Source organism: Hyla sarda, chromosome 1 (assembly GCF_029499605.1).
Source record: "Hyla sarda isolate aHylSar1 chromosome 1, aHylSar1.hap1, whole genome shotgun sequence".
NCBI lineage: Eukaryota > Metazoa > Chordata > Amphibia > Anura > Hylidae > Hyla > Hyla sarda.
The window spans coordinates 443,430,208-443,502,296 of NC_079189.1; the positions used below are offsets into that span (position 1 = coordinate 443,430,208).

The following is a 72,089-nucleotide window of genomic DNA, read 5'->3' on the forward strand; positions in this document are numbered from 1 at the left end:
GATGACCCCGCTGGGCATTTGCACGGGGTGCCTGCTGATCGATATCAGCAGTCACCCCGGCCCGGTCCCCGCCCCGCGTGGTGGGGACCGAAATTCCCACGGGCGTACAGGTACGCCCTGGGTCCTTAAGACCCAGGTACAGAAGGCGTATCCATACGCCCTAGGTCCTGTACGGTTAATTTCTTTCATGTATCGTGTACATTTCTATCTCGATACATGAAAGAAATTAATTTTCAATCTTGTGAATTGTATTCATAATTTATTCAGTTTTTACGAAGTATCGGAGGTCTTTGAGTGAAGTGCATAAGAAGACTCAGTAAGTTGATCATAAGTTTGCAATAAACAAATGGAAACGTATATTACTGAAGGAATGTTTATACCTTGGCGTGTGTTCACATTGTGCAGTTATTTAAACGTGGGTTTTTATGCTGTGTATGTTTCTGGAGTTTTATTTTGTGTAACAAACTTTTTGGATATGATTTGGCTTTATACTATAGAGAGAAATATGAAGTTCTTTGAATGTTTATACATATATATTTCTTAATGTGCATTCACATTGTACGTCAAGTAACTTTGTTTGAAATTCTTGAACGTATCTTGGTCATTCAACAGGATGGGAGAGTAAGTAATCATGCTGCACCTATAAATGTTTGATTTAGGCACATGTTAACATGTTGCTGCATGCAGAAATGAAAAATGGGTTATTTGGCAGCATGTGAATACGTTTTTCAAAGCTATTTATAATTCCTGGCTGAATTTGCATATGGATTGTGGCTTTCTTGTGTAACTTTTTGTCTGTTGTGCCGTTCCATTACTTTTTTTCTGGTTGCTTTTTCTCTGTTCAAAATTTATTTTGTTTGAATTTTATCTATTGTTTGAACCATGTTCACACGGGGCGATAATTAATACCGGCTTCCTTGTCCGTAATGAAGTTTTTTCTCCATATACATTGAGAGCATAGTATACTGAGTCGTTTTGTACATTCTATCTCGATACATGAAAGAAATTTTCAATGTTGTGAATTGTATTAATAATTTATTCAGTTTTTTATGAAGTATCGGAGGTCTTTGAGTGAGATGCATAAGAAGACTCAGCAAGCTGATCACAAGTTTGCAATAAACAAATGGAAACGTATATTACTGATGGAATGTTTCTTAGAGTTTACACTTTGATGTGTGTTCACATTGCGCAGTAATTCAAATGCGGGTTTTCATTCTGTGTATGTTTCTGGAGTTTTATTTTGTGCAACAAACTTTTTGGATATGATTTGGTTTATACTATAGAGAGAAATATGAAGTCCTGGAAACATTTCTACATATATATTTTTTAATGTGTATTCACATTGTACATCACGTAACTTTGTTTGGAATTATTGTACGTATCTTGGTCATTCAACAGGATGGGAGAGTAAGTAATCATGTTGCACCTGTATTGGGAACTTGATGTCAGTTCCGGCTGCCGAGACCAGTGGGCGTATCTGAAAGGACTAAGAGCTTATGCTTGAAACGCGTCTGCGTTTCACTTCGATTTTAGTAACATGTCACCACTCACTTCCACAACAGATTTTTTTTTAATTGGATTAAGTTTAGTTAAGTTTTATTGTACTTGCACCTTGCGAGCTGGATTTTCCTCTTGTTCTCTGCCTGAATATTATCAGCAGCGCATCATGCTGCTGGCCAGGGAAGGCAGCGCAATGCCACCCGCTTCCCAGCCAGCTGTTACGATTCGGCAGGCTGGATGTGGATCCTCTGTGTCAGCGAGGGATTGCCGTGGACCGTGTCGGTGGACCGGTTCTAAGTTGCTACTGGTATTCACCAGAGCCCGCCGCAAAGCGGGACGGTCTTGCTGCGGCGGTAGCAACCAAGTCGTATCCACCTGCAACGGCTCAACCTCGCTGACTGCTGAGAAGGCGTGGGACAGAAGGAATAGGCAGAGGCAAGGTCAGACGTAGCAGAAGGTCGGGGCAGGCGGCAAGGTTCGTAGTCAAATAGGAATAGCAGAAGGTCTGGAACACAGGCTTTGGACAACACTAAACGCTTTCACTGGCACAAGGCAACAAGATCCGGCAAGGAAGTGCAGGGGAAGTGAGGTAATATACACAGGGAGCAGGTGGAAGCTAATTAGGCAGATTGGGCCAGGCACCAATCATTGGTGCATTGGCCCTTTAAATCTTAGAGAGCTGGCGCGCGCGCCCTAAGGAGCGGAGCCGCACGCGCCAGGACATGACAGCCGGGGGCCAGGACAGGTGAGTGACTTGGGATGCGATTCCCGAGCGGGCGCATCCCGCTATGCGAATCGCATCCCCGCCGGCAGTGTCAGTGCAGCTCTCCCGGTCAGCGGGTCTGACCGGGGCGCTGCAGAGAGAGAGAGACGCCACGAGCTCTCCGGGGAGGAGCAGGGACCCGGAGCGCTCGGCGTAACAGTACCCCCCCCTTAGGTCTCCCCCTTTCTTTGTCTGGTAATTGCTTCACGTGGGATGAGGACACTGGGAGCGATTGTAGGGTTTCCTCATCAAAGGCAGGCAGTTCAGCAGGAGTGGGAATGGGGAGGGCAGAGGGTGAAGCTTGGCACGGGGCAGAGTGTTACCAGGACGGGGGCTATGAGGAGGCAAAGCATAGTCCTGATAGGCCTTGGGGAGACCAGGTGTAGGAGGAGGCACTGAGGCTTGCCTGATGGGACTGGGAGGAGACGTGAGGCATTTCTTATGGCAAGAAGCCCCCCAGCTCTTGATCTCCCCGGTGGTCCAATCAAGGGTAGGAGAGTGGTGTTGGAGCCATGGCAGACCGAGGAGGACTTCAGAGGTGCAGTTAGGCAAAACAAAAAGTAACATTTTTTCGTGATGCCGTCCAATACTCATGAGCAGGGGTTCTGTGCGGTAACGCACGGTGCAGTCCAATTTAACTCCGTTGACCGAGGAAATGTAGAGCGGCTTGACGAGACGGGTCACCGGGATGCAGAACTTATTCACCAAAGAGGCCAGAATAAAATTTCCAGAAGAACCAGAGTTCTAGAAGGCCGCGGCCGAGAAGGAGGAGTTGGCAGAAGGAGAAATCCGCACGGGCACAGTGAGACGTGGAGAGGAAGACTTCGTACCAAGAGACGCCACACCCACGTGAGCTGGGTGCGTGCGTTTCCCAGACGTGGAGGGCGAATAGGGCAATCCACCAAGAAGTGTTCGGTACTAGCGCAGTACAGACATAAATTGTTATCCCTACGGCGAGTCCTCTCTTCATGGGTCAGGCGAGACCGATCCACTTGCATAGCCTCCTCGGCAGGAGGCACAGGGGTAGATTGCAAAGGATACTGTGAGAGAGGTGCCCAGAAATCAAGGTCTTTTTCCTGGCGGAGCTCCTGGTGTCTCTCAGAAAAACGCATGTCAATGTGGGTGGCCAAATGGATAAGTTATTGCAGGTTGGCAGGAATCTCTCGTGCGGCCAGCACATCCTTGATGTTACTGGATAGGCCTTTTTTAAAGGTCGCGCAGAGAGCCTCGTTATTCCAAGATAATTTGGAAGCGAGAGTACGAAATTGGATGGCTTATTCGCCTACTGAAGAATTACCCTGGACCAGGTTCAGCAGGGCAGTCTCGGCAGAAGAAGCTCTCTGGGCTGGCCCCTCGAAGACACTACGGACTTCCGCGAAGAAGGACTAGACTGAGGCTGTGGCAGGATCATTGCGGTCCCAGAGCGGTGTGGCCCAAGACAAAGCCTTTCCAGATAAAAGACTCACTACAAACACCACCTTAGACCGTTCTGTAGGAAATTGGTCCGACAACATCTCCATATGTAGGGAACATTGAGACAAGAAGCCACGGCAGAGTCGGGAGTCCCCATCAAATTTGTCCGGCAGGGACAAGCGGAGACTAGGAGCGGCCACTCACTGCGGAGGAGGTGCAGGAGCTGGCGGAGGAGATGGTTGCTGCTGTAGCAGTGGCAGAAGTTGCTGTAACGTGGCGGTCAACTGCGACAGCTGCTGTCCTTGTTGGTCAATTTGCTGCGATTGCTGGGCGACCACCGTGGGTAGGTCAGCGAGACTTGGCAGCGGCACCTCAGCGGGATCCATGGCCGGATCTACTGTTACGATTCGGCAGGCTGGATGTGGATCCTCTGTGTCAGCGAGGGATTGGCGTGGACCGTGTCGGTGGACCGGTTCTAAGTTGCTACTGGTATTCACCAGAGCCCGCCGCAAAGCGGGATGGTCTTGCTGCGGCGGTAGCAACCAGGTCGTATCTACCGGCAACGGCTCAACCTCGCTGACTGCTGAGAAGGCATGGGACAGAAGGACTAGGCAGAGGCAAGGTCAGACATAGCAGAAGGTCGGGGCAGGCGGCAAGGATCGTAGTCAAATAGGAATAGCAGAAGGTCTGGAACACAGGCTTTGGACAACACTAAACGCTTTCACTGGCACAAGGCAACAAGATCCGGCAAGGAAGTGCAGGGGAAGTGAGGTAATATACACAGCGAGCAGGTGGAAGCTAATTAGGCAGATTGGGCCAGGCACCAATCATTGGTGCATTGGCCCTTTAAATCTTAGAGAGCTGGCGCGCGCGCGCCCTAAGGAGTGGAGCCGCGCGCGCCAGGACATGACAGCCGGGGGCCAGGACAGGTGAGTGACTTGGGATGCAATTCACGAGCGGGCGCGTCCCGCTATGCAAATCGCATCCCCGCCGGCAGTGTCAGTGCAGCGCTCCCGGTCAGCGCGTCTGACCGGGGCGCTGCAGAGAGAGAGACGCCGCGCGCTCTCCGTGGAGGAGCAGGGACCAGGACCGCTCGGGGTAACAGATGTGCTGCTGATAGCATGCGCTGCGGGGGACATATGTGTATGGAAGAGCTGCAGGGGGTCAGATATATATCACTATATATCTGTACCCCTGCAGCGCTTCTATACACATATGTCTCTTGCAGCACTATCTGTGAATAGTATGCTATCAGCAGTGCATCTGTGGACCGGGAAGCGAGCGGCATTGCGCTGCATTCCCCGGCAAGCAGCATGATGCACTGCTGATAGTATACTTCATAGATGCGCTGCAAGGGACTTATGTATGCGCTCGCTGGGGGGACATATGTAAGCACTGCGGGGGCAATATATATAGCTAGCACAGCGGGGGCTCAATATACATAGCTAGCGCAGCAGGGGTGGGTGGCAAATTATACATAGCTAGCTATGTATATTGCCCACTGCTCAGCTTCCTATAGATCTTGCCCTCCTGCAGCGCGTCAGGGCAGCCGGGGAACGCAGCGCAATGCTTCCCCCGCCGCCAGTGTAGTGCAACATTACAATCCTCGCTAATGACTTTAAAAACCCTGCTGGGAGCCCTGAATGGCCCCTCGGAGAGTAAAACACACACAAACGATCTACATTGCAGGGTTGCGGAGCATGCTGCCCGCTCCCCTGTTTAATAACTTCTGATCGCATCGGGTCTCAGAAGTGAGACTCTGTGCGATCAATCCCTCAGCCCTGAACTACTACCCGCAACATGTAGAAGACTTTGTTCCATGATCGGAGTAGTAGTACAAGCGCTAATTTAGCCTTCCATTCGCCTGCAGATTCTCGCAGCCTCGGAACTACTACTCCCATCATGAAAAGAAGTATGTTCCATGATGGGAGTAGTAGCAGTCCTGGCTGCAGGAGTCTGTAGACAGCTAATACTAACGGATGAAAAACTGATGCAAACAGATGCCACTAAATAGCATCCCTTTGCATCAGTTTTCACCCCTTAAAAAAATGGTCCATTTAGGAGGCAATAACAGACAAAATCTAGACGGGGGACAACGGCCATGTGAACGTAGCCTTAAATTGATCTGTGGCATCCGTTTTAAATGCTGTACCTACTAGTTGCACTGAAACAAAGAAGACTTTGCTTTTGCACCTGACTGGTGAGTGCTGCCCATCTCTTCTTGGATGCATTTTATACTGGGACACCGGCCCACATTTATCATTGCAGTGCAAGTGAAGCATTTTTTTACAATTTTTTTTTGTGTGCTGATAATGTGTAGGAGCACCAAATGTATTAAAAGGTAAAAGAGCTTTGATAAATTTTGTGCAGGTCCACATTTTCTGAAATTTCTGTCTACACATACACCAAAAAGCTACACCATGTCTGAGCTGGTGTAGTTTTAGAGACTTTTCAGTGGCTTTGCGCCTTTTTTTGCCCCTTTTTACAAAAAGGCGCAATGATAAATCCCTTCCATATCTTGTCTATTGCCAAAATCAGTGGATTGCAACTCAAAATCAGTGGATTGACTCAAAATCAGCAGAAATGTGTAAACAAAAAGGGGCAAAAAAGGCGCAAAAAAGGCGTAAAAAGCTCTGCTTGCGCCTTTTTTGCCCCTTTTTTAGACACAAAAAACTGTCTAAAGACAATGATAAATGTGGGCCACTGTGTCTACAGGGATTTAGCACCCCTTATATGGGCGAATCATAAGGCTTATACAGGGGTCTGTTCTAATTGCTGGGCTTTGTGCTGACTGATGTGACTGCCAAAGTATCTACTATCATTAACATTAATGTCTCCTTTGCAGGTCTCAAAGCAAGGCAGAGATTAATCAATCAACTTATCATCAATTTACAATGAAATGTAAGACATTTCATTTAAAATAACTGTCCCACATAGAAGACTTATCAATGAACGGCAGTCTTTGAATTTGAACTCCGTATTGTTGAATGGACTAGGCAGTAGCTGAGTGACAGACAACAGAGAATTGTAGTCAATGGAGTATATTGACACAGTCCTGACCTCAGTATCTGAGGAAAGGGATTTAGGGCTATTATTTCAGAAGACTTAAAGGTAGGAAGACAATGTAATAGAGCAGCAGGAAATGCTAGCAGAATGCTTGGGTGTATAGGGAGAGGTATAAGCAGTAGAAAGAGGGAAGTGCTCATGGCGCTGTACAGAGCACTGGTGAGACCTCACTTTGAGTATTGTGCTCAGTACTGGAGTCTGTATTTCCAGAAGGATATACATACTTTGAAGAGAGTTCAGGGAAGAGCTACTGAACTAGTACATTAGTTGCACGATAAAACTTAGCAGGAAAGGTTAAAGGTACTTGACATGTATAGCTTGGAAGAAAGATGAGACAGAGGGAATATGATAGAAACTTTTAAATACATAAAGAGAATCAACACGATCAAGGTGGAAAATATATTTAAAAGAAGAAAAACTAACAGAAAAACTATTTATTTTTAAATTACAGGGACAGTTTAAAAGCAATAATAGGAAGTATTCCTTTACTGAGAGAGAAGCGGATGCATGGAATAGCCTTCCTGCAGAAGTGGTAGCTGCAAATACAGTGAATGAAATTAAGCATGCATGGAATAGGCATAAGGCTGTCCTTCATATAAGATAGGTTCAGGGACTATTTGAGTATTCAGAATGTTGGGCAGACTAGTGGGCCAAATACTTCTTACATGCAGACACATTCTATGTTTCTATATTATTATAGTTATTATGAATATTTTTTTAATCAAATGTAATGTCCGTTTATTTGTTTTTGTATTTTTCTGTTTAGGTGTGTATTCACACACTAGTTTGTTCAGAGCAGTTTGCTATTTTACCTGGATAGGGAATAGTTAATGCTCTGAACGAATGAGAACTTGGGTGGAGTTATTTAGCCAGAGTTCTCCTGCATTCTGGTGCTGGTTATTGAGTGCAATACTACTATGTCTGTTTGTGCTATATTCTGACTATGTCTGCTTGAGCATTTACCTTGTATTTATCTTGTCATTTTATCTGAGTTTTTAGCCATGGTTATATAGCATGCTCCTTGTATTTTAGTTTGTGTTACATTAGTCGGTTTTAGGATTATGTTTGTTCGTTCTGCTCTGTCTGTGTTCACCCTGTGTCTGAGTCTTGCTTGTACCCTGTGCTCTGTTTGTTATTTTCCTGTTTGGTATCCTGGAGTCTATTCAGACTCATCCTGTTCTAGTCTAGTGTTTCATGTATTATATATGTTTCCTTCTGCGTCAGCATCTTGTCCACACAGTGGAGTGTGTCTGCTGGCCAGTAGCCTATTTGGCTTTATTATTAATGGCTACTCCTATAGTGGAGTGGGGAGTCCAGTTTGTATGTTCTGTGTCCCAGTGTGAACAGTGTCCTATATTTACATCCTGTTTGGTTGATCTGATATCCGGTTTATGAACTGTTTGTTAATTCACTATATTCTGCTCTGTTTGTGAGTTTATATTCTGCCCTGTTAGTATTTGTATTCTGTCTGGTATATCTGGTTGTCTAGTAGTTCTCTGTTTCTGTTCTGGTCTGTGACCGACTATGTATTATGTGTTTTTACGCCACTGCACTTCAGCGCAGGAAGGGACCGGCGCCCAGTTGTCAATCTACCGTTTAGGGTGGATGGGCAAGTAGGCATGGAGAGATGTGTTATGGTCACGGCAGGTGATAGATCCTCTGGGCCTGTGTGGATGATGACGTGAGCCATGCCAGGGAGCGGAGTCTAAGGTGCCACTGGTTTTCACCAGAGCCCGCCGCAAAGCGAGATGGTCTTGCTGCGGCAAGCGGCACCCAGGTCGCTACCCCTGGCATTACTCGTCCACACAGGTAGCTGGGATGTGGTGTGGCACAGAAGAAGACTGGTAGGACGTGGCAAGATGGCAGTAGGTCAGGGCAGGAACACGGGTGCAGGGTAGGAAGAAAGCAAGGAACAGGTACACAGTAACAGAGACGCAGAACTTTCACTATGGCAATAGACAACCAAAGATCTGTCCGGGAACCAAGGGAGGAGCTGATATTTAAGGACCAGGGTGCAGGTGTAGACACTTGACTAAATGAGCACTGGCCCTTTAAGAGTGAGAGCCCTAGGAGGCGGGAGCACGCACACTGGGACTGTGAGGACAGGGAGGTGAGTGACAGGGAGGTGAGTGACGAATCCCAGCCCCTCCGGCAGCGGGGACATGACAGAGTGCTCACAGACAGCGTGTCTGGCCGGAGCGCGGATGTTACAAGATGTTTTAGGGTCAGTTTAGAGCTCCCTCTCCCTGTCCCCCCAGTCGGTCCCTGACATAATAAACTCTATAACCAGCACCAGAATGCAGGAGAACTCTATTGCTCTATATTGCTAAATATCTCCACCCAAGTTCTCATTCATTCATTCAGAGCATTAACTATTCCCTAACCAGGTAAAATAGCAAACTGCTCTGAACAAACTAGTGTGTGAACAATACAAAAACAAATAAACGGACATTACATCATATTTGAATGTATAACGCCGGTGATTGGTATCTGCCAGCGTACTGTGTGTCCTAGCACTCACTGGTGCCTAACCACTTTCTCTGCTTTGTGTCTTTACTGTAGGCCTCGGCTTTCTTCTCTGGACTTACTCCTGCTGCATTTACAACTGCTGCAGTTCCTACTCTGCCCTCTAGGGACCATGTGAAAGCACTGGCTGTAATTTAATGGGTCAGTGGGCGCTTCTCTGGAGTTTCTTTCACCAATTCTTGTCAGACACCACATATATAAAGTTGCTTCACCAATCTCCTGTTGCCTGAGTAATTTTGTAGTTTACCAATAGCAAAGGTGTCTGAATTCTGTCCCTCTGAGCCATGTTCTTGACCTGTGCCTGTTTTCCCGACATTGCTGATGCTGTACCCTTTGGTACCTTGCTAATTTCCCAGTGTATGATCCAAACTCTCAACCACCCCTGTGCTCTCATCAAACCTGCACCACCTGGCTACATCTGAGCTTCTCAGCTCTCAGTGCTATAGACTTAACACTGCTTTAACACCAATTAATCTTTGTTTAACAGCTCACACTTTATGCCTGTATCCCTGGTACTTAGCACTGGTTTGTGCTTGCCAGTTACCACCTAACTGGGATCACTCCTGCAATAGTGACCTGGTATCTCTCCTGCAGGAGAATTCCAGATTCCACATGCTGGAGTGAGATCAGTGGCATAACTATAGAGGTTGCAATGGCAACTGGGCCTCATAGCCATGCAGCCTGTAGGGCCCCCCTGCCAATACACTATACTATATGCTGAAGCAGCTCATCCTGTCCCATCTCTGCCAGCATGTTTTACATTGTACTGTCTGTATTGCGGGTGTGGGACCTTTAAAAATGAGGGCCGGAATGGCCTGGAGCTGCTGGAAGTAGACCAGCCCAGTGTAGGCATGCATGTCTGCTTCAGGCCCCTGACATGCCCCTGCCTCTGACCGAGCAACATGCCGCAGTTGGTGGTGAGCAGCAGCCTCCACTGCGTCACACTGCTGCACTGATCTTTGGGCACGTGAGTGGAGATCTGGTAGTGGCTAGAGGGCAAGGAGACTGGAAATTTGTATTGAGGGGGCCGAGGGGGGGGGGGGGGAATTTGTATTGAGGAGACAGGGGGCCTGGGGGTGATTGGTATTGAGAAGACCGAGGGAGGGGATTGGAATTGAGGAGATTGAGGATGGTGGTGGGGGCTGAGGGGCTCGTTTAAGGTGATAAGGAGACAGAGCATGGGGGATTTGTATATGATAGATGTGTATATGACTGATGTATATATGATAGATGTGTGTTTATATGTATGATAGATATGTATATGTATGATAAATGTATGTATGATTGATGTGTGTAGGTGTGATAGATGTATGTATGATTGATGTGTATATATGTATGTATGATAGATGTGTGTATGATTGATGTGTGTATGAATAGGATATATGTATGTATGATTCATGTGAATATGTGTGTATGAAAGATGTATGATAGATTTGTGCATGCATGTATGATTGATTTGTATATGTACATGTGATGTGTATGTATGATAGATGTATGTGTGATTGATGTGAATATGTATGATGTAAATATGTATGATATATGTGTTTATGTATGATTGATGTGCATATGTATAATAAATGTGTGTATGTATAATAGATGCATGTATAATAAATGTGTGTATGTATGATGCATGCACACATCTATCATTCATACACACATCGCTCATACATACATACATTGATCAAATATACACACAAATATACATACACACATAATATACACATCTATCATACATACATACATCTATCATAATTACACACACATCTAGCATACCTACACACAGCTATCATACATTCACCAGTCATATACACATCTATCATAGATACACACATCTAGCATACATATGCCAGCCATACACACATCTATTATACATACACCAGTCATATACACATCTATCATACATACACACATCTAGCATACATACATCAGTCATACACACATCTATCATACATACACCAGTCATCCCGGGAGGAAGACTTATGGGTCGGGAGAAGGAGGACAGAGGGATCTGGAGGAGGATATAGGGTTCTAGGGGAGGACAGTGCAGGGGTGCAATCCAGCCGAAGAAGAAACATTGTGTGACAATATTATTATGGGCACAGTGTGTGGTAGTATTATATTCAGGGGGCACAGTGTCTGGCAGTGTTATATTTAGGGGGCACAGTGGGTGGTGGTATTATATTCAGCGGTGTGTGGCAGTATTATATTCAGTGGGCAGAGTATTTGGAATGTTTATAATGGTTATTGTCGTCATATAGAGGATGAGGATCTGCTTACAAAGTGATGAACCTATGATGTCAGAGTGTCAGACCCTACAAAGAAGATGTAGCTTGAAGAAGACCTGGTGCCTGGACCAACAGAGAAGACGTCACTCAGGTCACTGATATTATTGTGTATTCTTCTGACTGTCTCATCACTTCTGTAGTAACTAGTTCTGCAGTGATGATGGATGACAATGTACTCCAATCTGTGGATCTCCATCTATTACAAAGCTACAACTCCCATACTGCCTGAGACTCTCCAAACATGATGGGAGTTATAGCTGTGCAACAGCCAGTCAGACCCTCACAAAAAAAAAAAACAACAACAACAGGCTGCTTAATTTTTTGTCCTAGGCTGACCCAGTCAATTTTTTGCACTGATACCCTGTGGTTTTGTAGCTATGCTCCTGAGTGAGATCCCAGGTTAAAACCAGGGGAATACTTAGATTACGCTCCCAAGTTTGACCCAGATTCAAAGCAGTAGGTGGCAGAGCAGGTTTACACCCATTAAGGTAATACCGGATGTCCTCTTAGCAATCAAAATATTGACTTAATATTTGCAACTTTAAACCAGATAGCTTACTGGATTATTATGTTTATTCATTATTTTAATAATGTTCAGTGTCTGTCGGAAGCATGTCTGGTTATTTGTTTACTAATAAAATATTATTGTGATGTTCTTGTTTTAGCCTTGAGTATAGCCTCTGCCTTAGGCTGAATGAGAGAATAAAGGAGACTGATCTTCTATTTTTGTGATATGTTTGAAGCCCCTCTGGTGGCGAAATGTTTTAACAGCACAGGATGGCTTCTTACACACTGGGGAATGAAAGGCATTTTAATACGATCCACATGGATGAAAACCTACTGGAAATATATGCAAGCTGTTTGGACAATTCTCTGTGATTACCCCCCTGCCTTTTAAAAGAAGCTTCTGTCTAGCACGGTGCCAGAGGAGTAGGAATCATGGTCTGCAATGAATGAGTAATGATTTACTAAGAACTCTTTGTATTAAAGTCGAGTTTAAAATGATGTCCCAACCCTATCTTATCCTCCCAAATGAGATAGCGTCTTTGGCTATTCTATAATTGCATCCAGGCAGTAGTGAAGTACGGTCCCTATAATTCAGAGGGGAGGATAAATATTTTATGTAAAAAGTGGGATGTCTTAATAAATAAATGAATAAACTAGAGACCATGTGGTTTCAATAAAGCAGAAGAATTCTCATGTCTCTACCTCCTCAGCGAGGGATATCAAGGACAAGCCAAAATTATCTTTCACTCTGTGTTTTCCCTTGTAAGATCCTCCAACACCAGACTTACACTAGGGATGGGGGATCATAAATATATACTGAAGAGTTTTTACAGAGCAGCAATGCATATGTTATATTAAATGATTGTTCCCTATGAAACTTTGCAAATTATTTAAAACTGAAAATAAACAAAGGATTAAAAATAAACAACTTTTTCATTAGCTGATGACTGGGCAAGTACATGTTCTTCCGACTGTTCATTTCCAATCATTGCCCATTGTTAACATCTCAGCGATCAGTTGTTTGTCAGCAACGTATCTCTCTGTGTATACAGTAAGGGTGGGTTCACACCACGTTTTGATGATACAGTCACCAGATCTGGTTGGGGGGAGTGAAAACCAGGAGCTCCCACATCCCAGCCAGACCCAGCCCCGATCTCATTCATTTGAATGAGCCAACCAGAATCAGATAGTGACTCCGGTCGGCTCATGTTTGTTCCACATCCGGTTTTCCGACAGGACCTATATCTTGGTTTTAGGTCCGGTCACAAAACTGGATACGGGGCAAATGAATGAGATTGGGGCCGGGTCTGGCTGGGATGGGGCCGGGTCTGGCCCGGTTTTCACTCCCCCCAACCGGATCCGGTGACTGTATCATCAAAACGTAGTGTGAACCCACCCTAAGGCTATGTTCACATGGTGGAACGTTTGTGTGGAATTTTGCATTGAGGTTCCACTGCAGTCCCATTGATTTCAATGGGATTCTGCTACACTGTGCACTCGGATGTTTCTTCCATCAAAATCTCGATTTCCGGCATCCGCAGAAAAAATAGACTTGTCTATTCCTGCTGCGGATTTCACTCGGAAATGTATTGCCGTCTATGAGAGTATTTTCTGGGGAGACATTCCACATGGAATTGTCCTTCTGAACATGGCCTAAATGTGCAGTTGACAAGCGGTGTCCTCATTCAGGCTGATTGACAGTCAGCATGTGTGGATGGGGTAAGCTGGATTCTTATGCTATGTTCACACAGCGGAAAACACAGGTGGACATTTTGCACATTTGCATGTTCCAGGCGGCGCTTGAACAGCTCGGAAATATGCAGTTTCCATAGGTGGCAGTGCATTTTCAAGCGGAAACTGCAGAAATATAACCACGTGCACTTCACAGCATACTCCCTTTGAAATAAATGAAATTCTGCTGCAGCGGAATATTTCTGTGGAATTCCACTCAGGAATTCCGCCATATGAAAATTGCTTTAGGGTTCATGCAAACTACAGATTTGCTATATTCAATAGGCAGCACAGATATCTATCTATTGCATATTGCACTTTTAAGAAATGTGTGTTCCCTTAGATTTCTCAACACAGTGTAAAAGGGAATGTTAGCAGGATAGAATAGTTCTGTTTAATATATGCTTTACTGTTTCTTGTCAGTACAAAACACAATTTTTGCCTTGAGGAGGTCCTGAATACCTTTCCTAAAAAAAAATGCCTGCTCTTAAAATATTTGGAGCCATTATAAAACACAATCCCATTGACAAAGCAGTGTCTCTTTTTGGAGGTCAGGGCCGGCTATCCCTATAGGCAAAATAGGCAGCTGCCTAGAGCCCCTCTTGGGGGTGGGGGCGCTGCTCTGCTTGCTGCAAGAAACTTAGCCAGCTAGCATATGAACCACCATACTCCAGCACCACTTCCCCTGTTAGGGTGTATTCACACCACATTTTTGCAATACAGTTCCCGTATCAGGTTTTTGATGAAAAATGGATTCCTCTAAACCGTACTAAACTGTATCAAAACGTGTGTTGTGCAAATTTTAACCCTTATATTGTTAAAAACCATAAACGGTTTGTAAAATTATGTCCAGTTGCCTCCATTTGTTTTAAGAAAAAAATGTATATGCTTTTAACTTTTCACTCCATTATGAATAAAGTTTCACTGGTTTGTGGACTTGTTTGAAGGACTTATACGGAATTACATACAGGAATACATAGGGGATAATTGTATTATAAGTGATAGCCAGCATGGGTTTACTAAGGATAGAAGTTGTCAAACCAATCTAATTAGCTTTTATGAAGATGCAAGTAGAAGCCTTGACAGAGGAATGGCTGTGGATATAGTGTTTCTGGATTTTGCTAAAGCGTTTGATACTGTCCCTCATAGTTGTCTGACAGGTAAGTTAAGGTCTTTGGGCTTGGAAACTTTAGTTTGTAACTGGATTGAACACTGGCTCATGGATCGTACCCAGAGAGCGGTGGTCAATAATTTGTACTCAGATTGGTCCACGGTTATTAGTGGTGTACCCCAAGGTTCTGTACTGGGCCCGCTGTTGTTTAATTTATTTATCAGTTGATATAGAGGATGGTATTAACAGCTCTGTTTCTATCTTTGCAGATGACACCAAGCTTTGTAGCACAGTACAGTCTATAGAGGAGGTGTATAGGTAACAAGATGACTTGGATAGACTAAGTGTCTGGGCATCCACTTGGCAAATGAGGTTCAATGTGGATAAATGTAAAGTTATGTATCTGGGTACTAATAACCTGCATGCATCGTATGTCTTAGGGGGGATTAAACTGGCAGAGTCACTGGTAGAGAAGGTTCTGGGTGTACTTGTAGATCAAAGACTTCAGAATAGCATGCAATGTCAGGCTGCTGCTTCCAAAGCCAGCAGGATATTGTCATGTATCAAAAGAGGTATGGACTCAAGGGACAGGGACATAATACTCCCCCTTTATAAAGCATTGGTACGGCCTCACCTGGAATATGCTGTTCAGTTTTGGTCGCCTGTCCATAAAAGGGACACTGCGGAGCTGGAAAGGGTGCAGAGACGTGCGACTAAACTAATATGGGGCATGGAACATTTTAGTTACGAGGAACGATTAAAGGAGTTACAATTGTTTAGTCTTGAGAAGAGACGTTTAAGGGGGGATGTGATAAACGTATATAAGTATATAAATGTCCCATACAAAAAATATGGAGAAAGACTGTTCTCCGTCTGGAGAAGAAAAGGTTTAGTCTAAAGGGGCGACACGCCTTCTTTACCATAAGAACTGTGAATTTATGGAACAGTCTACTTCAGGAACTGTTCACAGCAGGAACAATTAATAGCTTTATAACAGGGTTAGATACATTCCTGGAGCAAAATAACATTAATGCTTATGCAGAATTATAAAACAACATCCCTTCCCCTTATCCGCTTACACCCTTCCCCTTAATTCCCTGGTTGAACTTGATGGACGTATGTCTTTTTTCAACCATACTAACTATGTAACTATGATTAACATTCCAAGAAAAAGACTGCAAAGTCAAAAACCGTATGGTGCAAACCGGATGGAACCGTATGCACATATTGTTCTTTACGGTTCCCCTTAACTCCCATGTTGAAAAAAAAAAAAAAAACGTATACAGTTTAACCCCTTAAGGACACATGACGTTCTCATACGTCTCCATTTCCGAGTCCTTAAGGACACATGACGTATGAGAACGTCATGTGTTTTACCGGCCCCCCGCAACCATCTGGAGCGGAGCCGGTCCCCGATGCCTGCTGAAATCGTTCAGCAGGCATCGGGGCATATCGCCCAGGGGGGTCATTATGACCCCCCATGTCGGCGATGGCCGCAGATCGCTGGACAATTCAGTCCAGCGATCTGCGGCGGATTCCGGGTCAATCGGGTCTCCAGTGACCCGGTGACCCGGAATTATTGGCTGATCGGGGCCGTCAGAGACGGCCCCGATCAGCCAGAGCCAGCAGGGGTGAGGTGGCACTGGTGCTACCTCACGATCGCCCTGATTCGTCGGCCGGATTACCGGCCGACCAATCAGGGCGCCTGCTGCGGGTGTCACTCCCGCAACCCGCTCCGCCCCTCTTCCGGAGGACGTGAGCGGGTGCGGGACGTGCACCCCGGGTGCTGGGGACCCCGATCCCCGGCGCCCCTGTTGGGATCGGGGCCCCAGGAGCAGCGGCGGCGGCGGAGACGACGAGGGACTGACCTGTGCGGCGAGGATCGTTGGAGGTGAGTGACAGCCTCCTGCTGTTGCTTAGCAACAGCTCCCAGCATGCAAAAAGGGCATGCTGGGAGCTGTAGTTATGCAACAGCAGGAGGCAGACCACCACAACTCCCAGCATGCCCTTATGGGCATGCTGGGACTTGTAGTTTTGCAACAGCTGGAGGCACATTCTTTCTATGGAAAAGTGTACCTTCAGCTGTTGTGTAACTACAACTCCCAGCTTGCACAATCAGCTAAAGTGCATGCTGGGAGTTGTAGTGGTGCATCTGGTGGTTGCATAACTACAACTCCCAGCATGCCCGTTGGCTGTCGGTGACTGCTGAGAGTTGTAGTTTTGCAACAGCTGAAGGCACACTGAGTTAAGTAGTAAACCAGTGTGTCTCCAGCTGTTGCATAACTACAATCCCCGGCATCCCCAGCCAAAGTAGTATGCCTCCAGCTGTTGCATAACTACAACACCCAGCATGCCCTTCCGCTGTCCGTACATGCTGGGGGTTGTAGCTTTTGCAACAGCTGAAGGCACACTGGTTGCAAAACACTGAGTTTGTTACCAAACTCGGTGTTTCACAACCAGTGTGCCTCCAGCTGTTGCAAAACTACAACTCCCAGCATGCACTGATAGACCGTACATGCTGGGAGTTGTAGTTTTGCAACAGCTGGATGTTCCCCCCCAATGTGAACGTACAGGGTACACTCACATGGGCGGAGGATTACAGTTAGTATCCGGCTGCAAGTTTGAGGTGCGGCAAAATTTCTGCCGCAGCTCAAACTGCCAGCGAGAAACTACTGTGAACCCCCCGCCCGTGTGACTGTACCCTAAAAACACTACACTACACTAACACACAATAAAATAAAAAGTAAAAAACACTACATATACACATACCCCTACACAGCCCCCCTCCCCTCCCCAATAAAAATGAAAAACGTCTGGTACGCCACTGTTTCCAAAACGGAGCCTCCAGCGGTTGCAAAACTACAACTCCCAGCATGCACTGATAGACCGTACATGCTGGGAGTTGTAGTTTTGCAACAGCTGGATGTCCCCCCCCCCAATGTGAACGTACAGGGTACACTCACATGGGCGGAGGATTACAGTAAGCATCCGGCTGCAAGTTTGAGCTGCGTCAAATTTTCTGCCGTAGCTCAAACTGCCAGCGAGAAACTACTGTGAACCCCCGCCCGTGCGACTGCACCCTAAAAACACTACACTACACTAACACAAAATAAAATAAAAAGTAAAAAACACTACATATACACATACCCCTATACAACCCCCCTCCCCAATAAAAATGAAAAACGTCTGGTACGCAACTGTTTCCAAAACGGAGCCTCCAGCTGTTGCAAAACAACTACTCCCAGTATTGCCAGATAGCCGTTCACTGTCCAGGCATGCTGGGAGTTTTACAACAGCTGGAGGCACCCTGTTTGGGAATCACTGGCGTAGAATACCCCTATGTCCACCCCTATGCAAGTCCCTAATTTAGGCCTCAAATGCGCATGGCGCTCTCACTTTGGAGCCCTGTCGTATTTCAAGGCAACAGTTTAGGGCCACATATGGGGTATTACCCTTTTAAAAAATGTAAAATTTTTGGGAAAACAAGCATTTTAGGTAAAAAAAATATATATTTTTTTACATATGCAAAAGTCGTGAAACACCTGTAGGGTATTAAGGTTCAAATTACCCCTTGTTACGTTCCCCGAGGGGTCTAGTTTCCAAAATGGTATGCCATGTGTTTTTTTTTTGCTGTCCTGGCACCATAGGGGCTTCCTAAATGCGGCATGCCCCCAGAGCAAAATTCGCTTTCAAAAAGCCAAATGTGACTCCTTCTCTTCTGAGACCTGTAGTGCGCCAGCAGAGCACTTTTCACACCCATATGGGGTGTTTTCTGAATCAGGAGAAATTGGGCTTCAAATTTTGGGGGGTATTTTCTGCTATTACCCTTTTTAAAATTGTAAAAATTTTGGGAAACCAAGCATTTTAGGTAAAAAAAATATATATTTTTTTACATATGCAAAAGTCGTGAAACACCTGTAGGGTATTAAGGTTCACATTACCCCTTGTTACGTTCCCCGAGGGCTCTAGTTTCCAAAATGGTATGCCATGTGTTTTTTTTTTGCTGTTCTGGCACCATAGGGGCTTCCTAAATGCGGCATGCCCCCAGAGCAAAATTTGCTTTCAAAAAGCCAAATGTTACTCCTTCTCTTCTGAGACCTGTAGTGCGCCAGCAGAGCACTTTTCACCCCCATATGGGGTGTTTTCTGAATCGGGAGAAATTGGGCTTCAAATTTTGGGGGGTATTTTCCGCTATTACCCTTTTTAAAAATGTAAACATTTTGGGAAAACAAGCATTTTAGGTAAAAAATAATTTTTTTTTTTTACATATGTAAAAGTCGTGAAACACCTGTAGGGCATTAAGGTTCACGTTACCCCTTGTTACGTTCCCCGAGGGGACTAGTTTCCAAAATGGTATGCCATGTGTTTTTTTTTTGCTGTTCTGGCACCATAGGGGCTTCCTAAATGCGGCATGCCCCCAGAGCAAAATTTGCTTTCAAAAAGCCAAATGTGACTCCTTCTCTTCTGAGACCTGTAGTGCACCAGCAGAGCACTTTTCACCCCCATGCGAGGTGTTTTCTGTATCGGGAGAAATTGGGCTTCAAATTTTGGGGGGTATTTTCTGCTTTTACCCTTTTTAAAAATGTAAAATATTTGGGAAACCAAGCATTTTAGGTAAAAAAAATATATATTTTTTTTACATATGCAAAAGTCGTGAATCACCTGTGGGGTATTAAGGTTCACTTTACCCCTTGTTACGTTCCCTGAGGGGTCTAGTTTCCAAAATGGTATGCCATGTGTTTTTTTTTTTGCTGTCCTGGCACCATAGGGGCTTCCTAAATGCGGCATGCCCCCCAAAAACCATTTGTCGCTCCTTCCCTTCTGAGCCCTCTACTGCGCCCGCCGAACAATTAACATAGACATATGAGGTATGTGCTTACTCGAGAAAAATTGGGTTTCAAATACAAGTAAAAATTTTCTCCTTTTTATCCCTTGCAAAAATTCAAAAATTGGGTCTACAAGAACATGCGAGTGTAAAAAATGAAGATTTTGAATTTTCTCCTTCACTTTGCTGCTATTCCTGTGAAACACCTAAAGGGTTAATACACTTACTGAATGTTTTTTTGAATACTTTAGGGGGTGTAGTTTTTATAATGGGGTCTTTTATGGGGTATTTCTAATATGAAGACCCTTCAAATCCACTTCAAAACTGAACTGGTCCCTGAAAAATTGTGAGTTTGAAAATTTTGTGAAAAATTTCAAAATTGCTACTGAACTTTGAAGCCCTCTGGTGTCTTCCAAAAGTAAAAACTCATAAATTTTATGATGCAAACATAAAGTAGACATATTGTATATGTGAACCCAAAAAAAATATATTTTGAATATCCATTTTCCTTACAAGCAGAGAGCTTCAAAGTTAGAAAAATGCAAAATTTTCATTTTTTTCATCAAATTTTGGGATTTTTCACCAAGAAAGGATGCAAGTTACCATAAAATTTTACCACTAAGTTAAAGTAGAATATGTCACGAAAAAACAATCTCGGAATCAGAATGATAACTAAAAGTATTCCAGAGTTATTAATGTTTAAAGTGACAGTGGTCAGAATTGCAAAAAACGCTCCGGTCCTTAAGGTATAAAATGGCCTGGTCCTTAAGGGGTTAAATACAATTTTTCACCTGGACCAAAAACCGTGGTAGGCTATGGTTTTAGGTACGGGAAAAAAACGGACAAAACTGTATAGGATGCAAAACGGATGCAAAACGGATGCATCATTTGGCATTTGGCTTCCAATGGAGAGTCAATGCATACAGTTTTCAATATGGTTCCATACGGTTTTCATACTGAAAACACATACGGGAACTGTATTGCAAAAACGTGGTGTGAATGCACCCTTACAGTGTGTCACCCCAGTTGTAAGAAGATTACATGAGGAGGGGGTTTGTTAAAGTGTGTAACCCCAGTAGTAGGCTGATTACATAAGGGGGAGGTTTGTTACATCTTGATAAAGGTGGGGTGTGTCAAAGGGTGGAGATAATGGCCGGGGACAAGGGGGCTGCAAAATCAGTTTTCGCCTAGGGTGGCAAAAATCCTTGCACCAGCCTTGTTGGAGTTTAGCTGGTTATATAAAGGGGCTATACAGCGGTGTGTGTGTAGTTGGGGGGTTGGGGGGGGGGGGGGGGGTTGTTCCTAACTATGTCCATTGGGTAGGATATTATAATATAAACATTTAGTTACCTCCAGTGCTCCTGCTGTGCTTTTGGTGTCCTGCTCTGGTCCCCTGATGTGATTGTCTTTTAAATCACCCAGACACAATGTGCTTAATACTGGCACTCAGCAAATTGTTGGTCGCATTGATGTCCCACCTTGGCCAGGGATTCGCTGAGCTGCAGTATGATACATTGGACTGATTGCTTCCCCTGCCTGACAGTCACGCTGCAGCTCAGAAAGATGATCGCATTGGGGGACCAAAGCAGGACATCGGAGGCATCTCGGGAGTGCTGGAGGTAAGTAACGGTTTATTATTTTATATCCCGCACAATGAGCGTAGTAAGCAACCCCCTCTCCCACTGTATAATCCCCTTAAGGGTCTATTCACATGTACAGTGTCCTGCACATATTTGATGTGCAGGATTTAAAGCTGCAGATTTGAAGCTGTTGTTAGACAATTAGTTAACATCGAACTCTGCAACATAAAATCTGAAGCTTTAAATCCTGCGCATCTGTCACGATTCGGCTAGCTGGTATGGATCCTCTGTGTCAGCGAGGGATTGGCGTGGACCGTGCCGGTGGACCGGTTCTAAGATGCTACTGGTGTTCACCAGAGCCTGCCGCAAAGCGGGATGGTCTTGCTGCGGTGGTAGCAACCAGGTCGTATCCACTAGCAACGGCTCAACCTCGCTGACTGCTGAGAAGGCGTGGGACAGAAGGACTAGGCAGAGGCAAGGTCAGACGTAGCAGAAGGTCGGGGCAGGCGGCAAGGTTCGTAATCAATATGGATAGCAGGAGATCTGGAAACACAGGCTTTGGACAACACTAAACGCTTTCACTGGCACAAGGCAACAAGATTCGGCAAGGTAGTGCAGGGGAAGTGAGGTATTATAGCCAGGGAGCAGGTGGAAGCTAATCAGGCTAATTGGGCCAGGCACCAATCATTGGTGCACTGGCCCTTTAAGTCTCAGAGAGCTGGCGCGCGCGCCCTAGAGAGCGGAGCCGCCGCTCGCCAGCACATGACAGCCGGTGACCGGGACGGGTAAGTGACTTGGGATGCGATTCGCGAGCGGGCGCGTCCCGCTATGCGAATCGCATCCCCGCCGGCAATGTCAGTGCAGCGCTCCCGGTCAGCGGGTCTGACGGGGCGCTGCAGGGAGAGAGACGCCGTGCGCACCGGGGAGGAGCAGGGACCCGGAGCACTCGGCGTAACAGCATCAAACATGTGCAGGATACTGTACATGTGAATACTGTACACCCTAGCAAAATCAGCTTTCGCCTCGGGTGGCAAAAATCCTTAACTACGATGCTAACATGTGCAGGATACTGTACATGTGAATACTGTACACCCTAAAACAGAGCCTTTTAAGTTAAATGGTCTTTTTTGCTCTGTTTTGCATATTCTGCCTATGGACAGGAATTGTGATGCGGAAAGACCTGTGTACATTAGTCTGTTATGGTAGACTTTGTTCTCTTCCCTTGTCCCTCTGCTCAGTGAAAACATATCTAGCTATGAGCAGACACATTGCGACGTGCGAGTCACCGTGCTCATGCCTAGTGTACTCACACATATAACGGCCGCTCCGCCTGCTCCCTGAGCTAGGCCAAAAGCAGTTGTGATGTGTGCGAGTATATCACAGCATATCTGCTTGTAGAGGCAATCCGCTCAGCAGGCACAGATGGAGGAGGGTCCATTGTCGGCAGATTCGCAGTATAAAGTACGCTGTGGATCCATTTGTCTGAACGTACCCTAAGGCTAGGTTTCCACACAGGTTTCTTTCTGGCGTGTTTTGGAAAACTGCTACTGCAGTTTTTGAGCCAATGTCAGGAGTAGATCCAGCAGGAAGGAGAAGTATACACCCTGTTACAAATTATTATGCAAATTCTATTTAAATGTCACAAAGATTAAATATTTTGTTTTTCAGTTTAACTCATGGATGGCATTGTGTCTCCGGACTCTTTTGATAACTGAAAACAATCTCGGACACCTGTGATAATTAGATTGCCAGGTGAGCCCAATTTAAGGAAAAACTACTAAAGGTGGGTGTTCCACATTATTAAGCAGACACCATTTTCAAGCAATATGAGGAAGAAAAAGGATCTCTCTGCTGCCGAAAAGAGGGAAATAGTTCAATAGTTTAATGAAAACATTAGATATTTCATGAAAACTTAAGCATGATCATCGCACCATTAAGAGGTTTGTGGCTGATTCAGAGCACAGACGGGTTCGTGCAGATAAAGGCACATTGAGGAAGATTTCTACCAGAACCATGCATCGGATCAAGAGAACAGATGCTAAAATACCATTGCATAGCAGCAAACAGATATTTGAAGCTGCTGGTGCCTCTGGAGTCCCACAGACATCAAGGTGTAGAGTCCTCCAAAGCCTTGCAGCTGTGCATAAACCTTCTATTCGGCTACCCCTAACCAATGCTCACAAGCAGAAACGGCTGCAGTGAATACATGAAGACTAATTTTCAAACAGTCCTGTTCACTGATAAGTGCCGTGCAACCCTGGATGGTCTAGATCAGGCATAGGCAACCTTCGGCACTGAAGATGTTTTGGACTACATCTCCCATGATGCTTTGGCATCATTTTGGCTGAAAAAGCATCATGGGAGATATAGTCCAAAACATCTGCAGTGCCGAAGGTTGCCTATGCCTTGTCTAGATGGATGGAGTAGTGGAGGGTTGGTGGATGGCCAGCCTGTTTCAACAAGGCTGCGACATCAGCAAGGCAGTGGTGGAGTCATGTTCTGGGCCGGAATCATGGGAAAAGAGCTGGTCGGCTCCTTTAGGGTCCCTGAAGGTGTAAAGATGACCTCTTCAAAGTATGTTGAGTTTCTGACTGACCACTTTCTCATGCTGCAAAGAATACCTCTGCATCAATGGCTGCTATGGGGTTAAAAGGAGAGAAACTCATGGTGTGGTCTCCATCCTCCCCTCACCTTAATCCTATCGAGAACCTTTGGAGCATCCCCAAGCAAAAGATCTATGAGGGTGGGAGGCAGTTAACATCCAAACAGCAGCTCTGGGAGGCTATTCTGACATCTTGCAAACAAATTCAAGCAGAAACTGTCCAAAAACTCCCAAGTTCAATGAATGCAAGACTTGTGAAGCTGCTACCAAATAAGGGGTCCCATGTTAAAATGTAACGTGACCTGTTAAAATGTTTAAAAAGTTAAAATGTTGTTTAAAGTTTGATTGAAATAGCTTTTGATTTCAGTAAATATGCTGCAAACACAACAAATAACAATTTTCAGTTCTTTACAACCTATAAAGTGTTTTGAAACTTGTATAATAATTTGGAACAGTGCATTGTAAGTTTTTTATGTTTAAAAAAATACTGTTATCATTAGGAGGTTTTTCAATAAAAATTGAATTGCACTCTTAATAGTTAATAACATGAAAATGATGCTGACTGTTACCTACATTGATTATTTAGGTAAATGAGAAAAATTTAATTTGCATATAATTTGGAACAGGGTGTATGTCCTTCTTTTATATTTCCATTCCTTTGAAATACACTTCTGTCTTACATTAGGTAACAAAGTATTCTAAATGTAAAATGTTGATGCAAAATAGAAAAAAAGTGTCAGGAAATACAAACCTCACATATTTTCAAAGCAACAAAAGTAAAGTGAACTATGAAAATGTGTCAAGAAAAGAAAAGACATGATTTATATCACTGCAACATAAATTACACAGGTTTTTTATAACATGACCCCCCCCCCCCCCCCGATGTGCATATAGCTGATAAAGACCTGATAACACAGCTGCTAAAATTGAGAACAAACATTTTACTTGATGCCTATTCCATTAGGCATTCTGTATTATTGAACAGATGCTTGTGCTTATCTCCTTATGTAAATGCAATGTCCCGTTACCTGTCAGATACAAAATATATGAAGTTGTCCTGTAGCCGAGGAAAGTTCACCTGCACAACTAGCGTACTACCGCCGCTGGAATTCCCCCCTCCGCGATCTCCGTACAGCACTCCATTCAATGCGGAGCTGCATCTCCAGTCTTGGAAAGCTCTTTGTTTCCGGGACTGGGAACATGATGTAACGCCACGCCCCTTATGACATCACGTCCCCTCCATTCATGTCTTTGGGAGGGGGTGTGGTGTGACATCATGAGGAGGCATGGCGTTACGTCTCGTCCCCAGTCCCGGAAACAAAGAGCTTGCCGAGACTGGAGACGCAGCACCACAGTGGGTGCTGCTTTTTTGGCCTGATAACCCCTTTAAGCAATTTCCAAGTCTTGTTGCAGTTGCAAGTAACATCCACCGAAAACATAGCTGGGTTGTGTGTGCAGTAATCATGGCACCATATGGAACTTGGAGGTTTTCAACCAAAAGGTCATCTTCAGTCCAGGCTAAGAGGTCATTGAACTTCAAGTTTCAGTTGGAAGAAGCCGTGTCTACCAGTCAGATTAAGGGAAAGCTGAACAAGAACCTTTCTGCGTACACTGATCTGTTTAGGGACCTATGGTTGGAGTTAGTGCTGTATGGCTAAACATGTCACAGATGTTTCTTCAGCAACACCCTGCACTTAGGGTACTGTGCTGCCAAACCCAAATACAAGCATCTGCACCACATTAAGCCAACCTGTGTAGACCCTTTACGGTAGAGAAGTAACCCATCTGCAACTGCATTTTTACTAGTAACACTTTCTACAAGTGTGAAAAGCTCACAGAGACTTTCCAGTTAGTTTATTTGCTCTTAAAAGAAAGTGGCCAACTCTTCACTTACCTGCTTAAAAATGTGTAACATATTACTCTGTGGTAAAAAGACTATGTAGTAAGAGAATTTGCATAGAACATTTAGTAAAGATTATGAGGAACATTTATCATCTTTGCTTTGGTAACCAAGTTCTGTAGGCATTATTTTTTTTTTTGCTTTAGTTTTGCTTATATATGACATATTTATCATACTATGACAGGGGGTTGATACATTTGGCTTACATAAGCAAAAACCAATAAATCACTTTTGAATTCCATTTTTTTAGCACACATAAGCAAAAACCAATAAATGACTTCAGAACACCAATTTGCAGCTTTGAAAAAAATGTGCGATATATATGTGTTTATTACATTTTTTACCACTTTTTTTCCCCCTAAATGTACTAACGGGCTCCATCTGATTCTATCCCCGCTACCCTCACTTAATGACGGGGGCACTGATTTACATCCCCCCTTGTCTCCTACCCGCCCGCGCCGCACATCTCCTGCCCGCTACCTGCTACAAGACTACAACTCCTAGCATGCCCTCACTGTAAGGGCATGCTGGGAGTTGTATTCTTGCAACAGGTAGCAGACAGATGGGAGATATGCGGCACGTGCTGGTGGGAGACAAGGTGGGGATGTAAATCAGTGTGATCTGTGATCAGGTAGTCAGAAAAGCAGAAACATAAGCAAGGTTCAAGCTGGTGTAGATTCCTGGAGCTTTTTAATCAGATGCGCCTAGATCAGCAACAGTCACAGTTGATAAATGAGAGTGAAAAGTGAAAAAACGTCTACGTGAGCAAGATGTTAAAATGAGCAGTGGGATGTAAACAAAAAAAAAGCAAATAAGCGGAGTTGCGCCAAAGTTGTGCCAAATATAAGGGAAAATGAGCTCTACAAACTTTGATAAATCTGGGCCTATGTTTTTAAGTGTCCTGATTTCTTATTCCTGCACTCTACATCACCGGGACAACTTATTTAACAAAAGAGTACTTGAGCTCACAGCAGATCATCAAGTAATCAAGACCACCCTCCAAGGCACTACTACTCTTACTTAGCCTGTACTACAACACCAATCCTCCTGTGTGCTATAAATATATGTTTATATTATGATCTTACTTTTAGAAAGTGTGACAAATGTTATTGAAAATGGGGTTATGATCTAATAAACCGAACGTCTCCAACAGAATCATAAATGGGCACTGTCAGATACTAAAAATTTTATATGTTGTACATCTTGGCAAAACATTAACCTTCCTAATATACTTCATAAGAACATTTTATTTCCTTTTTACAGAAATCTTGGCTTACAAAAATCATGGCTTTGTCCAAGCTGAAGCACAGGCATGGACAGACGTGGACAGAAGTGTCAGCAGAGAGCCCTGTGGTCAGACACAAAAGAACAATACCACTTTTTGTACAGATTTTTAAATAGAAGTAATTTACAAATCTGTTTAACTTTCTAGCACCAGTTGACTTAAAAAAAAAGTTTTCCACCGGAGTACAGGTAAATGGTAATGTGAATATATATTTAGTATGCAACAAAGATATATAATAGCACCACTATACTGCTGCAGAATCCTTTCTTTCTGGATTTCTCCCACGTGGACATCAACCCCTTGATAGCTTCAGCTTCGGTAGTGCTCACCACTTAAAACGTATAGCAGTAAGAATCACTCAATGTAGAAAGAAAAAAAGGAGCACATACCAGAATTGTTTAATTTCGTGTTCACATTTATTTCTTTATTGCGGGGTAAAACGGGGGACGTCCACCCTCCCTCCTATCCCTCACTGTTTTACCCCGCAATGAAGAAATAAATGTGAACACGGCATTCAACAATTCTGGAATGTGCTCCTATTCTTCTTTCTAGATTGAGTGAATATATATTTAATTGTTACTATAGATAGAACTAACATTAAACAAGCTTTCAAGCAGCAATACAGATAATCTTTGTAAAATACATCTTAATAAATGCCACATTATATGGAAGGCATATCAAGCTCTCCGTTCCACCCAAACATACACTGTTCAATCGTCATGTTATGCCGGCACCCTGCGGAATGTCAGCATGGATCTTTTCCGTGTGGACATTCCGGACTTGTGAACATAGCCTTAGGGAAAGTAATATCAATGTAAACTAATGAATGAACCCAAATATGGGATACTGTACGTGGGAGCACATCCTTCCTTTTTTAGATCTGTAAGATTAGAACAAAGACATTTGAAGTTCCTGTTCCCCTCTATCTGAGTGCATATATATATATATATATATATATATATATATAATCCAGAAGCTTGTCCACCCTGTAAATTGTGTTTAGTTCACCTTCAGGTCAGATGAATAAGGTTCATAACAAAGGCTCTGTTGCTTGCATTATTTTTTTTCTGTTATGATTCAATTAACTGCAGTTTCCGATATTTCAGTCTTAGCCACAAATTGTCATCTTATTGTGCCAAAAGAAAGAAAACTGTTATGGAAGCTATAATTTAAAAAGGTGCCACCCAAGAGGCGACTGAGCTTGTGTTGTTCAATAGCAACAAATATGCCTGATTAAAAGCCATTCATCTGCTCTATATAATGAGAGTCCCAAAGGAAATTTACTATGCTGTGTCCTGCATCCTAATTAAGGATTGGATTGGTGCTAATGCTGTTTAATTCCCACTGGCTTGTAATGTGAATATGTGAATATTCGAAAAATAGAAAATCTACATTAATGAATTATATATGTTTTTTCATAAAATGATCTATTGCTTACATCTCATCTGTATAATAAAGTTTCATTCATTTTCTTTTTAATTTCTATGTCGCTATTTCTATTACAATCCAGTTTTCGCATTGTCCTCTGAGCACACTCCTTTTGCATAAAGCAGTCAAATGTTATTTTATTTGCAATGCATACATTACGTTTCGTTTGCATTTTTTTTAACAGGTTTGGCACATACACTGGGAAAGCTTCTGGTGTATATTTCAAACATATCTATAGAAACCATTAAACTATAAGGCTATTTTCACACATCAGAATGTCCGCACGGAAAATCTCTGTCCGGACATTCCTCAGACTGTGGGTGGCGGTATAATATGCCGGCGCTAGGACCGCACAGGGATGCGCTGCCTCATAGGCGGCTATGCATTCCATGCGGTGTCCACAGAAAGAATGCCGTGCCGGAAATATCTGGTACGGAAATACCGCCATGTGCACAGCTCAGCAGAATCCTGTTGAATTCAAAGAGACTCTGCTGCAACGGAATTTCCATGCAGATTCCAAGCGGAATTCCACACGGAAATTCCAACCTGTGAACATGGCCTAAAGGACAAAAGAACACTCACTTGGCCAATATGTGTCAGCATGCTTATTTTTTGTTATATGGAATAACATAGTGGACTTTATATGCCAATGCATAGATATATAGTAAAATAAAATGTACCTTCTTACAAGTTCTTTTTACAATATGGACTTATGTCCTTCCATCAGCAGTACATGTCAGGAGGATTTTTTCCAACAAAAAACCAAGGTTGAACAACAAAATAACGGATCTTCTTAAATATAAAGAAAAATCAGATTAAAAGATGGAATTTCATTTGAATTTATGTGGCAATATTTTTTTTTATACTTCCAGTTTATTTATTCATGAAGGATACAGACAGACAGTGCACAATATACAGTTTGTATGCTGTTCATGGACAAGTTAATGTTATGACCACAAAACTGCTATGTCTACTATATATAATACAACTTTAAGGTATGGTCACACAGAGCACATCCGCAGAGTATTTCATGCACCGACAGCAGTCACAAGACTGAGCTCCCTGCAGTGGCTGGGTAGATCTGTGTGTCCGTTTGGGCATCAGGTGTGGAGGGTTGCCTGAACGATCACTGGATTGTTCATGTGGCCCTTTGCTGCAATCAGCTGATGACTGCACATCCATACATGGGAGCATTGTTTGTTCATTGGCTGATTGCTGACCCTATTCCACAGATTGATATTGGTCTGTTCAGCCAATAATCATCCCATGTAATAGGGCCCTAATTTAGACTCTATAACCTGTGTGGCAGGTCCAGTGCATAATATTCTTTCTTGACCCTATTTTCTTTTTTATACAGTTGCCTAATATTAATGTCATAAAGTGCTCGCTTATCACTCCCTTGTAGTGCCCAACTAATATTCTTACCATTCATGTTCCTCTGACCACCTGCTCTCACTCAAAAACTCCTGAGGGCATTCTTACTAATTGTAATCTCCCAGTACAGAACATAGTGCTGTACTACATGTAGGCCCTGTCAGGTTGAGTCCCTCAGTGTCCTGGGGGCTCTCCTACAGTGTTTCCCCTATCATGAAGTTAGTCTTACTATGTCTAGCCAGTACAAGGTTATGTATTATGTGTAGGACCTTTGAAGGACCAATGTAAATGTCTAAAGGACCTTTGGAGTTATCACGTTATGTTTATGTTACCCACAGAGTAACCAGCTTAACACATGACCCACAGCTTGACCTATGGGCTTCTAGTTCAGCCCCCCTATATAAGGAAGGGAGGTGCTGCAATCTCTCTGTTTTTGTCTTTTTTGTACTGGGGTACAGTCAAGACCAGATGTCTCAGTGCTAGTGTCCAGCTACCTGGAAGGCCTCAAATCTACCATCACTTCCAGTAAGTCAAGTCTATGTCTACTGTCGCTACCTACAGTCCAATCAAGCCCAAAGTCAATGATCTAAAGTCCATTACAAGTATAATTGGTGTCCAGCTACCTGGAAGGCCTCAAATTTACCATCACTCCCAGTAAGTCAAGTCTATGTCTGCTGTCGCGATCTACCGTCCAGTAAAGCCCAAAGTCAATGATCTAAAAATCCATTACAAGTATTGTGACGGACTGACTCCGCCAAAAGTGACTTCTCCTTCCGGATGGCAAGCCCCAGCATATCACAGGCAATATCCCCAGGCAGAACTAGAGATTATTGCATCCTTGCACCCAAACCAGGCAACACCAGTCTTCAGGTATAAAATCAGAACTCTTTATTGTGGAACAAGTGTCTTCTTTTATAGGAAGGACATCACAGGGGGAAGGGTCAGTAAAGACAATACAGGTGACAGTGAGTCTGGGAGATAATCCAATAAAGGTGATTAGCTCTCCCTATACAGTGCCTTGAGTGCAAAAGGTGGAGGTGTGCAAAAGTTGGACTGTGCGCAAAATGAGAAGCATGTGTAGAATTAGTGCATCGTACAAAAGAAGAACCGTGTGCAAAAAGTGGACCGTGTGCAAAATGTGAACCATGTGCAAAAGGTGTATTGTGTAAAGGAGGTGGACAGTGTGCAAAAGGTCGACAGTGTGCAAAAGGTAGACCATGTGCAAAAAGGTGTATGAAAACAGTAAATAAAAGTATTTTAACTCTGAGCTTTATGTCACTGGACAACATCAACTGAGGGGTACAAATAGTGATGTCCTAAAGTCCATCCAAGTAGGTAGGGTGACTCTAGGATCCGTCACAAGTATAATTGGTCCCAGCAAGCTGCGAGGTCCTTCTGTGTTCCTGACCACCTCTCTGGCTGAGCTGTAGAGACTATAACAACTGTCTGACCTCGGTAAAGCCTCTGTTAAACCATAACCTGGTTGTGGACTCATTTTACTGCCCAGCCATTGGGATAGAGAAGATATCGTTTGGGTGGTTCCCGATACCCAAAAACCCCTCTGTCGTCATGAACATTAGGGGTTAATAACACCTTGCCTCTGGGGTTCATATCTTCTGCCCCATCCACCTACACCGCTACACCACGCGGTCCCGCCATTCATCGTGGCTCACTACACTAATCCACTTAACTCATTTTAATTAACTAAATTGAGTTTTTCTTGAATTTAATCACTCTTGAATTTAGTCACCCATTAAGGCTTTTTCACATAATCAACAACTGCATTCCCTATTCAAGCACTCATTATATATACTTGCTCAGTTACTCTAACTCCATCTCACTCCATCATTCTTGTGTAAGTTACTATTACACAATCATTTAGACACTCAAGCTCAGTTATTCAGGCAATACTCCAGTTAGACATTTTTTCTAAACTACTAAGGCTCTGTTCACACCACATTTTGCATCCTGTTGATGGTGGGATGAGAGCCAGTCAGACAACCTTACTGTGCCCCCTTAATTCTAAATAATCTTCCAGGTGTTGACAACCCCTGGCTATGTTCTTGACTTTACTACAAGATATTTGCTACAGTGCTGCCAATTGGTAAGTATTGTGGGATCCACAACCTTGGAGTCCAATTTTAAAAAAAAGATATCCCCTTGTAAGGCTTTAGGGTGGAGAAGATTCCTTATATTCTGCAACTCAGTCTAGCCAGTGACAAACTCATTCCAGCTCAAAGGATCCAAATAATGTTGGCTCATTCAGATGAATTTTAATGCCCCACTGCAACATTTGCAACATTCATTATCCTGCACACAGCCATGGTATCTATTTCTCCTGTTCTTGTTATACTATGACCATCATTACTTTTACCTGCTCCTCCCATTTAATGGGGACTCTAGGGAATGTCCAGGTTTGCTCAACCAGCGTACCTTTAATTTTAAACTGTCCTCAGCAGATCTACTTGGGACAATTAAAAGTAGTCTATATAATTTTGCTGCTGGAGAATGTCATTCTTGCATTTCTAGGGATCAAACAAGGTTCTTCCGTAGTTGAGTAATTTTATATCCTAGCATCTGAATTAGCCTTGCATAATGAGGCTTTGCTTGTGGCGTTTTATGAAGGTTTGTCTGGCTATAGCAAAGATGAACTGGTGTGATGTTACCTTCTTTTTGCCCTGCATTATTCGATTTTCCTGGTTATCAGAGTGGAAATTCAGTTCTAGGAGATATCCTAATAAAAGGACCATACCCTACTCAATGTTTTTCATGTCTAGCTACTACCATCATTAATTCACCAGTCACTTCTCCAGATCGGCCAGTGCAAGTGGGTGGAAAAGCTATGTCATCAGAAGTCATAGAGGTTTTCTCAGAGTCATTTGTCCTGTTTGTTCTCCACATCTGGAAAATACCAAAGCCTAGCTAAAACAAGGGAACTTTAACTTGACAAACATGGATTGGAACATAGTCACGGGACAAGAGGATGAAGTCCAATAACAGGCTAGGAGAACATAGAAATTAAAAACAAACCAGGATCTAAGGGATATCAGGAATAGGGATCCAAGATAAACAGAACAGTCAATCATGGCTAAATCATGACAAATAAGATAGCCTGCCTTCTAGTGTGATGTTACCTTTCTGCTGGCCTGGATGATTTGATTTCCCTGGTTACTATAATGGAAATTCGGTTATAGGAGAGATCCTGATGAAAGGACCATGCCCCACTCAATGTTTTTTTTATGCCTAGCTTCTACCATCATTCATTCACCAATCAATTTTGCAGATCAGCCAGTGCAATTGGGTGGTAAAGCTTTGTCAACAGAAAGTCAAAGAGGTTTTCTCAGAGTCGTTTATCCCGTTTGTCCTCCACATCTGGAAAAATCCAAATTCTAGCTAAACGAAGGGAACTTTGACTTGACATGGATTGGAACATAGTCACAGGACAGGAGGATGAAGTCCAAGAGCAGGCTAGGAGAACATAGAAATTAAAAACAAACCAGGAAATGGAACTAAGTGATATCAGGAATGGGTCAAAGATAGACAGAATAGTCAATAATGGCTAAATCATGAATGAATACGATGAGCCTGCCTTCTAGATACTTCCCAAGGTAAAGAAGGAGCAAAGAAAAGGCCCTGGAATACTGCTGCAACCACTCAGTGAGTACTGAACTTGGTTTTCAAGATTTACAGATTACAATAAATAAAATGCATATACAGCAGTTTAATGCATTTCAGTGCAAAGAGCTATATCCTTAGATGCAGGCTGAACCTTCCAAGGTGGGGGCTAGGAAATAAAAAAATGTTTTTCTTTTTTTTTTTACTGTTATTCTGCAGTGTCCCTCTAGGAACCCTGAAGGGCTTGTTGGTTGGGTATCATTCAGGTAATGTCATATATTATATATGTTTTATTTTTATATAATATTTTGTACTGTATTCTCATTTTTTTAAGCTGTAGCTATGTTTGATTTAGGTTTGGCTGTGAGTAAAATGTTAACTTAAGCACATACATGCAAACAGATTTGTTCAGGAAACATTCTAGAAAAAGGAGAATCTTCATCTAGACCCAGTCTCTCTACGACAGGAATAGGAAGTCAATGAGTAAGTCTATTGGAAACTGCCAGTGAGAGATAAGGTGTTAAGCCTTTCTCCCTACTGGGAAGAATGCAAATCTGATCACATCATCCTAGCCCCTCTTGAGAGCTGAAGGAAGAAAGATGGAGCAGAAAAAGGGCAAAGTTTCACAACCAGTGAGGAGTAGTTATACAGGACTTACTGGGATTCAGACTGGGCCTAAAAAACCTGAAGGATATCTGAGGAAGGAAAGCGAACTTTCTGAAACGCGTCAGATACAGAATCTTTTTGGCCCTAGGCCTTTGCAGTAAGTGACATCACTAAGCAAATCCTCAGCTCAGTTCTGTCAGATCAGGATAGCCAGCCGGTGAGACGCTTCTGGCCGGAGCAGTTCTCCCGGCGTTCGGCTCCTTGTCACCCAGCAGGACAACGCTAGTTATAAGAACCCACCTTTAACCCCCGGAGGGACCAGGAAACAGAAACCGCAGACACATTAGAGGACCAGGTACTATGTTAGTAAAGCCACGCCGGCGGCATAATAAGACAGCGAGCGTGGGCATATTTGTTATTGGCGCACCTGGAAATTGGAACTATAAGATAGACTGTGTGATTATCAGTGCAATTTTTAGTTATTCTAGGATTGCATGGACCATAGTATAGAGACATAGCCTGTACACTACAACTGAGTGATAGTGAATAAACCAATCACGGCACTTGTTTTTTCTTTTCAGTAAATGTTGAACGTTGTATCTATGTATGAACTCTCTCTACATTAAGTAAGTACTGTTTGAAATTACCTAACTTTCATAGCGCCGATACACCACTGTACCTATTTTTAGATTATGACGAGTGTATGGGCAACTTAAATGTTTGAATGTGACCTTCCTGCAAAGCACCAGAATACTGAATTTCATGACTGTAAAAATAGGACATTTTTTAATCGCCATCATGATGCATTTATATATGGATGGAGATTACAAGCATTTATAGACACATTCTAGGTGGAAATGCTCTTAAATATTGTCCGTGCAATAGCAGAGGTGTGAGTGCTATGCTGCCCGGCAAAACCAATAGACTGGAAATATAATTTCATTCCATCGGTCTTCTCTTTTCTGAAATAACAGGTGGTTTGCTAATGGAACCACTATAATAACATGTTATTAAGCTACTGTGCTTTCAAACTCAAACAATACCGTTTTTATTTGTTAAAGCAATAGCAGTTTCAGCTTCTGTAACCTCTAGTTCTGGTTAATATAGAGAGACATCTTGGTTTTTAAAGGGAACCTGTCAGCAGAGACCTGCTGTCTTTACCACGGGCAGCATGAAATACTCACAGGTTTCTTTATTGCAGTTCTTATGTTTTACTTTAAAACCCTGTGGCTTTTAAGTGCAAACATAGTTAAAAAATGCATTGGGTGAAGTATTTACTGAGCAGCTCCCACTAACTTAATTCTGTCCGGGCCAGAACTCATATGGAGAAACCAGAGCAGAGGTGCCCAGCAGACACATCCGCTCGTGGCTAAAAGAGGACTAACTTGTCGGCCTGAAATTTGTGTGTGAGCTCAGAACTCTGCACTTCTGGGAAAATGAGTCTTTGCATGGATAGATATTTATTGTCATTCTTTATCGCATGGGTGAGGACAGTTCCATGTATGAAGCGCCATTGTCTTTGTACCTTTGGATTGAATATGTTTCTTTTATTTCTATATTTTGACTTTGGCTGTGTGGTTTATTGAAAGCTGAATAAAAATTTTTGATTTGAGAACCTTTTTAAAGAAAACCTATCTTTGTTGCCCATAGCAACCAATCATGGCTTTCATAAAATAAAAGATGTGCTGTGATTGGTTGCTATGTTTTTGTAAGTTTTATTAAATATACCCAATATGTTTTCTCTGAAACAGTGCCTTTCAGAGAGTTTACTGTCATTCTGCAGACAATGGATGGAGACTCCAGTCAGTTGTTTTAAAGCCAGACCAAGGATACATTGATGAGGTTTCTTCTCTTGCATCTATATAGTACATGAAAAAAGTTTTCAGATTCTCCCTTTTTTAAAATTTTATGTGCTTAAAAAAAGACTTGTGCTTAAAAAAAAGAAAGAAAAAAAAGTTTTCCACCCTAATTTTGCACTCTATGCCCTATGACAATGTGGTAACAGAGTGTTAGAAATCTCTTCTAATTTAATGAAAAGGAAAAGCTAAAATATTTAATTGTATTGTAGTATTCAGACTCTTTACTATGTACTTAGTTGAAGCATTTTGGCAGCAATTACAGCCACCAGTCTTCTTGGATATGATGCCATAAGGTTTGTACACCTAGATTTCTGCCATTCTTCTCTGCAGATCCTCTCAAGCTTTGTTAGGTTGGATTGGGCCCATTGGCAGAAGCCATTTTCAGATCTTTCCAGAAATATTTGATTGGGATCAGGCCAGGGTTCTGGCTGGGCCACTCAAGAACATTCACAGAGTTTTCCATTCACAGAGGGTTTTTTTTATTGAAAATATTAGTTTCCATTTAGTTTTCCCTCAGCCCTGACCAGTCTCCCTGTATCACCCACTCAATTACATCCCACAAAATGGTGCTGCCACCACACTGATTCTGTAGGGATGTATTGGGCAGGTTATCAGCATTTCCTCCAGACATGATACTTAAAATTGAGGCCAAAAATGTCAATCATGGGTGCTTTTTTTGCAAACTCTAGGTGGGCTTTTATATATCTTTTACCGAGGAGAGGCTTCTTTCTCTCCACTCGGCCACTGTGCATTTGGGAACTTTCAGTGCAGCAGGAATTTTTTTGTACTCTTCTCTAGATCCACACAATTCTATCTCTTAGCTCCAGGCAGTTCTCTTTGTCTCATGACTTGGTTTTTGCGACCTTATATAGTCAGAGCTGTGACTTTCAGAATCCTGTCCAATCAACAGAATTTACTGTGACGCCAATCAAGGTGTGGAAACATCTCAAAGATTGTCCCTCAAAGAGACCCCCGAAGCCGAAAAGTATCATAGCAAATGGTCTAAATACTAATGTCAATGCAAAATTGTAGTTTTAGATTTTTATTAACTTTAAAACTCTATCTTCACATTCTCTTTATGGGGCATAGAGTGCAGAAAAATTGATATTTATGAATTTTAGGCATCAAAATAACAAAATGGGAAAAAAAAAAGTCTGACAACTACTGGATTGCTATATAGATATACATATCTATCTATTTATTTAGAATAAATAATGTATCCCACAGCACTCCAGTTCAGTGAAAAACATATAGGTTTATTGCCTCATAAGAAGTGATGAGGTGATGCGGCAACGTTTAACCGTCTACACAGTCTTTATCAAGTATACAAAAGTGACACACAGTACTTCTATTTATATGGAACACATTCAAGATGCAAATTACAAGCAATTGGTGAAAAACATTAAATAAAGTAAAATACATAAACAAAATATATATAAGGTGTCACACTTATAATTTTGTTCCCCCTTTCTTTCATGCATTTTTAAGCATCCTTTTCTTTGATGCATCTTTCTCCATTACATGCAGTCTTGTGCAATTTTCTCTTATGCTCTTTTTTTTTACACATATTTACCTCTCAGTTCACACCGATAGGTTGCACATATACTATTCCTCATTTACATCACCCTGCTCACTGTTAAAAATAATTTATTTTCTGGCACAGTAACTCCTTAAGGACCAAGCCCATTTTAACCTTAAAGGGGTACTCTGGTGAAAAGCTATTTTTTTTTAAATCAACTGGTGCCAGAAAGTTAAACAGATTTGTAAATTACTTCTATTAAAAAAATCTTAATCCTTCCTGTACTTATTAGCTGGTGAATACTACAGCGGAAATTCTTTTCTTTTTGAAACACAGAGCTCTCTGCTGACATCATGAGCACAGTGCTCTCTGCTGACATCTCTGTCCATTTTAGGAACTGTCCAGAACAGCATATGTTTGCTATGGGGATTTCCTTTTACTCTGGACAGTTCCTAAAATGGACAGCGATGTCAGCAGAGAGCACTGTGCTCATGATGACAGCAGACAGTTCTGTGTTTCAAACGGAAAATAATTTCCACTGTAGTATTCAGCAGCTAATAAGTACAGGAAGAATTAAGATTTTTTTAATAGAAGTAATTTACAAATCTGTTTAAATTTCTGGCACCAGTTAATAAAAAAAAAAAAAAAAAGTTTTTCACTGGAGTACCCCTTTAACCCATTCATGACCCAGCCCATTTTCACCTTCAGGACCTGGGCATTTTTTGAAAATCTGACCACTGTCACTTTAAACATTAATAACTGTGGAATGCTTTTACTTATCATTCTGATTCCGAGATTATTTTTTCGTGACATATTCTACTTTATGTTATTGGTAAAATTTCACTGATATTTGCATCCGTTCTTGGTAAAAAATCTAAAAATTTCATGAAAATTTTGAAAATTTAGCATTTTTCTAACTTTGAAAGTCTCTGCTTGAAAGGAAAATGGATATTCCAAATAAATTACATATTGATTCACATATACAATATGTCTACTTTGTGTTTGCATAAAAAAATTGACAAGTTTTTACTTTTGGAAGACACCAGAGGGCTTCAAAATTCCGCAGCAATTTTCCAATTTTTCTCAAGATTTTCAAAATCGTAATTTTTCAGGGCCCAGTTCAGGTTGGAAGAGGATTTTAAGGGTCTTCATATTAGAAATACCCCATAAATGACCCCATTATAAAAACTGCACCCCCCAAAGTATTCAAAATGACATTCAGTAAGTGTTTTAACCCTTTAGGTGTTTCACAGGAATAGCAGCAAAGTGAAGGAGAAAATTCAAAATCTTCATTTTTTACACTCGCATTTTCTTGTAGACCCAATTTTTGAATTTTTACAAGGGGTAAAAGGAGAGAAATCACCCTAAAATTTGTAACCCAATTTCTCTCGAGTAAGGAAATACCTCATATACGTATGTAAAGTGTTCGGCGGGCGCAGTAGAGGGCTCAGAAGGGAAGGAGCGACAATGGGATTTTGGAGAGTGAGTTTTTCTGAAAGGGTTTATTGGGGGCATGTCCCATTTAGGAAGCCCCTATGGTGCCAGAACAGTGGACCCCCCCCCCACATGTGACCCCATTTTGGAAACCACACCCCTCATGGAATTTAATAAGGGGTGCAGTGAGCATTTACACCCCACTGGCGTTTGACAGATATTAGAAACAGTGGACTGTGCAAATCAAAAATTTTGTTTTTCATTTTCACAGACCACTGTTCCAAAAATCTGTCATACACCAGTGGGGTGTAAATGCTCACTGCACCCCTTATTAAATTCCATGAGGGGTGTAGTTTCCAAAATGGGGTCACATATGGATATTTATTGTTTTGCGTTTGTCAGAACTGCTGTAACAATCAGCCACCCCTGTGTAAATCGCCTCAAATGTACATGGTGCACTCTCCCTTCTGGGCCTTGTTGTGCGCCCCCAGAGCACTTTACGCCCACATATGGGGTATCTTCGTACTCGGGAGAAATTGCATTACAAATTTAGAGGGTCTTTTTTCCCTTTTACCTCTTGTGAAAATGAAAAGTATAGGGCAACACCAGCATGTCAGTGTAAAAAATTTATTTTTTTACACTAACATGCTGGTGTAGACCCCAACTTCACCTTTTCATAAGGGGTAAAAGAAGAAAAAGCCCCCCAAAATTTGTAAGGCAATTTCTCTCAAGTACGGCGATACCCCATATGTGTCCCAAAACTGTTGCCCTGAAATACGACAGGGCTCCAAAGTGATAGAGCGCCATTTGAGGCCTGAATTAGGGATTTGCATACGGGCGGACATAGGGGTATTCTATGCCAATGATTCCCAAACAGGGTGCCACCAGCTGTTGCAAAACTCCCAGCATGCCTGGACAGTCAATGGCTGTCCGGCAATACTGGGAGTTATTATTTTGCAACAGCTGGAGGCTCCGTTTTGGAAACAGTAGCGTACCAGACGTTTTTCATTTTTTTGGGGAGGGGGGCTGTGTAGGGGTATGTGTATATGTAGTGTTTTTTACTTTTTATTTTAGGTTAGTGTTAGTGTAGTGTTTTTAGGGTACAGTCACATGGGCAGAGGTTCAGAGCAAGTTTGCCGCTGGAAGTTTGAGCTGCAGCGCAAAATTTGCGCCATCTCAAACTTGCAGCACTCACTGTAAACCTCTGCCCATGTGAGTGTACCCTGTACATTCACATTGGGGGGAGGGGGCAAACATCCAGCTGTTGCAAACTCCGAGCATGCCCTTTGGCTGTCCGTGCATGCTGGGAGTTGTAGTTTTGCAACAGCTGGAGGAACACTGGTTTGGAAACACAAAGTTAAGTAATAAACTTTCAAGTGTTTTGCAACCAAACTTAGTGTTTCCAAACCAGTGTGCCTCCAGCTGTTGCAAAACTACAACTCCCAGCATGCATGGTCTGTCAGTGCATGCTGGGAGTTATAGTTTTGCAACAATTGCAACAGCTGGAGGCACTGAGGTAGGAAACGGACAATGTTTCCCAACTAGTGTGCCTCCAGTTGTTGCAAAACTACAACTCCCAGCATGCCCAGACTGCCCAGGCATGCTGGAAGTTGTAGTTCGGCAATATCTGAAGGATCAGATGTTGCTGAACTACAACTTCCAGCATGCTTGGGCAGTCTGGGCATACTGGGAGTTGTAGTTTTGCAACATCTGGAGGTCAACAGTTTGGAGACCACTGTATAATGGTCTCCAATCTGTGCTCTTCCAGATGTTAGAGAACTACAACTCCCAGCATGCCTGGACAGACTGAGCATGCTCAGATTTGTAGTTTTGCAACATCTGGAAGAGCACAGATTGGAGACCATTATACAGTGGTCTCCAAACTGAGGACCTCCAGATGTTGCAAAACTACAACTCCCAGCATGCCCAGAAAGCCAAAGGCTGTCTGGGCATGCTGGGAGTTGCAGTTTTGAAACTCCCAGAGGCAGCAGTGAGATCACTTTACGGCGATCTCACTGCTGCCAATGAAGATGCCGCACTGCTGCCGGAAAACTCACCTCCGGGACGCAGCGCCGCCGGGACCGCCTGGAGGACGTCGCTCGCGCCGGGACCGCTCGGGACACCGCTCGGACGGGTAAGTGACGCCGGGGGACGGGTCAGGGACACTTAGCAGAGCGGTGTGTGTCCCGATCCCCGTGATCGGGACTCACACACCACGCTGCTAAGTATTCTCATAGCGAAACGCTGCTATCAGCTAGTCAGATTTGACCAGCTGATAGCAGCGATCGCTGGGGGGGGGGGGGGGGATGAAACCCCCCGTGGTCGCATGGTAAGATGGCTGGCTATCAGTGATAGCCACCATCTTTCCGGGCGCTGCGGGGTGCCGCGAGTAGCGGCAAAAATGTTCATGACGTACCTGTATGTCATGGGTCGGGAACACCTTGCCACCCATGACGTACAGGTATGTCATAGGTCAGGAAGGGGTTAAGGACCAGGCCAATTTTATTTTAGCGTTTTCATTTTTTCCTCCTCGCCTTCTAAAATCCATAACTCTTTTATATTTCCATCTACAGAACCATATAAGGGTTTGTTTTTTGCGTGACCAATTTTTCTATGTAATGAAACCTCTCATTTTACCATAAAATGTACAGCAAAACCCAAAACATATTTTTTTAGGGAGGAAATTTAAATGGAAACCACAATTTTGCACATTTTGGAGGGTTTTGTTTTCACACTGTACAATTTACAGTAAGAAGGACATGTGTTCTTTATTCTGTGGGTCAATACGATTAAAATGATACCCATGGCTAGATACATTTATATTTTTGTACCCCTTAAAAAAAATCTAAAACTTTTTTTTACAAAATCAGTAATCTAAAATCGCCCTATTTTGACCACCTATAACGTTTTCATTTTTCCGTATATAGGGCGGTATGAGGGCTCATTTTTTATGCGGTCATTAGAGATGAGCGAACTTACAGTAAATTCGATTCGTCACGAACTTCTCGGCTCGGCAGTTGATGACTTATCCTGTGTAAATTAGTTCAGCCTTCAGGTGCTCCGGTGGGCTGGAAAAGGTGAGTACATTCCTAGGAAAGAGTCTCCTAGGACTGTATCCACCTTTTCCAGCCCAAGGGAGCACCTGAAAGCTGAACTAATTTATGCAGGAAAAGTCATCAACTGCCGAGCCGAGAAGTTTGTGACGAATCGAATTTACTGTAAGTTCGCTCATCTCTAGCGGTCATCTTTTCTTTTTATCAATACCACATTTGCTATATAAAACTTTTAGATTATCCTTTATACATTTTTTTTGGAATAAAATGTGACAAAAAAGCTGCATTTTTGGACTTTTTTTTTTACGTTTACGCCGTTCACCGTACGGGATCTTTAACATTATATTTTGATAGTTCTGACATTTATGCATGCGCTGATGCAAAATATGTTTATAAAAACATTCATTTTTATTTTTAACAATTTTCATTTTTATTGGGGGAGGGGATTTTACACTTTCTTTTACTTTTACATTTTCTAATTTTTTTTTACAATTTTTATGTCCTCATAGGGGACTATCTATAGCAATCATTTGATTGCTAATACTGTTTAGTGCTATGCACTGAACAGTATTAGCAATCAACCAGACCAGAGCAGGAGACGCTGGGAGACGGATGGAGGCAGGTGAGGGGACCTCCGTCTGCCATTACAGATGATCGGATCCCTGCGGCAGTGCTGCGGGCGGTCCAATCATCCATTTTAACATGCGCATTGCCGCAGATGCCGTGATCTGTATTGATCACGGTATCTGAGGGCTTAATGGCAGACATCTGTGCGATCGTGGATGTCAGCCATTACCGGCGGGTCCCTGCCGTGTATGACGCGGTCCCTGCCGTGTATGACGCGAGCACTTAGCACTGTTGCGCTAAGTACAGCCACACCAGGACGTACATTTACGTCTGTGGTCATGAAGGGGTTAATATGGCCCAGTTCACACATTCATTGTTTATACACATACCGCTTCCCATTCATACCACTATGTTTTGGCTGTAACATATATAACATTATTTCATATACCAGCTCCCCTCTGAACTACAGCATTTGCCTTGCTGTAAGAGGAGAGCAATATCAGTCAGAGATCCCTTCAGTGACATGTCTGCCGGAGCCTCATAGTGACGCACGGCGCATGCGCATCCTGATTACTTTGTCACCCTTAACCAAGATGGTGGACATGGAATCCGACTGCACGGTGAGTGTGTGCAGACCGCGAATAGCTAGAGGGCTAGCCCCTACTAACATGTGATTGGCCCCACATCAATTCGGCATCGGGACTCTGTCCAGCTGTATACACAAACAGCGTTCAGCGTGTTTTCACCAATATGGCGGCTTGTAGTGGTGAGTGTTTTTGATCAAATCCCTCCTCCCTCCACCAGCTTTTAACTGCTCACCTGCACTAGTAATCACCGATACTTATCACCACTATGTATAATATTGCTGTTTTAATGTACACTGAATGTTTTGATGTATGGGAACATACTACCACCTTCACTGTATATATGTATATACAAATCTCATGTACACCTTATATATATTTTGTTTATGTATTTTACTTTATTTCATGTTTTTCACCAATTGCTTGTAATTTGCATATTGATTGTGTTCCATATAAATAGAAGTACTGTGTGTCACTTTTGTATACTTGATAAAGTCTAATGAGGCGATAAATCTTCACGTTTTTCACTGAACTGGAGTGCTGCGGGATACATTATTTATTCTACCTACTACTGCTACCACCGGCCAAGGCTGTGATTGGGCCCGCTTGCACCCGCTACACTGTGGACATCAGCTGGTTGTGCTGCTCTCACTTGTTTCTATCTATCTATCTGTGTACTTACTAATAATGCAGTTACATATATCTGATGGTAGACAAAACTTTTTTTAGATGATCCCGCCATATTGCCTACTGTAACATGGATCTAAGTTTTTTTTCCCCATGAGGATACTCCTTTATTGTGTATAAGAAAGGCAAAGATAATTTCAAGACTGTTTCTAAATTACTGCAATGTTATAGTTTCTGTGCATTTGAAGCTGCAAGGACAGTATGGGACTTTGGATTAACCTGGTCAGAGGAGGCTGTAGAGGTCTAGAAATAACAGTACTACACTCCTAATGAGATCAGTGGGATATCACAAGTCTCACGTTGCTTTTAAAATGTCAGGATATGAAGGGGATATGGGTATGTTAGCACATATAAATCCTCTAGTGGCCAATAAAGCCAGGATCCATATAGGAGGTGAGTGATTAATGTTATTGGAGTAAGTGCTTGTGAGAGATGATCATATAAGATCCCAGAGCACCAGATATGCCGCTCTTTACTTTGATTTCCATTTATTCTTCATGAACTAAGGGGAAATAGAATCATCTTCAGCTACATGATACTGAGAAAGCTCCAATAAATATTACAGACATCTTTTCACCTATGATTTCAGACATTTCCTTTTCATTTTATCACATTTTAAGATCAATAGTTTGAAAGTCATTAGAGATGAGCAAACTTACAGTAAATTCGATTCGTCACGAACTTCTCAGCTCGGCGGTTGCTGACTTTTCCTGCATAAATTAGTTCAGCTTTCCGGTGATCCGGTGGGCTGGAAAAGGTGGATACATTCCTAGGAAAGAGTCTCCTAGGACTGTATCCACCTTTTCCAGCCCACGGGAGCACTGGAAAGCTGAACTAATTTATGCAGGAAAAGTCATCAACTGCCGAGCTGAGAAGTTCGTGACGAATCGAATTTACTGTAAGTTCGCTCATCTCTAAAAGTCATCATGTGATTTAAACATATACTCAAGTTTATTGGTGTTATTTAAATTATAACATACAGAACAGAAAGTCAAACAGTATGATAAGTTCAGGATAAAAAAAATGATATGGTGATTTAATCGTTGATGATTTCATCCTTAAATCAATTTTCCAACAGCCTGAAATAGTTTTACATCAAACTTGGCAGATATTAGCAGATTTTAACCTCTGCTTGGTCAGTAACATCTCACATGGAGAGATGAGCTGAACAGACAATAAAAAACATATTTATCAGTGTATCATTTTTAAAACTTCCTGTCAGTATGGCTTAAAGGAGTACTCTAGTGCCAACTATTCCTCCTACTCCATCACACGGCACTCAGCCAATCACCGGCCAAGGCAGGACATCGCTGCGGCCGGTGATAGGCTGAGCGACGTGTGATGATCAGTGCACACGGAAGAAGGAAGAAGATGGGACCAGAGGACCAATCAGCCGTAGCAGCGCTCCGGGGGAATGCAGGAAGGTGAGTGAAAGTTTATTTTCATTTTTTTTTTACGGCAGTAGAGTACTCCTTTAAGTGAATGCATCATCAGAAATGTATGCATTATTTACAAAAGGACTCTTTTTAAATAAAGATTTTTTTTAAACCACTTTAATGAAGTTTTTTTTCTGACTATTTACACATTTAAGTAATGTTCCAGTTTTCAGAATGCCCTCTAGAGCAGTCATAATTGGCTGATACTGCTTGTTTTCTGTAGCTCACTTCATAGCTTTGCTGTTTAGATTGGGCCAGATAAGCATTCATTATAATTGAATGATAGGAAAGTTAATGCTAGTTCAATTGTACTGCTAAAGGCCTAGCTAACACAGGCAATGAAACTCTCAATGAAGCTCTGTATGCGCTGACTTGTCACATCGAGGCAGTGGCTTTACTTATTTTATTTCCTATAGACCAGTGTTTCCTAACCAGTGTGCCTCCGGGATGCCAAGACAGCCATGGAAGTTTTAGCTTTGCCACAGTTGGAGTTCCTCTCTCAATGCATCTTTTATGATGAAAGAAGTACCCTGGCAGCAAGGCTACTCAAAACAAATTAAAAAAAGGGGGGAGGGGGAGGCGTTACGGGCGATAGATAGCAGGGGGGATGATGAGTAGAGGGGAACAATGAGCAGGGGGATAGAGAGCAGGGGGGATGATGAGCCAGGGCGTATGATGAGGCGGGGGTTAAATGATAACTGTTGAGGCAGGGTGAATTAAAGGGGAAAGGAGGCACAAAGGGTAAATAATGATGCACACATCAGAGGGGGGGGGGGGGGGTATGTGGCACTGCGATAAAGGGGGAGGAATGATGTGGCACTGGGGGGGACCAAACTGAGGAGCAGGGAGATTTAAACTACGCAATAAATACGGTAATTCATTGGTGATTTGATTGACGCACAAGTGTCCTAGTGGGAAGATACATATGACTGCACATGCAAAATAGATCTGGTATTTATTTACTTTGTTAAAGAGTGTATATGAAGTAGCAGGGTTCCAATTTACTTTTACATTCCATGAATTTATCCCACAGGGTATGCTGTGATTGGAGAAAATAGAAAAACTCTTATTTTTCTGGTTCATATCACCACAACCAGGAAGTAACTTTACAGCTATTGTCCCTCACATACTAAATTTCATTTGTTATATTGGTGTATTCTTATGTGGCAGAGGGGCTTTATGGGCCACAGACACTATGACATTAGGGAGACTGCTACCTATACACCTCTTGTATTATTATGATTTTGCCACTACTCAATTTTAGGATAGGCGCCAGCATTTTCCCCTACCTTACAATGCTCTATAGGAGAACAGAGACATATGTCTAAGGCTATGTTCACATGTTTACCGCTTGGAAAATCTCAGTGGAGACATTCCCCTGACAGGGGAGCGCCAGAAGAACATGCCGACGATAGGACCACTCTGAAATGCGTCATCTCATAGACAAAGATGCATTTCCGTGTGGAGTACGCAGAAATAATAGACATGACTATTCCTGTGTGGAATTCCACACAGAAATTCTGCTGTGTGAACATAGCCTAACTCTTGGCTTTTCCTTTCTTCTTATTTGCTTGTGACGCAAATTGTAGTCTATGTAAAGGAGGGTCTGATGAATGTTCGCACCACCCAAGAAAGTGCAGAATGCCTGTCAATGGTTTGTGTGATCTTGTTGTCAAAGAACTTTCCAATAAAATGTATTCAAATAATTTGTGTCATTTAATCTCTTAAGGACGAGCGCCGTAAATGTACGTCTCTGCTAAGAGATACTTACAACACAGTACATTTATGGCGCTGCGTTCCTTGATCACCGCATCTCCGAACATGGTGATTGGGCCGGGATGGCTGCTATTATCTAACAGAAGCCACCCTGGTCTGGAGTGGCGGCGGCAGGGTCCAGAGTGGCGGTGGGTCTGGAGGAGAAAGCAGCGGAAGGATTTGGCAGCAGCAGGATGTGAGGCCTGTCTGCCTCCTGCTGTTGGTTAGCAACAACTCCCAGCATGCACAGACAGCCAAAGGGCATGCTGGAAGTTGTAGTTGTGCCTCCAGCTAATGCATAACTACAACTCCCAGCATGCCCTTTAGCTGTGCATGCTGGGAGTTGTATTATACAACAGCAGGAGGTCAGTGCTGTGTACCTCCAGCTGTTGTATAATATAACTCTCAGCATGCAGAGCTAAAGGGCATGCTGGGAGTTGTAGTTATGCAACAACTGGTTGCACAACTACAACTCTCAGCATGCCCTTTGGCAGTCTGTGCATGCTGGGAGTAGTTATGCAACAGCTGGAGGCACATTTTTTTTAATGAAAAAGTGTGCCTTCAGCTGTTGCATAGCTACAACTCCCAGCATGCACAGACAAACAAAGGTAATGCTAAGAGTTGTAGTTGTGCCTCCAGCTGTTGCATAACTACAACTCCCAGCATGCCCTTCGGCTGTCGGTGCATTCTGACAGTTTTAGTTTTGCAGCAGCTGAAGGCACACTGGTTAGAAAACATTGGGTTAGGGTTTGTTACCTAACTCAGTGCTTCGAAACCAGTGTGCCTTTATCTTTTGCAAAACTACAACTCCCTGCATGCACTGATAAACCATGCATGCTGGGAGTTGTAGTTTTGCAACAGCTGGAGGTACACTGGTGCGGAAACACTGCGGTAGTCTGTAACCTAACCAAGTTTTCGCAACCAGTGTCCATCTAAGCTGTTGCATAACTAAAACTCCCAACATCCACGGACTGTCAGTGCATGCTGGGAGTTGTAGATTTGCAACACCTGTAGGTACACTGGTGTGGAAACACTGTGGTAGTCTGTAACCTAACTCAGTGTTTGTCAACCAGTGTGCCTCCAGCTGTTGCATAACTACAACTCCCAGCATCCATGGACTATCAGTGCATGCTGGGAGTTGCAGTTTTGCAACAGCTGGAGGTTTGCCTCCCCCACCCCCATGTAAATGTACAGGGTACATTAACACGGGTGGGGGTTTACAGCGAGTTTCCCGCTCGAAGTTTGAGCTGTGACAAATTTCCCTACAGCTCAAACTCCCAGTGAACCACCGCACATGTCACTGTACCCTAAAAACACTACACCACACTTGCACAAAATAAAAAGTAAAACACTACATATACACACCCTTACACTATACCCCCCCCCCCCCCCCATAAAAATGAAAAACGCCTCGTATGGCACTGTTTCCAAAACGGGGCCTCCAGCTGTTGCAAAACAACAACTCTCAGTATTGCTGGACAGCCATTGACTGTCCAGGCATGATGGGAGTTTTGCAACAGCTGGATGCACCCTGGGGAACACTGCCGTAGGGTATTTTTGGTGGAGCAGGCAAACACCATGCTTGCATCCGGGTCTGTCCCTATGCAAATCCCTAATTTAGGCCTTCAATACACATGGCGCTCTCTCACTTTGGAGCCCTGTAGTATTTCAAGGCAACAGTTTAGGGCCACATATGAAGTATTTCCGTACTCGGGAGAAATTGACCTACAAATTTTCTGGGGCTTTTTCTCCTTTTACCCTTTATGAAAATGTAAAGTTGGGGTTTACACCAGCATGTTAGTGTAAAAAAAAATGCTGTTGTTGCCCCATTCTTTTCATTTTCACAAGAGGCATTCCAACCAAATTCTCTCTCCAAAAGTCCAATGGCGCTCCTTCTCTTCTGAGCCCTGTAGTGGGCCCACAAAGAACTTTACATCCACATATGGGGTATTTCCATACTCAGAAGAAATGGGGTTACAAATTTTGGGGGGCTTTTCTCCTATTACCACTTGTAAAAATGAAAAAATTGGGGTAACGCCAGCATTTCAGTTAAAAAAATTAAATTTTTCATTTTCACGTCCAACTTTAGCGAAAATTCGTCAAACACCTGTGGGGTGTTGAGGCTCACTGTACCCCTTGTTATGTTCCTTGAGGGGTGTAGTTTCCCAAATAGTGAGCCATTTTTTTTTGCTGTTCTGGCACCATGGGGGCTTACCAAATGTGACATGCCCCCCCAAAAACATTTCACCAAAATTTGCTCTCCAAAAGCCCATTGTTGCTCCTTCCCTTATGAGCCCTGTAGTGTGCTTGCAGAGCACTTTACATCCACACATGGGGTATTTCCTTACTGGAGAGAAATTAGGTTACACATTTTGGTGGGCTTTTTCTCCTTTTACCCCTTGTAAAAATGAAAAAAAAAAAAAAAAAAAAAGGTCTACAAGAACATGTTAGTGTAAAAAAATTTTGATTTAGAATTTTCTCCTCCATTTTGCTTCTATTACTGTGAAAATCCTAAAGGGTTAACAAACTTTCTGAATATAATTTTGAATACTTTGAGGGGTGCAGTTTTCACAATGTGGTCCATTATGGGGTATTTCTAACATAAAGACCCTCAAATTTACTTCGAAACTGTACTGGTCCCTGAAAAATTCCAATTTTGAAATTCTATGGAAAAATTGGATAATTGCTGCTAAATTTTTAAACCCTCTAATGTCTTCAAAAAGTAAAAACATGTCAACTTTATGAAGCAAACACAAACTAGACAAACTATATGTGAATCAACATATAATTTATTTGGCATGTCCACTTTCCTTACAAGTATCATGTAATAAAAATGAAAAAAGGTAGAGCGCCTCATAGGGTAATAAGGCATAGCAAGCTTTACTATATTAAAAACAGGGGATAAGGCTGCTCACCTGAGTGGGTTTTGGGGCAGCCACAACTCCGTATATAGCCTATCAATCCCACTTCAGGGAGACCAGGTAGTTAGTATTGACTGCTGAATCGCCGAGTCACTAGCGATAACCCCCACACCAGCCGTGTTCCAGGTCAAAGACTTTATTTCGTCCAAATTACAAACGCGTTTTCGGAGAAGACTTCCTTCATCAGGCACAAGGATATGAATGAGCTCCTTCATGTCCTTGTGCCTGATGAAGGAGGTCTCCTCCAAAAATGTGTCTGTAATTTGGACGAAAGAAAGCAAGTCAACTACATCTACTTCTATACAAGATTTATTGAGCGCCTTGAGACACAGTTTGGCGAATGTTTTAGTCTATATACATTCCTTACAAGCAGAGAGCTTCTAAGTTAGAAAAACGCAAAATTTTCAAATTTTTCAAACAATGAAATGATGCAAGTATCGATTAAACTTTACCACTACCATAAAGTAGAATATGTCACAAAAAAAAAATCTCGGAATCAAATTAATAAGTTAAAGCATCCCAGAGTTATTAACCCCTTAACGACCACGGGCGTAAATGTACGTCCTGGTGCGGCAGTACTTAGCGCACCAGGACATACATTTACGCCCTGTGTATGACCACGAGCATCGGAGAGGTGCTCGCGTCATACACTGCAGGTCAGCAGCCGGGGACCCGCTGGTAATGGCGGACATCTGCGATCACGCTGATGTCTGCCATTAACCCCTCAGATGCCGTGATCAATACAGATCACGGCATCTGCGGCAATGTGCATGTTAAAATAGATGATCGGATGGCCGATCATCTGCCGCGAGGATCCGATCATCTTTATTGGCGGCCGGAGGTCCCCTCACCTGCTTCCGGCTGTCTCCCAGCATCTTCTGCTCTGGTCTGAGATCGAGCAGACCAGAGCAGAAGATAGCCGATAACACTGATCAGTGCTATGCCCTATGCATAGCACTGAACAGTATTAGCAATCAACTGATTGCTAGTGATAGTCCCCAATTGGGGACATAAAAAGTGTAAAAGAAAAGTTGAAAAATGTCAAAATAAAAAGTGAAAAATCCCCTCCCCCAATAAAAACAAAAATTGTCCCTTTTTCCCATTTTACCCCCAAAAAGCGTAAATTATTTTAATAAACATATTTGGTATCGCTGCATGTGTAAATGTCCAAAATATCAAAATATAATGTTAATGATACGATGAACAGCGTAAACGTAAAAAATAAAAAAAGTCTTTAAACCACCCCATATACAGAAATATTAAAAAGTTATAGGTGGTCAAATAGATTTTTTTAAGCGGTACAAAAATAGAAAAGTATGTAGCCATGGGTATCATTTTAATCGTATTGACCCACAAAATAAAGAACACATGTCATTTTTACCGTAAAGTGTACAGCGTGAAAACAAAACCCTCCAAAGTGTGCAAAATTGTGGTTTTCATTAAAATTTCCTCCCTAAAAAAAATTATTTTAGTTCGCCATAAATTTTTTGGGTAAAATGAGAGGTTTCATTACAAAGTACACAAAAAACAAGCCCTTATATCGGTCTGTAGATGGAAATATAAAAAGGAGTTATGGATTTTAGAAGGCGAGGAAGAAAAAACGAAAACGCAAAAAGAAAATTGACTCCTTAAGGTCAAAAAGGGGTTGGTCCTCAAGGGGTTAAAGTGACACAGGTCAGATTTGCAAAAAATGGCTACGTCCTTAAAGGGGTTGTGCGCTGCCCTGACTTTCGGAGCTCCGCTCACAGCGTTCGGAGTAATGAACTTCCGGAGGCTGTGAGCGGAGCTCCGAAAGTCAGGGCAGCGCACAACCCCTTTAAGGTCAAAATGGGCTGCGTCCTCAGGGAGTTCAAAAAAATTTGGAAATTTTTTTCTAAATAAATGAAAAAAGAAATATATATTATTGGATTTTGACCACCACACCACCACTAGCTTATCTGATTTCTGGAGCACAGCATGGAAATGCCTTAAAAAAGCCATTGGCTCAATAAGCTAGGCTACTCCTTTTGAGTAAATGGCCTTCCCTGGCCCTGTTTATTGCAGTTACTCAGATTCTTTGTTATGAGAAGAATTTGTGGTGAACATCATTGTAGCATGAGCAACCTAATCCGTTCAGTAACAAACTGGTGAGTATACAAGATCCCTTTACATGGATAATGGCTACCAATATCTGATTCTGAAGGCTTTAATATATGTGCTCTGACCATGTTCTTTTCCACAATTACATAATATGATATTCAGCTCAATTAAAATCACATTTCCAGGTTTACATCACGACTCTGACCTTGGCTGCCTGGCAGCTGTTGTTTCTTCAGCTCTTGATTCTGTTATTTATGTGCTAGAACTTTGTAAACTCTTTTTGAACTGCATATCAACCTTGTGTCAGTGATGAATCACAGGCATGTAAGCTGCTTTCATAAAGAGATTTTGAACAGCATGGGAATGGTTTCTGTTGAATTACTAGACAGAAGCTTTTTATTGCGGTGCTTTTGGGACAGCTATGACCTTACCGAGAATAGATGAAATCAGTGCTAGGATAGACAACCTGCAACTATCAACCATCAGGTTTTACAAAGATGTCTAACATGTTTATTGGATGCTTTAAGCCAATTTATTCTATTATGTCTACATTACATCAAAATGTTTTACTAGCTACATACATGCTTTATTGCCAAAGATTTACCTGACATAATTGGAGATGTGTTGTCACATGGATTACAAAAATGCCATTTTTACCTTGTTCAAATCCTTGTCTTATCGGATCTAATATTGTCTATGTAGAACTGGAAAAATATGTGTCAGATTCTACCGGGGGGAAGTAATGGGGAAATGCAGATAACTAACTTCGTTCAAACCATTTATACAAACATCCTACTTTCTAGATGTCACACATCTACAGGATTCCTGAAAACGGACATTTGTGTAGTTGTTTACTGGGATCCACATATTGGCCCTGATTCAAACCTCCCAACTTTTGCTGAGAGCAAAAATGGACAAGTCACGCCCACTAATGAGGCCCTCCGCCACACCCCTAGCCACACCCTCATCACACCTGCGCATGCAGAATGGGAATACCTCTTTAACAGTCCTATACAGGTGACAGACTGACAACAACCACCATCATTACCACAATAGACCATATAAGAGATTACATACAGATACATCAGGTGACATAATCTCTGATTAGAATCGTTCACTTTCCTTTTTCTTCTTCGTCTGGCCCAGACCGTCATGATGATTTCTTCCAGCTACGAATCCTCTCTGCAGAGCCTGTCAGAAAAAACATTTCAGGCTCCGTATTTTTCCAAGACCTATAATGCCCCAAACTGTAATAATGCCCCCCCTGGTGTCTCACATAGTAAAGTGGGTAGATAAGTGGATAGGGTAAGAGTCAGTAAGTCCCACCCAATAGGAAGTTAAGGTGCTCCTGTAGGTAGACAGGGTCTTTCTGGTAGTTTCCTCTATCACATAGGTGCCTCAAGTAGGTATGGCACCTCCGGAGAGAGTTGCCCCTGTAGGTAAATCCCCCAGATAGCTGGCCCCTGTATGAAAACCCATATATAACCTATATAGATAGTAGGTAGCACCCTTATTAGCTTGGTAGTTAGTTCCCATATTAGCTAGGCAGGAACCTAATATATAGTCCACCAGGTAGGCAGCAGTTCCCCCACATTAAGTAGACAGTAGTTCCCCCAAATTAGATAGGCAGCAGTTTCCCCGCATTAGATAAGCAGCAGTTCCCCCACATTAGATAGGCAGATGTTCCCCCACATTACATAGGCAAAAGTTCCCTCACATTAGATAGGCAGCAGTACCCCCACCCAAGGGAGGCAGCAGTACCCCCACCCAAGGGATTCAGGGATTCAGCAGTAGCGACAGTCACAATAACCCAGCCCCCAAACCAACCCCCCCTGCGCCCACTTACCTGCCATGCTTACCTTCCGTTGTTCGGGTCCTCTTTCCCTGCATGGCCTCTTTCCTCTTCCTCAGCGCTCCAGCATCTGATGACATCACTCGCACGCTGGGGTGCAGAGAAAGGCTGGCTTACTGTAGCCACGGACACAAGAGTAGTTGACATGGTGAGGAGCCAATGGATCAGAGCAGTTGTAGAAAAAAGCAAAACGTAGGGAAACATTAGTGAATACTGTGGAAAAATATCTGTTGGGAAAAAGAAAACTACATTAAACTCTTAGTAAATCAAGGCTATTATATTGCTTTTTTTTTTTTTTTTTTTTAGATATCAGTGAGTCTCTTACATGAAGGGAACAAAGTCTCAACAACCCAGCACCCAAACCAACCCCCCCCCCCCGACGCCCGCCTGCCGTGCCTACCTTCCACTTTTCAGGTCCTCTTCCTCCGCATGGCCTCTTCATTCCTCTGCGCTCTGGCATCTGATGATATCACTCGCACGCAGGAGTGCAGAGGAAGGGCCCAGCTTCTTATGTCTGCTGGCTTACTGTAGCCACGGACACAAGAGTGATTGACAGGGTGAGGAGCCAATGGATCTTCAACCTGTCAAACTTTTCACCAAGCGGCACCTTTAAATGTAGATGCTTCATAAAAATCCCAACATATTTACTAAGGTTTCCACATAAAATGGGGTGGATTTGAGCGCTAGAAAACCCAACAAATCTGGGCAGTTGTAGAAAAAAGCAAAACGTGGGGGAAAGTGTAAAACGTAGGGCAACATTAGTAAACACTGTGGAAAAATACCTGTTGGGAAAAAGGTAAACTATACTCCACTCTTAGGCTGCTTTCACACTATAAAAATGTGTCCGTTACAAACGTCCGTTACAAAAGCCCTGGTAAACGTCCGTTAAAGAATCCCATTAAAGTTTTTGATTATCCTTTATGACCCGTTATAGTCCATCATGAATAACGGCCGTTAGTTGTGACAGAAGAAATAACGGCACATGCACAAATTTTTCTTCCGTCACAAGAAACGGGTAAATTAACGTATTTTTAACATTGAAGTCTATGGCTGATGGATGAGCCTTTATGTCATCCGTTTGCACACAGTTTATTATATCCGTTATTACTTCAGAGCATGCTCAGAAGAGGTGACATCAGCAGACTCCTGCATTGCTGAGGGTGGACTACTACTCCCATCATGGAACAGACTTGTTTCCATGATGGGAGTAGTAATTCCCCGCCTGCAGGAGTCTGCAGACAGCTGGGTAGACTAGATTAGTGTTTGTACTACAACCCCCATCATGGAACAGAATCTGTTCCATGATGGGGGTTGTAGTACATGGGCTGAGGGATTGATCGCACCGGGTTTCACTTCTGAGACCTGATGCAATCAAAAGTTATTAAGCAGGGGAGCGGGCGGCATGCTCCGCAACCCTGCGATGTATCAGTATGTTTTAACTTTCATTTTTGAATCCCCCGCGGGGAGCTCTGAATAGCCGATCAGGGCTCTCAGCGAGAGATTGAAAAATGAACTTTGAGAGTAGCAGGGGCCAAAGAGCACTGTGGGGGGCAAGATATATATCGCTGCAGAAGGGGGGGGGGGGGAGGGCAGACATATAGCCTACCGTATTTTTCGCCATATAAGACGCACTTTTTCTTCCCCAAAACTGGGTGGAAAAAGTCGGTGTGTCTTATACGGCGAATACACCCCTATCGCGGCTGTCCCTGCGGCCATCAACGGCCGGGACCCGCGGCTAATACAGGACATCACCGATCGCGGTGATGCCCTGTATTAACCCTTCAGACGCGGCGATCAAAGCTGACCGCCGCGTCTGAAGGGAAAGTGACACTAACCCGGCTGCTCAGTCGGGCTGTTCGGGACCGCCGCGATTTCACCGCGAACAGCCCGACTTAATAGCCGGGTTAGTGCTTACAGGACACCGGGGGGACCTTACCTGCTTCCTCGGTGTCTTGTCCGTTCAGGGATCCCCTGTATGGCCGGCGCTCTCCTTCCTCGTCATAACGTCATCGCGTACGTGTGTCGGCGTGCGTAGCGACGTGATGGCGGCGATGCATCCAGTGATGGAGCAACATCCAGGGCAGCGGTGACGGGTCCGGAGCGGCAGGGACACATGAGTATTACCTCCTCCTGCAGTGGTCTTCAATCTGCGGACCTCCAAATGTTGCCAACGGCTGTCCGGGCATGCTGGGAGTTGTAGTTTTGCAACATCTGGAGGTCCGCAGGTTGAAGACCACTATTGGGGTCAAAATCTTTATTTTTTAAGATTTTGGCCCTAAAAATTGGGTGCGTCTTATACGCCGATGCGTCCTATAGGACGAAAAATACGGTATATATCTAGCCCCCCGCAGCGCATTAGGTATGACCCCCGCATGCGCATTAAATATATACCCCCCCCGCCGGCGCATTAAATATATACCCCCGCAGCGCATGTATATGTGCCCTAGCAGCTCTTCTATATACATATGCCCCTACCGCCGTATGAATGAAAAGTATTTCTATTAGCAGCGCATAGAGCCGGCTCCCGGCACAATGCGCTGCTAATAGAAATACCTTTCATTCATATGGCAGCAGAGGTATATGTATGTAGAAGCACTGGTAGGGGGGGGGGGGGGCAGATAACGCTATATGTCTGCCCCCACAGCTCTTCTACATACATATATCCCTGCCGCCGTATGAATGAAAAGTATCTCTATTAGCAGCGCATAGAGCCGGGAGCCGGCACTATGCGCTGCTAATAGAAATACCTTTCATTCATATGGCAGCAGAGGTATATGTATATAGAAGCACTGGGGGGGCAGATAACGCTATATGTCTGCCCCCCACAGCTCTTCTATATACACATGCCCCTGCCGCCGTATGAATGAAAGGTATTTCTATTAGCAGCGCATAGAGCCCGGAGCCGGCACTATACGCTGCTAATAGAAATACCTTTCATTCATACGGCAGCAGAGGTATATGTATGTAGAAGCACTGGGGGGGGGGGGGGGGCAGATAAAGCTATATGTCTGCCCCCCACAGCACATCTATATACATATACCACTGCCGCCGTATGAAAAGTATTTCTGTTAGCAGCGCATAGTGCCGCCTCCCGGCTCTATGCGCTGCTAATAGAGATACTTTTCATTCATACGGCGGTAGGGGCATATGTATATAGAAGAGCTGTGGGGGCAGACATATAGCGTTCTCTGCCCCCCCCCCCCCAGTGCTTCTACATACATATACCTCTGCTGCTGTATGAATGAAAGGTATTTCTATTAGCAGGAACCGGCAATATGTGCTGCTAACAGAAATACTTTTCATTCATACGGCGGTAGGGGCATGTGTATATAGAAGAGCTGCGAAGGCACATATACATGCGCTGGGGGGTATATATTTAATGCACCGGCGGGGGGTATACAGTATATTTAATGCGCCAATGGGTATATATTTAATGCTCAGGACGGGGGTCATACCAAATGCGCTGCTGGGGGGGCTAGATATATAGGCTATATGTCTGCCCTCCCCCTCTGCAGCGCTATATATCTTGCCCCCCACAGTGCTCTTTGGCCCCTGCTACTCTCAAAGTTCATTTTTCAATCTCTCGCTGAGAGCCCTGATCGGCTATTCAGAGCTCCCTGCGGGGGATTCAAAAATGAAAGTTAAAACACACTATACATCGCAGGCTTGCGGACGATGCCACCCGCTCCCCTGCTTAATAACTTTTGATCGCATGGGGTCTCAGAAGTGAAACCCAGTGCGATCAATCCCTCAGCCCCATATACTACAACTCCCATCATGGAACAGAGTCTGTTCCATGATGGGGGTAGTAGTAGAAGCACTATTGTAGCCTCCCCAGCTGTCTGCAGACTCCCAAAGCCAGGGAATTACTACTCCCATCATGGAAACAAGTCTGTTCCATGATGGGAGCAGTAGTAGTCCTGGCTGTGGGAGTCTGTAGGCAGAGGTGTTTGGCCATACGTGAGGGATAAGGGTAACGGATGAATATTTATTCAGCCGTTAGCACCCTTTATTTCATCCGTTATTAAACGTCCGTTTTTACACAGAAAACGGACATTTAATAACGGATGAATGCTCATAGTGTGAAAGCAGCCTTAGTAACTCAGGGCCATTGTATTGCTTTTCAGTGGGTCAGTCTTTTATATGAAGTGAACAAAGTAGTTGAAGTGACTCTACAGCAATTTGAAGTAGCAAGAACTGCAGAAAATGAATTAGTTAACACATTTAGAGTAATATTTTAGCTTTGAGCACAGTTAGGCTATAATAGAGGGCATGATTATTGAGGAATAAGGCATACGCTTTTGAACAATAGCAGATTAGTCTATGTTGCATTACTACAATTAATGTCACTTTTCTAAACATATGTAAAAGTTGATAAAAATCCTTTTAACTAGAAGACCATGTATACTTTAAAGGGGTACTCCACTGGCCAGCGGTCGGAACAAAATGTTCCAAACGCAGTTTGGCGCTGCGGGGATCGGCCACGCCCCTCGCGATGTCATGACCACGCCCTCAATGCAAGTCTATGGATTGACGGCCCCTCCCATTGACTTGCATTGAGGGGCATGGCCATGACATCACGATGGGCATGGCCGATCCACGCAGCGCGAAAACAGCGTTTGGAACATTTAGTTCCAAACACTGGCCAATGGAGTACCTCTTTATCAACAGTTATTTGGTTGAAGGGCTTTATTCTTCAAAGCAACTATGTAAGACAATATGTGAAATTTCACTGATAACTACGAAAAATTTTCTTTGCATGTGTTATTAGACAGGCAATCAAACAAATCTAGGTAGAAAAAATGAAATGTGCACCATGTTTGACAAGGGGGTATGGCTTACCAGAAAGTAGGCATAGTTTAAAAGGGACTTGGCTTAAAGGGGTTCTCCATAATTTCAAAACCTTTCCCATATCCACAATATACTCCTGAGGGAGCACCAGAGACATCTGATTACAGCATTGAAGATCTTGAGAACTCTTATTGCCTACCCTGTGGAAAGGGGGTAAGTTTTAAAATGCTGGATAACCACTTTAAATCCAATCTCAAAAATACTCCAAATTTAGCCTAGACAGGCTCAAGTTGCACCAGATTTTTCCTTTTTTTTTTTCAACCGGAGTCACTGTAAAAATCTGGTGGACTCTTAGCCTTTCTAGTCTAAGTTTACAGTAAAAAATAGTCAGTTTGGATTTATCTCATTGCAATGTGTGTATCACAATAACACTGCTTTGTGAGTATTAAAATATGCATTCTCCCCGTGTATTTTAAAAGACAAAGATCAGCCTTAATATTATACCCACTAATGTTGTATAGGCCCCACTGTACTGTCAAAACAACTTTGACACATTGAGGTACAGTATGAACACCACAAGACCTCTGCAGGTGTCCATCAGTATCTTGCACCATGGCATTAGCAGACGATTATTTTTATACTGTAAATTGTAAGCTGGAGTCACTATACATTGTACTTGTTTTCCAGAATATTGCACTGCTTATCAGAGTAAAATCTGGGGAATTTGGAGGCCAAGTGAACACTGTGAACTCATCATGTTTCCCAAACGTCTCCTGAACAATGTCTGTAGTAGGGCAAGGCACATTAGGGGGTATGTATGAAGGATTTTACCCTGTTTTTTTGTCTGTGATTTGTCTCAAATTTCCTTTTATGTCACTTTTTGCGACAAACAATTGCGCCAAATGGTTTAGAACAAAATCACTGATTTCCCATTGTTAGTCGTGATTTCAGTTTCAATCATTCTTTGGTCTGGAATTCATTAATTGCGACTTTTCGATTTGGCACAAGTTTAGGCGCAAATACCTTCATTTAGGTGCAAATCTACACCATGAATAAAGTGAGAGAGAAAATAGCTACAACAATAGAATGGCCCAAAGTCAGATTTACTGCCTGGGATTCTGGGGTCTGCGCCTTTTGTAGGGCTACATTTGTGCCAAAATTGCAAACTTGCATACGACAATTGATAATTTTGTCGCAAATATGCTCCATTTGACGCAAAAAAACATACATAAAATTACACATTGCTACACCATTTTTCTCCTTAAAGGAGAAGTGTCATGTAAAAAAAACTCTCTCGTTCATAGTGGCGTGTCACGACCCCCGCCCGAAGTGGGGTCTGCCACGCCCCCTCCATATAGCTCTATGGGAGAGCCGTTCGGCAATCTACAGCTCTCCCATAGAGCTATATAGAGAGGTTGTGGTGGCCCCCGCTTTGGGCAGGGGTCGTGATGCGCCGCTGTGAAGGAGAGATGGGGCTCCAAACAAGAGATAGCGGGGGTCCTGATACTTCTTCTTTATGGATGCCTCTGCTGCTAATGAAAACAGTTACAACAAAGAGGTACACTTGGGCCTCAACAATGTTCGGGTAGGTGGTATGTGTCAAAGTAACTAATGCTGGGATCCAAGGTTTCCAAGCACAACATTGGCCATAACATCTCCCTGCCTTTCTTAACTTGCCTTTTTTTCCATTGGTCATCTTTGTACCATTTTTCCCCAATGTCCAGGTGGTCACCTGGGCACAATGACTGGTCTGCAGCTATGCATCCCCATACTTAGCCAGTTGTCCTACGATGTGATTTCTGAAACCTTTCTATGATGGGTTTGGGGTAGACAAGCTACACCCTGCTCCCTAAACACATCACTGACCCTGCTAATGGTTCACATGTTATTCATTCTTGGCCTGCTTTTAGATTCTAACCATTACATACTGGGAACACCCCATAAAACCTGCCTAGCTATCACAATTTTATCCTTGCCAAAGCCACTCAAATCTATAAGCTTTCACATTTTTCCTGCTTCCAACATACTAAATTTAAAGGGGTACTCCGGAGGGGAAAAAATTATTTCAAATAAACTGGTGCCCAAAAATTATACAGATTTATAAATTACTTATTTTTAAAAATCTTAAGCCCTCCAGTACTTATCAGCTGCTGTAGGCTCCAAAGGAAGTTGTGCAGTTATTTCCAGTCTGACCACAGTGCTTTCTGCTGCCACCTCTTTTCATGTCAGGAACTGTCCAGAGCAGTAGAAAATCCCCATAGTGAACCTCTCCTGCTCCAGACAGTTCCTGACGCAGACAGAGGTGGCAGCAAAGAGCACTGTGGTCGGACTGAAAAGAAGTACACAGCTTCCTCTGGAGCATACAGCAGCTGGTTTTTCTATGGTGGTAGCATCAATACAGAGGTAAGCCGTTCTTTCACCTGCATGGATGCGGCCAGCTATATGTTTGCCTGTGCATGTCTATTTCAATGTTAAAAGTATACAGTGACCCCCCCCCCCCGACCTACGATGGCCCCGACATACGATAATTTCAACATACAATGCTTTTTTATGTCGGAGCCATCGCATAAACCGCAATCCAGCAGCGCATTCTGCTCCAGCTGCTGCCGGATAGCCGTTTAAGGTTCCCCGTGTGGTCCGGTGGGTGTCACTCACCTGTACCGGCGCTCCGGAACCGTCCGCATCGGGATCCCCTGCATCACCGGCGCTCTCCATCGTCGTCATCACGTCATCCAATAGGAGCGGCGTGCACAGCGACGTGATGACGGCGATGAAGAGACGCAGCAGAGACGGTCCGGGGATGGAGGGCGACATCCAGGGCAGCGGTGAGTGGCGGGGACAGGTGAGTACTGTATAACCTCCTATACCAGTGGTCTTCAACCTGCAGACCTCCAGATGTTGCAAAACTACAACTCCCAGCATGCCCGGACAGCCGTTGGTTGAATTACCATCGTATGTTGAGGGACCACTGTATATATAAATCTAAAAGAAATGTTAAAACTTAAATGGATGAATAAAATAGTATGCTAGAAACTAAGTTGTTACTAAAACAGTATTACAGTTCTAAATAGCCTTTATTATAGTAGGACTTAATTCCTAGCTTTCTAAAATGATAGTTATCTATGACAAAAACTTAGTACACGCGATCAGCAATGGCAGTGAAAATGTTAATAATTTTTTAGCTTTACCGACTAGGCACGGCGTTGTATTGGGCTGTCAGCAGTGCTGCTGGTGGGAGTAATGGAAATTGAGTTGCTGTTTGGATACATGAAAGGTAATAAATTTGTCTGTCAGTACTTCCCATTGGAGTGACAGATTTAGTTTGTTCAGTAGGCTTGGCCTAGCAGGGCTATTATTGCAAAACAATTCATCTGCTCCTGATTGTGAGGCTGTCATTTAACAAATAAAGTCAGGTCACTGCAGGACGACCTGCACACTGCATGGAGAACCGGAGGTATGCATTTATGAATTAGAGCTTGCATTATCTTGTGACCATCATGTCAAAGTACATTATAGAGAAGGCATCACCATTAATCTACTTGCCTTGAGAGAGATTCTTTCCTTTGAATTCATCAATGTCAGGATCAAGAAAACATATCTGAAGAAGACTCTGGTAAAGTCTTAAAACTGTTCAGCTCATTCATCCAGGTGTAATGAAATCCAGGCACTTGTGGCTTTATCTATCTAAGCAATAAATCAGCTGGTACACCAATGTGCAGAGCAATAATGCACACATACCATATGTTTTAGCCTCCATTCAGCTATGATAGCATATTATTTTAAAAAGTATATTTTCACGTTGAGTTTAAAGGGGTAGTCCACTGGAAAACATTTATTTTTTTTAAAGGGAACCAATCATCAGATTTTACCCTATATAACGCTTGGAAAAGCGTTATATAGGGTAAAATCTTTATTTTCACCATTCCTGGGGGATGCTCCTGCCCCCAGGGATGGTGAAGGTATGAAGTTATAAACTAGTCACCGCCGCCGCCGTAAGTAGTCACCTGGGCGGGGAGCTCTTCTCTCACCTACTCCCGTTCTTTGGCCGGGAGCGATGCCCCCTCCGCTTGATTGATGGGCCGCACCATCGCTCTGCTCCGTCTGTTCAGTGAGTGGAACAATGACGCGGCCCATCAATCAAGCGGAGGGGGGTGTCGCTCCCGGCCAAAGAACGGGAGTAGGTGAGAAGAGCTCCCCGCCCAGGTGACTACTTACGGCGGTGACGGTGACTAGTTTATAACTTCATATCTTCACCATCCCTGGGGGCAGGAGCGTCCCCCGGGGATGGTGAGGACAACAATTTTACCCTATATAACGCTTTGCCAAGCATTATATAGGGTAAAATCTGATGATTGGTTCCCTTTAAATCCACTGGTGCCAGAAAGTTAAACAGATTTGTAAATTACTTCTATATAAAAATCTCAATCCTTCCAGTACTTATCAGCTGCTGTATGATCTACAGGAAGTTCTATTCTTTTTGAATTTCCTTTCAGTCTGAACACAGTGCTCTCTTACTCTAGACCGTTCCTAAAATGGACAGAGGTGTCAGCAGAGAGCACTGTGGTCAGACAGAAAGGAAATTCAAAAAGAAAAGAACTTCCTGTGATAGGTACTGGAAGGATTAAGATTTTTAAATACAAGTAATATACAAATCTGTTTAACTTTCTGGCACCAGTGGATTTAAATTTTTTTCCAGTGGAGTACCCCTTTAAGGTCTATTCACACAGCAGAATTTCCACTTGCGGAATTCCGTCTCAAATTAAAGCACATAGGCTTCTATGAGATTCCGCACACCCATTCACAATTCAGAAGTGTGAATGGGAGTGCGGAATCCCATAGAAGTCTATGGGCTTTAATTTGAGGTGGAATTCCACAAGTGGAAATTCTACCGTGTGAGTAGACCCTAAGGCTAGGTTCACACTGCGGAATCTCCGGGCAGAAAATTTCCACCCGGAGATTCCAAGTGCGGCCAGCGCCCACTGAATCAGTCAGCATTAGGATCGCATGGACACTGCAGTCTCCAATAGACTGTAATGTGTTCCGTGAGAAATTTTCAAGCGGATTTTCCGTTCACAAATCTGCTTCACAAATTCCGAAGGGTGAATTTGTGAACAGAAAACCATTCACTATACTATACATTTTAGTAAGCGGAATTTCTGCCTGCAATTTCACAGCGGAATTGCAGGTGGAAATTCCGTAATGTGAACCTAGCCTAAGTGTTGAATGTTTATTTTTTCCCCCCAGAATTTAGCATCTGTAGAAACCAAAAGCATGAGTGAAATGTAAATGTAGAAAAAGGCATAAAGATTCATAATTCTTTGGTGTTTTAGACTTGATCTTGGTTTGGCTTACTAAATACAGCTACAAAACACAAACTAAAATACAATAAAACTTCTTCGGGATGACCACCAAAAATGCATCAAAAAGTGGTCTTCAAGGGAATATGCATAATAAAGGTGGACCTGAAAATCTGTCTGAAGAAAGTGGTCTTAGACTTAAAGAGGTGCCATTTTGGAGAGGTTTCATTGTACACTCATGGGAATGTGGCCTCAGGCTGTAAAAGGAGCAATAGGCATGCACAGACAGAAAATACCACAGTGCACTGCTCTTGTAAAAATCTGAATTTTGCTATAGACATAACTGTAAAATAAAAGTATATGCATCTCAAAATAAAAAAAAACACAAGTGAAGAAAAGTACTTATAAAGTTTCTTAACATTTCTCAACATTTAGGGGAATATTCACTAATGAACCAGTTTTCTGGTTAAAAAAAATTTAATTTAAGATTATTTTGTCCATTTTTTTTTTTTACATTTTCTGAGCCACTCTTGTCACTTTTTCCAAATGTTTGAGAGACTTAGATTGAGGGGCAGGATCTCCCACAGCCCTATAGATTGGGGGGCACAGTGTAACATACTGAGTGTCCAGTCTTTGCTCCATCTCCCTGCTGTAGGCCCTGTACACATCTGTACACTTTCCTGCTGCTTCCACCATTGCTGCGATTTCTGCTTTGCCCTCTAGGACCCGCGCATGCACTAGCTGTAAAGGACCAGTGCACACTTCTAAAGTTTTCCCCCACCAATCCCTGCCAGGAACCAAATACCCTGGTGCCCATGTTTGACCTCTCTGTACCTTAGCGATTCTCCAGTGTATGACCCAGGCTGTCAACCATGCCTACTCCGCACTATTACTCAACCAACTCAGCTCTGCTACACATCCAACTCAGTTCTGCTACTCTATCTCCACCTACAGCATCAGCTCACCTTACCTGCCTGTATCCCCGTTGCCAGGTCAGCTGCCACCTAACTGGGACCACCTTGCAGAAGCGATCTGGTATCTGCCCTAAAGTTCAGCTTCTGTAATCTGTATCCATGAGCAGGGGCTGTACTTAGAATCTACTCCTAAGTTTGGTCCAAAGTCAAGCCAGTCGACTGGCATACCCAGTCCACACCAGTTGGTACACAACAACAGCAACAGACATGTCATATTTAAGAGACATGCACCTCCTAATAATTTCGTTCCAACTTACTCAGGTGAACTTATGTTTCAGACTGGTGTATAAAATGTCACCCTTAGTATGGATTTTCAAGTGTCATACTATGTTGTTGCTATTTTGAGTAGTTAGACCTGTGGTCAGGGCTAGGACATGTGGCTAAAATATGGACTCAGAATCTTGTCTGTATAATAAGAAATACAGCTATGCTACAAACACAAACATACACACATATTCCTGCTGCACACACACAGCGCTGATGCCCGCACACACACTGCTCAAAAGCCAAGTAGGCATTCTCCAATAAAAAGTAGTGCTTCCAGTCTTAGTTGCATTTCCACTTGGCAGTTTTTGGGGAAAACTACCACTGCAGTTTTTAAGCCAAAGCCAGAAGTGAATCCATGAGAAAGGAGAAGTATGAGTCCGTTATTTATAATTTTTTCCTTTTGATACAGTTATGGCTTCTGCAGTTTAAAAAAAAAAAAAAAAAAACTTCAGAGTAGAAACGCATTGTCAATTTTTCTGGAAAGATTTGTACTCCATATGTATTTTGGATTTTGACAAATATTGACCAAAATACTGCAGTGTAAACTTAATTTGTGAATTAAAAAATTTACAAAGAATTTAAAGAACAAAAATAAAAAAATAAACAAAAAAAATTTATACTCAATGACTTCTGAACATTTTAGCAGATTTACTATATTTATAATCAGTAAGTACTGAATTCTTCGCAAATTTTCCTCAGGTTAAAGTTATCTCCTATAATCACTTCTTCACCAAAAATAAAAACAAAAAACTGAAAAATGGCATGAAATGCTGCAAATTTATTTACACAGATTTGAAATTTGTCAAATGCTCATTTATTTTTAAGCGTGTAACAGAGGATGAAAAAGCTTAATCGCTGGAAATAGAGCCTTTTGAGCATTTTCCTATTGTTCCTTATTTTCTGTCTGATTGCTGCATAATGTGCAGTGATTACACTGTCAGCTAAAAGGTGATTACCGCATGTAACTATGTATGCTGAACTACTGAAAAATGTCACTCATTATCCTGAAAAATGTACAACAGATTTTCTATGAAATGTGCACAATTTAACGTTTTTGCTAAATCTAAGGTTTTTGCTAATGTCTGATCTAGTTGTCAATTCTCCAGAAGACACAAATCCAGGGTGGCCAAAACCACAGATAATTAGGAAACTTTATTTTGAAAATATATGATATAATATCACGAAATAATATAAAATATATAAAATAATATAAGAATTTAAGGCAGGTTTTCTATGTCATGCACACAACTGTAAGTGTCATCTAGTAATTTGCAAGTTTAAAAGTTAATTTTTCTATACATTCGCTAAAAAATAGAAATAAATGTTGATTGAAAAATATTTTTAGAATCTCTTTTAATAATGGTATAATTTTGAAAAACACATTCACATGTAAAGAAGATAGCGGAGCACTCACCGTATTAGATATTAGGCAGTTCAAACGGACATGTGCAACCCTGGACTCCGATCGATCCTAGCAGAGAGGTGGCAGATGCATACGGGGGGAGCTTCAGACATCGGGCCATGGACCGTTCCACGCCCCTAGGCTCCGCTATCTTCTTTTCACGTGAATGTGCATTGAATTCTGCTGTTTCTTGCGTGTAGCACTGTTGTAATACCTGTACCTGTCTCAGTATGCTCAAAGAACTTTGTCATTGGTTCTTTTTCTATGCGGCGGTGCTGCCTTTAGTTGCTTTACTCTTTGAGATTACATAATTTTGAAAAAGCTTTCATTTTTTTAAGGGCATGGTCACGGATTTGTTGGAGCAATTTCTGTGACTGTTCCATATATATATTAACGCGGTTTGTTGAAACCACATACTTGTTGGAGAAACAGCCCTACTCAAATATGAATAGAAAAAAAAATTTCAGTCTTCTGTCGTAGAAATTTCGGTACCAAACCTGCTGCATGTGAATATACAATAGAACTGGGTGCACAGGTCACAAAAAAATTACAAGTTGGAACCAACCTAAAATCAGCAAGATTTGCAATTAAATCTGCATGTGTTACATTAAACTGGAGGTCTTGCTGGGAATCTTCTCCGTAATGCAGGCATATTATGTATCCTTTTGGGGTACATGTACTACAGGTTGGGAACCTATGCTCTGGAGGAGCTTGTGGCCAGATTAAACCTGATCATTGGGCTTTTAAAGGGGTACTCCGCCCCTAGACATATTATCCTTTGGATAGGGGATAAGATGTCTGATCACGGGGGTCCTGCCCCTGGGGACCCCTGCGATCTTGGCTGCGGCACCCCAGACACCAGGTGCATGGAGCGAACTTCCCACCTCTGGAGACCCCCACAATCTCCCTGCTGCAACCGGCATTCGTTTAGAGCATCGGGTCCAGTGCCGGAGTCTCGTGACGTCATGGCCACGCCCTGCTCGTGATGTCACGACAATGCCCCCTCAATGCAAGTCTATAGGAGTGGGCGTGATGAACCTCACGCCCTTCCCATAGACTTGTATTGAGGGGGCGTGACCATGACATCACGAGCAGGCGTGGCCATGACGTCACAAGACTCCGGCACTGCACCCGATGCTCTAAACGAATGCTGGTTACAGCAGGGAGATTGTGGGGTCCCCAGCGGTGGGACCCCTGTGATCAGAAATCTTATCCCCCATCCTTTGGATAGGGGATAAGATGTCTAGGCGTGGAGTACCCCTTTAAACAGTGGGACACTTTACAATAATCTTATGACTAGAGGACTCTTCTAAAAAAAAGACATTGTTGAAAGAGGACAAACCCTTTAACTAAAACAACAATATGCTCTGTGTATGCTGTAATGTGCCAAAACTCTCATTACTTATCAAGTCATTCATTTTGTACAATAGATTTTAATAGCCAGAGTACTTAGACCTATTTATTTAAGAACTCCTGTTGCATTTTATGTATCTACATCTACACTTTGTGCAATGCACCATGTGAAACTGTCAAGAAAATGGTATAGTATGTTCATGGGATGGTGACAAGCAAATGTCCTATGTTTTAAGAAGTGTGATAGCATACTACCGAATTTACTAAATATCTAGTTGATCATTAAACCCAGGGTTAGCCAACTGCTCAGCAAACTGGAAAGTAGTAAGGTATACCACAATATTATTGCTGTGAATGAGATTTGCTTAAGAGTTAAGTAAATTTACAGAGCCGTCTATTAGTGGTGCTGGGATATTGTTTTGTTAGGTAAAATGGAATAAGTGATTAATCAACAGGAAGCATTAGAAGTCACATACATATAAACCGTGCACATGAAGCGAGAGCCCAGCCAAACTGTTCAACTTCCTGGCCTTCTCCATTTCTCATTCCGTGCGTGACACATCAATTGACTAGAACAAACTCTATGAAACATCCTGCTCTGCATTAACAATGCTTCACTGTTCATCTTCCAGAGATGAATACACAAAAGGTTTAACACTTTACAAGTCAGGGACTTTTGCGAGAAATATAGCTGTTTCTACATACACAATGCTGTAAACTGCTATACACATTGTGGACATTGCTGCTTACATTTTTTTATGCAAGTAGAATAGAAATAATTTTTTTTATGAACTCTATGAATCCTGTCCATGTTTATTCTGGTAAAAAATTGTGGGGAATATAGAGTCATTTGGAAGAAATTTTCAGCACTGCAGATGTTTTGGACTTCATCCCCCATGATGCATTTACAGTCAAAATGCTGCCAAAGCATCATGGGAGACGTAGTCCAAAACATCTGCAGTGCCAAAGGCTGCCTATGTCTGCTCTAGACTATAGTTATTAAACATTGACTTCCTTAAGGAAATTAATGTTTAAGGCAGTTAAAACTGGGAATGTTAGAGTATGTTGACATGAAAGATTAAAATATAAAGCCTTAGAATTCTGCCATGGGTGTTTTAGAAGATCTACAGCAGATCTGCCCAAGAGTTTATCCTTTGTCTCTCTCCTATATAATACTCCTCCCTATCTAAAACTCCTCCCTGTCTGGTCAGGCCTGGGTGGAGGCAGGGCAGGAGGCCATGATTGGCTGGACTGCTCACGTGGTTTTTACTCATCCTCCTACAGAAACAACATTAACTCTTTACATGAAATTCAAGATACAATGACATTAGACAATGAGAAACGCAATAAAGGCATTTGCCATGACATCATACATTTAGATATGGAGCTGTGGTGGCACTTTATGACACTTTTCTTTTTACCATAAAATGTATAGCATAACAAAAAAAAAGATCTGTGGGGGGAAATTGATGTGAACATCAATTTTTAAATATTTTGGATGTTTTACACAGTGCACTTTATGACATGTTTGTAATATGTCCTCTTTATTCTTTAAGTCAATGTGATTAATACAATAATAATAATTGTACTACTTTAAAAGGAGTAGTCCAGCGGGCACTTTTCTCATTTTATCCCATCCGGGTTGCAAAATAAAAGAAAGCAAACTTTCTCTTACCTGCCAACGAGCCCCTGGAGCTCCGGTACACTCCGGTACAGGTGTTCGGTCCCCGGACTGTACTCTTCTTACTTCCTGTTAGCCTGGCACGTCACACGGAGCTTCAGCCTATCACCGGCCGCAGCGATGTCCCACCTCGGCCGGTGATAGGCTGAAGCTCCGTGTGACGTGCCGGGCTAACAGGAAGTAAGAAGAATACAGCCCGGGGACCGAACACCTGTACCAAAGTGTACCGGAGCTCCGGGGGCTCGTTGGCAGGTAAGAAAAAGTTTTTTTCTTTTATTTTGCAGCCTGGACGGGATAACATGAGAAAAGTGTGCGCCGGACTACTTCTTTAAAAAAAAAGTCAAACTTTTTCAAACAAAATCACTATGAATAAAAGTGTCCTTTTCTGAACCCTATTACTTTTTTATTTTTCCATTTACCGGGCTGTATTCTGTAAATGGAGCTCATTTTTTTTTTTTATTAATTCTGTACCCGGTGGCCATCCCTAATGGGGAAAGGGGTTGAACAGGGTAGTGAGCCTATGAGGAGACAGACATGTACCCATTCCAACTCATCACTAACCCTGACATGGATGACTGAACTTGGTAGAAATGGTTGAATTTACACTGTTTATTTTATTTAAAGGTCACTATGTCTTATAAAAATAGATAAAACATTTGAAATGGTACACAAAACAATTAAATATACAAAGAAACACTCCATAGACATGTTTAACCAGTAAACAGGAAAAGGGGGACCCAGAAAGGAAAGTGTTGTGGAAATCCCATTCCTATTAATGAAAAAATCCTGTGGATAAATTGCTGGAAATTTCAACCTAGAAAAAGCTGGTCAGAAAATTTTCCTGACTTTTCCCTATAGTAAATAAAACGGAATCCTTCAAGTCTGAAACAACATTTCCCACTAGTAAAAACCCGACACTCTTAGTAACTGAGGCCCAATATTCGCTTAGTTTCGGCTTACACAAATACTACTACAAAATGCTGAAGGAAATACTGCTGTGTGAAAGTGGCCTTATTTTTCAGATTTTCTAGTTTAAAAAGGGTTTTCAGATTTTTTTTTTTTATTGCCTATTGTGACTAGAGTGTCACATGAACAGTGATGTCATCAAAGTAGGCCTGGTGGGGGACTTGGGAGCTGTACTAGTGCTGGAGCAGTGGTGGATTTAGTAAGGAATATAATTTTTTTCTCAGGCCAATTTCAGACTGCAATTTTTTTTTTTTTTTTTTTTACAAATTCATGAAAAAACCTTTATTATACATTAGTCTGAGTTCTTTTGTTTAATTTATGGATTTAATTCTGATGAGAGGTTTCCAAGTATAGTCAGTCCAGGTAAAACCTCTCTCAGCCACATAATCTTCCATATGTTTTTGTCTTTAAAAGTATAACATGTGTACATCTGTTGTCTTGAAGAACGAAAAGGTCATAAAGGGAGTTGGATGGGCTCTTTTAGGTCAGGTGAAGTTCAGACTGAAGGAATGTTTGCAAACACATCACTGGCTAAATTCCCTAACTGATTTGCTGCAGGCAAGAGTGATGCTCAGCTCTCAGGCCTATGAATACTTCAAAGAAATTATGCATAATGAAATGTAATCCTGTTCTTTTCCAACAATCATTTTGCAATCACATCTATTTTCTTTGTACTGGTCACAGCTTAATGTCATCCATTTTTTTTTTGTCTTGCTGAACAGGATGTCCAGTCAAAGTTGCTACATGTGATATAAAATAAAGTCAATAAATAACCAGTTTTAGACAACATGTGGTTGAAATCCTAAATATTGAATTCTAAATGGTTATTTCCATCATAGAGAATGATAACCTATCTCTACGATATGCCGTCACTTTTTGATCAGTGAGGGTCCAACAACTGGTACTTCCCCATTCCTGACAATAAAGGGGTTGTAGCACTGCTTAAAGGGGTACTCTGCCTCTGTACATCTAATCCCCTATCCAACGCCCGGAACCCCCGCAATCTCCAGCCCAGCATGGAGCAAATTCTGCTCCGTGCTGGATTACAAGACACCACAGCCGTCACACCCTCTCCATATGTCTCCCATAGACATTAATGGAGGGGGTGTGACGACCACGGGTGCCTGAAGCCCAGCACAGTCAGCGTTTTTAACATAAATATTTAGAATACTGGTGTGCCAGGCTGGAGATCACAGGGGGCGCCAGTTACTGGACCACTGCTGATCAGACATCTTAAGAATTTCAGTTAAGAATTGTGATGCAGCACTAAAACAGTACAGCAGTCTCTTTAATTTCAGGATTGATTAAGTTCCTAGCAGATGGACCCTTATTCCCAGATGCAAAGTAACAACATATCTTGTACATGACCTCTAGCACCAAATCAAGTCTCTAGGGCATTATCTTATTATGGAACCTTTCCTGTTGTTGGGGGCCTAGAGGTTCTTGTACTAAGCTAAGATATTTGTCAGTTAACTTTACTGTGTGTGACCACCTT

The 72,089-nt window shown here is 42.8% G+C and overlaps 1 long non-coding RNA gene across 1 annotated transcript; it reads left to right on the forward strand.

Moving 5' to 3' along the window:
- The first annotated feature begins 6,440 nt into the window (after window positions 1–6,440).
- LOC130283498 (uncharacterized) lies at window positions 6,441–12,967 on the forward strand. Its single transcript, XR_008846718.1, has 4 exons — window positions 6,441–6,577; window positions 9,305–9,409; window positions 11,527–11,644; window positions 12,219–12,967. It is a non-coding gene; the product is annotated as an uncharacterized LOC130283498 (long non-coding RNA).
- Window positions 12,968–72,089: the final 59,122 nt, after the last annotated feature.